This window comes from Babylonia areolata, chromosome 15 (assembly GCF_041734735.1).
Source record: "Babylonia areolata isolate BAREFJ2019XMU chromosome 15, ASM4173473v1, whole genome shotgun sequence".
Classification (NCBI taxonomy): domain Eukaryota; kingdom Metazoa; phylum Mollusca; class Gastropoda; order Neogastropoda; family Buccinidae; genus Babylonia; species Babylonia areolata.
This window is the reverse complement of record NC_134890.1, coordinates 6,270,649-6,342,172: the sequence shown is the minus strand read 5'-3', so window position 1 is coordinate 6,342,172 and position 71,524 is coordinate 6,270,649. Positions and strand designations below refer to the sequence as shown.

Sequence of the window (71,524 nt, the reverse complement as noted above, 5' to 3'; positions counted from 1 at the left end):
TGCTTCATCCATTCAGTCCCTTCGGCGCATACAAAACTCTGCTGCCCGGCTCGTCCTCAGAAAGAAAAGATCTGAGCACATCACTCCTCTTTTGCAACATCTCCACTGGCTCCCTGTCTCACACCGAATAAAGTACAAGATCAGCACTCTCTGTTATAGATGCATTCACAAAACTGCCCCTTCCTATCTCTGCGGCTGCCTTCACCTCTACACTCCATCTCGCTCACTACGATCGGCTTCGGATCCACTCTGTTTATGCATACCCAGATTCAAACACTCGACTGTTGGCCGCCGTTCTTTCTCTGTCTCTGGACCTTGCGATTGGAATGAACCTTCTCTTTCGCTTCGTCAAGTCTCCACACTCAGCTCTTTCAAGTCTGGCCTTAAAAGCCACCTCTTCCCAAAATAGCCTCCCTTCCCCGCCTCTTCCTTGTCTTTAGTTTCTCCAGTTTTAGAGTTATGCATGCGTGTGAATGACTGGTGCGAAAGCGCTTTGGTTTGTCTCTGCACAAGATTCAGCGCTATATAAATACCATTATTATTATTATTATTATTATTATTATCATCATCATCATCATAAGTCCTCTCTTCACACCACCTCTCAGTCCTCTCTTCACACCACCTCCCAGTCCTCTCTTCACACCACCTCCCAGTCCTCTCTTCACACTCATCACACCTCCTCTCAGTGAAAGGCTGTGTTATGATTTGCTTTGTTTAAAAAATGTATATCATTTGGTTCGATCTTTGAGGATTTCCTTTACACACCAGTGGCGTTTTGTCAATGAACATTGAGAAAGAGTAATGTGTTCAGAACGAACAATGAGAAAGGTTGATGTTTGTCAATGGACACTGAGAAAGGGTTACGTGTTGCTAATGGACAGTGGGAAAGGATGACGTGTTGCTAATGAACATTGAGAAAGGATGACGTGTTGCTAATGGACAATGGGAAAGGATGACGTGTTGCTAATGGACAGTGGGAAAGGATGACGTGTTGCTAATGAACATTGAGAAAGGATGACGTGTTGCTAATGGACAATGGGAAAGGATGACGTGTTGCTAATGGACAGTGAGAAAGGGTGGTGCATGGTAATGGACATTTTGAAAGGGTGACGTGTTGCTAATGGACAATGGGAAAGAGTGACGTGTAGCTAATGGACATTGAGAAAGGATAACGTGCAGCTAATGAACGTTGAGAAAGGATGACGTGTTGCTAATGAACATTGGAAAAGGGTGACGTGTTGCTAATGAACATTGGAAAAGGGTGACGTGTTGCTAATGAACATTAGAAAAGGGTGACGTGTTGCTAATGAACATTGAGAAAGGATGACGTGTTGCTAATTAACATTGAGAAAGGATGACGTGTTGCTAATGGACAATGAAAAAGGATAACGTGTTGCAGCTGATGTCTCCTTAGGTGACGATGTCGGGTGGGCGTCATGTAGAATAGGTAACGTCTCCTCAGATGATGATGGCAGGTGGTTGTTGTGAAGACCAGGTTTTGTTGCAGATGACAAATGGACGTCATGTAGACCGGAAGTTTTACGTTCTGATGATATTACTGTGTAATCATCATATACATTTTTCAACATTGATTTTCCATCAAAGACCTCAGTCTGTGTTGACACACTATCATAAAGTACATCTGTCTGTGTAGACTTGGAACACAGTTTATGATACGCTTTAACAACTTCTGCATATGATTTCTTTTTTTCGCACACATTTTGATTCGTATTAAGCCTTGCCTGTCGAAGTGCTTCTTGAAATGAAATGTAAGATTTAGATTTCAGTTTATTCACTTCTCTTGCGACGATTTTGGCCGGACATCCATGGAAAGCAGCTGAATGGTCTCCCTTGCAGTTCCAACAAAACCTTTCAGCAGTACATTTGTCTCGAGAATGAGACGACTGTCCACATCTGCTGCATCGATGAGTAGTGCTGGAACAATATTTTTTAATGTGATGTAACAATTGACAAAAAGTACATCTTAGGACTGGAGAACAATATGGATATATTTTTAAATGGAGATTTTCAAAGCTTAGTTTTTCTGGAAGGTCATGAAGTTTGAATGTTATCACTGTCGCTGGTCTCCCGTTTTTCAGATGGATTTTCCGACTGTCGCTCACAATAGGTATAGTGGAAAGAAAACTGGTGTCAACTTCTCGGAAAACTATTCCCACTGTTTTCGGGTCAGGTTTTGAAGCTAAGACAGAAATGCCCGCGATGCTTTGCGTCTATAGGTGTGTGTGTGTGTGTGTGTGTGTGTGTGTGTGTGTTGCGCTTGCTTCTCTAAAGCATAAAGTTCGCCACAGTTTGAATTTTAGAGAAAAAAAATATTAGAAAGAATCCAAACCGTTTGAGAATACGTATTGACGCGCGAGTACGATCAACGGAAAACGAAGCAATCACACATACATGTGCCCCTTGATTTTCACAACGGATTTACATGGATCTCAGATCGACCCTTGAGTCTCTCAGATTTATGTATGTCCGTAAATTAACGGAAAATCGCATCTTGGTGGGGTTCGGAGGGAGTGGTGGAGTTTTGGTCCTGGGCTAGCCTTTATTAACCCATCCTTCCACCTCTCCCTCTTCCGTCCACCACAAATCTACAAATGCAAATAGAAGGCGGTGTAGTCCTGTAAAGGCCTGCATTGAAGCTCCTCTCCAGTGATGGTGGAAGTGAATGAATGAAAGAATAGACAGATAAGTAAATAAACATATAAATCTAGTGTATCGGAAACGAAGAGGGAAACCTGTAGGTCATCTCTATGCTCCCCCAGCTCTATGTTCCCCAAAATTTATATTTTGTAGGTCTTTGCTCCACCAGGTCAGTGGTCTTTCAGGTCAGTGTTCCCCCTGGTCTATGGCCACAGTTGACCACAACCCCAAAGTGTTCAGATTGCGTTATATGTCACGTTTTTGTATTGCAATGTCTTGATGGGCTTTTGTGACCATTGCCGGACCACTGTCGACTACTGCTGACCTTTTTGTTCAAATTGCACTACTTTGTGATGGTTGCTACTTTGTGATTGTTATACAAATCTTGGCTGAATTTGATAATCAGCTGACTATTTCGTCCTGCTGATCATTGTTGACCATTACTGACCACCTCACAAAAGTGGTCAGACTGCGTGTGTTTTTTTTGTTTTTTGTTTTTGCTGTTGTTTTTTTTCGTTTGTGTTTTATGATGACGCCTTGGCAGGTTTTGACTTAACTGACCACTGTAAACCACAACTGACCACTGACTGCTCAGAGTGTATTATTTTGTGACAGTTACTGCGTATTGGGACTTCTTAGCAGAATTTGACTCTACTCGCCTCTATTGACTACTGCTCATCATTACTAACCACATCTTGATGGAGTCTCCCGTCGGACCGACGGATGAGTAGGCAGGCAGGCTTATCTGTCGGTGTCGGTGTGTGTCCTCATATGGAAGAAAAGGCCGATTCTGGATGCGCAGCACTTCCCACATGTGTTGCAAGGGAATGTGAATGTGACGGCGATACGTCGTCCATTTTTCACAGCAGTACAACAAGGTAGTCAGCACAACAGCTCTGTAGTTTTTTGTTGTTGTTTTTTTAAAAATTATTTTACTTATTTATTCATTTATTTATTTGTGTAAGCTTATCTATTATTTATTCACCTTTTTTTTTCTCTCAAGGCCTGACTAAGCGCGTTGGGTTACGCTGCTGGTCAGGCATCTGCTTGGCAGATGTGGTGTAGCGTATATGGATTTGTCCGAACGCAGTGACGCCTCCTTGAGCTACTGAAACTGAAACTGTAGGTTTTGATTTTGGTGCCGAGCCTGATGCCTTTGTTGTTCCACAGCCTGTTGTTGAGTCTGTCAAAAGCGGAGCTGGCCTTGGCGATGTGCAGCGTCACTTCTGCATCAAGGGCTCCGTTGCTGCATAGGGTGCTGCCCAGGTAGCAAGACTTGTCGACTGACTTGATCTCTGTGTCACTGATCTTGATTGCAGGTGGAAGGGAGGCACTGGCGTTCTGTGAGCTAGCTGGTTGGTACATGGACTCGGTCTTGCTGAGGCTGATGGTGAGTCCAAAGCGCCTGCAAGAGGTTGAGAACCTGTCCATAATGAACTGCATGTCCTCATGGGTGTGTGCAGCAAGCGCACAGTCATCAGCGAAGAGGAACTCTCTCAACAGTGCCTCAAACACCCTGGACCTGGCATGGAGTCGCCTCAAGTTGAAAAGTTTGCCATCTGTGCGAAACTGAATGTAGATGCCCCGGTCACAGTCTTGGAAGGCGTCAATCAGCATGACAGAGAAGAGAATGTAGAACAGTGTGGGTGCCAGGACGGAGTCCTGCTTCACTCCATTATGCACAGGGAACGGATCCGACATGTCAGTATTTTCCTGTACTTTCGCCGGCACGCCATCGTGGAATGACGAAATCAGCTGGATTAGGCTCTCTGGGCAGCCGAACGTTAGGAGGATCTTCCACAGACCACGGTGGTTCACCGTGTCGAAGGCCTTAGTCAGGTCTACAAAGACCTTGTGGAGCTCCTTGTTCTGCTCACGGCACTACTCTTGGATCTGGCGTACGGCAAACACCATGTCACATGTTCCCCTGCCTGAGCGGAAGCCGCACTGTGCTTCAGGGATGACTGTGTTGGAGACATGGTCAACCAGTCTGTTAAGTAAGATGCAGGCGAAGATCTTGCCGGCGATGCAGACGAGAGAGATTCCACGGTGGTTATCGCAGGATGTTTTGTCTCCCTTCCGTTTGTAAATGTGGACAGTTGAAGCATCCTTGAAATCCTGGGTACCTCCCGTCTCTCCCAGATAGACTGGAACAGGGCGGTCAGCTTGTCTGTCAGCACCTCGCCTCCATACTTGTAGATGTCGGCCTGGATTATATCTGCTCCTGGTACTTTTCCTGACGTTGTCAGCTTCACGGACTTCCGGCTCTCGGCCTTGGTGGGAGGGGCACCTAGCAAGTCATTGACTGGTAGCTGGGGGGGGGGGGGGGGGGGGGGGGGGGGGGGGTTGTGTGTCTGCAATTACCTGTTGAGGAGGGTGTTGAAATGCTCTGCCCAGCGGGCAAGGATGTCTTTCTTGTCTGTCAAGAGGGTGGTCTGGTCCAAGTCTCGGACAGGGGTTCATCCTTTGACTCTCATACACAGCTCGGAGACCATCATGGAAGGTCTTCATGTCGTGAGCATCAGCAGCGGACTGAAGCTCTTCGGACTTTCTTTCCCACCAGGTGTTCTTCATCTCACGCAGCCTCTTCTGTACGAGTTGCTTGGTTTGCAAGAACTGGTTCTCCTTCCTCTGGCAGTCTTTATCGGAAATGTGATCCTGATGCCGTATATGCAGTGTGTTCAGGAGCTTGGAGATTCCAGAGTCGTTCTCGTCAAACCAGTCTTTGTGGCTCCTTTGTACAAAGCCGAGTGTGTCAGCTGCTGCCGTGTACACAGCATCTCTAAAGGTGCTCCATACCTCTTCTACATCAGTCGATGCAGGAATTTCTTGGAGAGCTGCTTGGATTTGCTGCTGCAGCACGTCCTTGGTGATAGGGAGGCGGTTGATGTTCAGCTTCCTAGGGGGTTTCTGCCTGGCTGGTTGTAGCTTGCGTGTAAATCTGACGTTCATCTTGCCGCGTACCAGGCGATGGTCAGACCAACAGACTGCTCCTCTCATGCAGCGTGTAATGGAAACATCACCTCTGTCCCTCTGCCGGACAATCACATAGTCCAGCATGTACCATTACTTGGAATGGGGGTGCATCCATGTGTTCTTGTACTTGTCCGCTTGTTGGAAGAGGGTGTTGGTGATGGTCAATCCATGCTGCGTGCAGAGCGAGAGCAAAAGCAGTCCGTTGGAGTTGCACTTGCCAGTGCCGTGCTGTCCTAGGACTTTTGGCCACGAGGAGAAGTCCACGCCGACGCGGGCATTGAAATCACCAAGTATGATCAGCCTGTCCTGTCTGTCTACCACTGAAATGGTGCGGCTGAGCTCCTCGTAGAAAGCTTCTTTGATATCATCAGGGTTGGTCATCGTCGGGGCATAGCAGCTGATGACTGTGGAGAAGCGATCCTTGGACAGCTTCAGACGCAGGGTCATCAGCCTATCGTTTATTCCACGTGGAAGGCTGTCAAGCTGTCGTGCAAGTTTGGTTCGTATGGCAAAGCCCACGCCTGAGGTTCTTGGGGTGCCCCCTCCAACTTCCTCCAGCTGGGTTTTACCGGCAAACCTGGTTTCGCTCAGGGCTGCTATGTCCACCTGGTAGCGATCAAGCATTCTAGCAATGAGCGCTGTGCACCTTTCTGGTCTGTCGTCTCTGTCTAAAAGGGTGCGAATATTCCAGAGTCAGGGCATGACCACTGGTTTTTTTCTTCTGTTGTTTTCGACCGCTAGTGTTGGATGTCCAAGTAGGTGCGGTTTCCTACTAGGTACTAGGCGAGGCAGGCTTTGTTTAGGGATCCTTTTATCTTCCCTTCCCAATTTGGGGAGAGCAGTGCTGTCCCTGAAAAGGGCTGCTTTGACACTGTGAGAGGATACGGGCGCCGTATCTGCCCTAGTCTGCGGCGAACGACAATCACCCCACAGCCGCCTGCGTGAGTCGCGACTAGGAACTGCCAGCAGCATCCTCTGCCTGTCCCCGTTACCACTTCCCCATCGCCACAGGGCTTGGGAAAGCTGGGTGTTGAAGGGCTAGCTCGTCGTTCCGACATTAGCCTGGTTGCCTGACCGGTACAGGCGACCTTTATTTTTGTTTTAGTGAGGAGTTGTGCAGTCCCTTCCCCACTCTCTCGCCTACCGACGATCACAGTCCCACAGGTGCAGATACTACCACGTATAGGACAGCCTCGGCAGGTGCAGGTTTTTTCTTCGGAGCTCCGTCTCCTAGGAGGACTTCCAGCCAAGGATAAGAGCTCCCCCTGCCCTTTAGTCATCCTCATCCGCCTTCACAGCCGTTGGGAAAGGTTTCCTTCTCCGCCTGGTCCGTCGTTGGGAGATTTCACATGCGGCAGGTAGTACTGGGTTACATGGTACCAGTAGCAAGGGCTATGCCCCTGACCTGACCCACAACCTCAACTGACTACCATACAAAAGTTACAGCCGCCGTGGCGAAGTGGTTAGCGTCGCGGACTGACGGCTGGGAGGACGCGGGTTCGAATCCCAGTGGAGGTGGGTTTTTCGGCCCGTGGCCGGCTCCTACCCAGAGTTGAGTGTGCTGTGGGCTTAAATGGGGAGACTGGGACCACACAGTCGAGTGTCATCCAGTTGAAGGATGCGTCTTTGGGTGTGTTGCTCTGATTACCTGACCAACACTGCAAGTGTCTGCATCTCTCGGGCCTGGTTAACGCCGGGATATTATGACAGGAAGCGAAGAGTACAGCCTTGTCACGCAGTCCCAAACCAAAATGGACCTCCATAGTAACATCGTCATCGTCATCCTCCTCCTCCTTCATCGTCATCAATATAAACAAAATAGTCTCAAAGTCTGTGACCTTTCATGCCCTGCTCTCATGGTGACCTCAGTTTCGATACCCCTCCACTTCCGTGCTTGGGGTGAGTCCTATCAATGTCGTCAGTGTCGGCAGATTCATGGGGGGCTATTGTTTGAAGGACGTGGTGGCGGTCTCCACTCTGGGAGGGACGCTCACTCAGTCTGGCTCCGCGACTAAGCCATTATTGTCGTTAGTAGGGGGCTTAGTAGGTGGTGTCCTAAGTACGTTAAAACAGAACAGGCACCACTGAACACCACCGAAGTGACTCAGCAGCAGTGCAGGGTCTCCTCTGGTGTGTGGCCTCCTGGCGACCTAACATCGATGGTTCCCTGTGGACTGCCGACACTGGAACTGCGACGGACGAACCCGGGTGTGGCCGTGTATGGGGGAATCTAAATGAGCAGCGTGGGAGTAATGCCACTTAAACGGTCCAGATGATGGGGCAGAAAAAAAAAGTTACAGAATGTGGGCGTTTTGCCATGTTTGTTCAAAATGAAGACTTTTTTTTTTTTTTTTTTTTTTTTTACTTGGTTTGACGATTCATTGACCAGTTCTTACTACTAGTCAAAAGTTTGCAGCATGCGTTAACATCTTTCTGTGCATCCTTTCTTATGCAATATTTGTACTTTTTCATATGCTTTGATCGCTTACCCATGCAGACCGGCCACTACTGACCGCTACCCAAAAGTGTATGATGAAACAGGTATAGACCTGGGGGAACTTAAACCTACTGGAACATAGTACTGGGGGTTATAGATATGGGGAACACAGACATTCTCCCGAACTCTACAATGAAGCTGAAATGCGTGCGGATACTCAGGGTTAGGTTAGTAATTGTTATGTGTGTGTGGGCGGAGGGAGGTGGGAGGGAGTGAAGAAACAAGTAAAGCATCATGGGTGGACGAATGATGGGTTGGAAGGCTAGTGGCCAAGAACCTTTGGAGAGGGAAGATGAGAGGGAGCGATGCGGAGGGGCTGGGGGGTCGTTTTACAGTTTCAACGGCCCAATATCTGAAGAAACCCGCTTTTGAAGAAATCTGTTAAAAAACTAATGATTAAAAACAAACAAACAAACAACAACAACAAAACAAACAAACAAACAAACAACCCCCCCCCCCAAAAAAAAAAAACAAAAAAAAAAACAAAAAAAAAAAACGCTTCTCAGCGTTCTTTAAAACAAAGACAAAATGCATTTCCCTTGTGAATAAAACTGCTGATTTTGGAAAACACACACACACACACACACACACACACACACCACACACACACACACACAAACACAAACACACGCACCCAGCTCCCATGACAAGAATCAAGAATATGTAATCCTTTCACCCCTTTTGGGGTATGGAGGATATTATATAACAGCAATAGTATTTTACACCAACTATCAGAAACATAATACAAACTATATGAAACAACATGAATGATGATAGTATTTTTCTGGTATTAAACCTCAGGATAGATCAGACTACGTTGCTCATCTTTGCAACATTACTTAAGTTTAACCATAATAATTGTCTTGGCTGCATGAAATAGCTTACACAGAAAGCCTCTTCCAACAAGAAAAATTAAACAATCGTTGGCCTTTTTTTTCGCTGACGTTGTATTGCCATGATCTCTTCCGAATCTTTCTTCAACAGAATAAGTCTAAGTTTTGTTTTGTTTTTTCGTCTTTTTTTCTTTTTTAAAGTACAAGTCCTACGTCATAACCATGTAATATGTCATTTACTTAAATGAGGTCACATGAGTCATCATGTAAACATTTGTTGGCCTTTCAGCATCAATGATCTGAAGTAGATGACTCCTTTGTGCAGCAGCCCGCAACAACCTCCAGCAACATACATACATACAAACAAACATATACATGCACATACATACTTTCACATATCTACAGGTGTAGCAAAAGGCTTTGAATATAAAGTCCAGCATGTTGTTCTATCTAATGTAATGACATAAAAAAGACCAATAAGATAACAAAATGTAATAATCAGGTGATAATCTTTGAAAACTTGCCTAAAGTCAAATGCTGGAAACACGTTAGAAAGATTTCCAGTAAATTCACGATACACTCCAAAGTGAACAGCTGTCAAGTACATTTTGGTGAATAGTCTAGCTGCACAGGATAGATGACATTTGAACGGTTTGAACCCATGCCCCAGAGCAGGACCACAGATGAAAAAAAAATTTGTGAAAAAATTTTGTGACAATTCACTTCGTGTCTTTCATCCTCCTCATCTCTCCCATACTTTCGAAGTAGTACAAACACACCACCGTTTCCGTTCCCTCAAAATCTCTGCATTTTTTGCTGTCTATATCGTCCCCCACTTAACCGGAAAAACAAACTCGCACATGACAGGTGTATTACCGATTTTCATGAGCTTGTCGATCAGTGTAACAAACTTGCTGGGTGACATCAACTGTCATTGTGACAGTCCTGACGACCACAATACCGCAAAACTGACTGATATTTTAGACACCTTTTCTTTAAAACAGTACGTTGACCAGCCACTGCCTGTGTATAGAAATGTTAGAAAGTTACGTTTTATTGACCATTTAACTTTGAAACAAGACTTGCTGGCGACTGTGACCCCATCACTGTGTCCCTCTGCTGACGATCTTGACGCTGCCCTACGTGCGTTGCTCGATAAGCACGCCCCAGTGTCCAGGCACCTAGTGCGCCCTAGGAAGTCCTCCCCATGGTACTCACTGGTTGCTGATGTTCTTCCAGCCGCAAAGCGTGCACGCCGTAGGGCGGAGAGGAAAACCAAGAGGACAGGTTTGACAGTTGATAAGCAGATCCTTGCGGCGGCTTAGCGAGTTGTATCAGAGATAGTTCATAAAGCAAAGTTCAATTACTTTTCCTCCAGGATTTCTGACAGTAACAGTGCTTCGCAGCTGTTTGGTATCTGCAATCAACTTTGTCCTAGCAGAAATTCTGTTCTTTACCAAACACGTACCCATCAAACCAACTGCCTGTTTTCTGTCAAATTTACATCCTAAAGGTATCAGCCATTCGTTCTGAACTTGACTCTCAGCTACAAACTACTTCCATTTCTTCAGATTTAAATTCACGCATTAGTTAAAAATTTACTACCTTTCACCCAGTGTCTGAGTATGATTTGAAAAACCTGATATTAAAATCTAAACCTACAACCTGTTCTCTTGATCCTCTGCCGACACCTCTACTTTCAGAATGTTTAGATGAACTCCTCCCCACTATCACTCACATTATAAATGACAGTCTACGAAGTGGAACATTTCCATCTCTTTTTAAGGTTGCAATTGTAAAACCTCTTCTGAAAAAATCTAGCCTTGACCCAAACAATCTTAAAAACTATGACCAGTTTCAAACTGACCTTTTCTGTCCCAAATCATTGAGAAAGTCGTTCACCAACAGCTTGTCTTTTACTTAAATTCCAACAATCTCATATGCCCCACTCAGTCTGCCTACCGTCCCTTCCACAGCACCGAAACAGCTTTACTGAAAGTAACAAACGACATTCTCATAGCCCTAGACCATGGAGATGTGTCGCTACTAATTCTCTTACATCTGTCTGCTGCCTTCGATACTATTGACCACTCTATTCTTCTGGATAGACTCTAGTCCTTCTATGATATTTCAGAAATAGCACTTTCGTGGTTTGAGTCCTACCTTTCTCAAAGATCCCAGTCAGTCTTGGTCAATAACCTGTGTTCAAAGTCAGTTCGCCTTGATCATGGTGTACCCCAGGGTTCGGTTCTTGGACCTGCACTTTTCATTCTTTATACTCAGCCTCTTGCCTCTGTTATAGCATCACACTCTGTTTCAAGCCAATCCGATGACACACAGCTTCTTGACTCGTGCTCTACTGACCAGATACAACCTACCATTGACAATATTCAGACATGTATCAATGATGTAAAGTGTTGGATGACAAGTAATAAAGTAAAAATGAATGACGACAAAACTGAAGCCCTTCTGATCACGACTAACAAGAAACGTCTCCTTGATCCATATCCCACATTCATCAAAGTTGGAATTTTGCTCCTTCTGCTAGAAACTTAGGTTACATCATCTCTGACCATATGTCCTTGGACAAGCGTTGTTGTTGTTGTTGGTGGTGGTGGTGGTGGTGGTGGGGGGGGGGGGGGGGGTGCACTTAGTCTGTGCACGCTTTGATGTTTGGTTTTTAATTACGTAAAATATATTTGGTCCAGTTCGCGGCTGTTTACGGTGACTGTTTTGTTCACACGGAATGGTTTTTGGAAGTTTTTTTTACATGTGGTTGTGATTTTGTGTAGAGTTTTTGATTTTGTTATATTTTACTCGTGTAATGTGCCTTGAGCATTACTGTATTTTAATGAAAGGCGCAATATAAATAAACTATTATTATTATTATTATTATTATTTTCTTAAAAGAAATTAACATGTTGTGTTGTATCCCCTGACAGGGTATAATAATCTAATCAAAAAGAACAAACTATTCCTGCCTTAATCATTATATTAGTATCATTCTGCACAACACACACACACACACAGCGCGCAGAAGCGCATCATGGGGGGTGGGGTGGGGGTGGGGGTTTGGGACAGGTGCTTTGGTGCAGTTAAGGGGGGCAGGGGGAATCGAAAGAGCATGGGGAGACATTTCCGATTCATGAGGAGTCCCCCGGGGGACTATTTAGGACACTGACAAGTCCCACGGGGGACCTACGGAAGGGGGAGAACGGTTTGGGACGTTACACCGGACCTGTACGGACAAAAACAGCAAGTGTTCCAATACATGGCGACGACGTACTGGGCAAGTTCAACCCAATCTCCGTTCAGTGTAATAAATGTTGTTCGTTATTCTTCAATGCATATAGATGCACATATATACTACAGTTTTGTTGTAGAACACTTGTTCTTGTCTATTTAGATTCATTACGACGTTCTGGCAAAAAATGTATAAACTGTGTTGTAGTATGTAGATACACAATGCTGTAGTGGGATGAGTATATTTTAGTTATGTTTTTATTAAACAGTTTGTAGAGATTTATTTCTGGTTTCGAATGCAGAGTCCAAAGTTTTATTACTGTTTCCCTATAATTGTTTGAGGAGCGTAAGTGTTTGTGAAGAAACAACCTGTTTGAGGAAGCCGTCAGTAATGTGATGACTTTACGTCTTTACTGTTCCTTTCCTTTCTTTGTGTATGCACGTTACTGGTTTGGTTTCTTGGTTATTTTCTTATTGTGCAGTGTTTGCGTACTACTCTATGGTTTTATTTGCAATTTTGTTGTGTTTTTTATGTGGGGGTGCAGTAAAACGAAATATTACGAACCATGCTTTTTTTTTTAAGACAAGGAAAAAAGAAAAAGAAAAATGTACTTAAGCACCCACACGCACGAGTCATTCCGAAAATATTTCCTTAGTAAAGAAGGGAGAGAGATGGGGAAACGGAGGTTCATGCAAGGGGTGGGGGCGGGCATTGAGCCCACAGTCTTATATCGCCTCTGGCACCAATTGGAACTTGAAGAGCACATTAAGGGGATGTAAACGATGATGCCTTAGGAAAACTAGTGCGCGAGGCCATTTGAGCAAAGTGATAATGGTGTTAATTACAATATAATTACCATACAGCTACCGTTTTTGGTCCTCAGGAATATCACTATTACCGTCCCATCAACGAACATCTCGCCTATATTGATTTTTCTCGGCAGGATAATCCCATGAAACTGTCTGGGTAAACCAGGAATGTAGTTGGAGCCAGTTATTTGTCATGTGGCTGTCAGCAAGACAGCTCTCTCTCTCTCTCTCTCTTTTTGTCTCTTATCCTGTTCCCTTTGCCCCCCATGCACACTATTTCGAGCGCGCATGCACTCTTACACACTCGCACTAGCTAGTCATATTTGTCCGTAACGCGAAGACGCGCGCAAACCATTCACTTGTTATGGGTATATTCATTGTGCTTTTGGATGAAATGATCGAGAACTGGAAGAATGCGGGAAGGGTAAAGAAACGAAACAACAATCACACACACACACGCATACACGCAAGTACATGCATACACATACAACTAAGCCTTTCTGGCTTACGTGTGTCAAATAAGTTTGTATAACGTCATAAAAACAGTTGCAAAAACAGAAAGGAGAGAGATGCAATTCTAAACCGTTCATCCTGCAGTGTGTGGCTTTGGTCTGAAGATTCATTCCAGGATTCAAGTGAAATGTTTCTAAAAACAGATTTGTTACGTGTGATGGAACGCTTCATTGTGACCTGGCCACATGGTGCTCACACTGAAGAGAATCATCCATGATGAGTAGTTACCCACAATCAGAACCCGGGGGTGTAAGTCGCCGCTTTCACCCATCCCCTCTTGTCACACACACACACACACATTACCCCCCACCCCCACCCCCCAATACCCCTCCACACACGTCCAAACCCACGTGTATCCATCCACCTACCCACACACATACATACACATATTCGAACACACTTACACTCCCATCCTACATAATACACTACATAAATACACATGATGATGATGTTCGTCCTTCGGATTCGAAGTTGACCTTGGCTTCAAATATCGGAAGATGGGTGGCTGTGGGTCCGGAGGTGACTGATGAGGCCAACCGTGAAGGCTCGCCCACATGTGGAACAAAAGTGAGTGGGTGTTGTGGCAGTGGATGCTGCTCGGGCCTTGCGCACAGCACGCTTTCGTTGCACCTCGGTGATGCGCCTGGCTTTAAGCTGCACGGGCTCCTGTGGTGATCTTGCTGCGCCAAGCTGGACGGTCCAGAACAAGCGTCTCCTACGTGTTGATGTTGACGCCCAGGTCTTTGAAGGACGCTTTGAGTTTGAGGCAGTCTTTGTAAAGTTTTTATTGCCCTCCAACTGAGCGCTTGCCCTGACACAGTTATCCGTACAGCAGCTGCTTAGGCAGTCGACTGTCTGGCATTCTGACCACATGTCCAGCCCACCTGGCCTGTCTGCAGGAGGGTGTAGACGCTGCAGAGGCCAGCTCGTTCCAGGACTTCTGTGTCGGGGACTTTTTCCTGCCACCTGATATGGAGGAGTCTGCGAAGACAGCTCAGTTGTTTGGCGTGTCAGCTGTAGGAGGGTGGTAAAGACCACTGCAAAGTAGACCTTCAGCTTGGTGACAGAGCTGAGTCCTCTCCGCTCCCAAACGTTATCGCGGAGTCTCCCAAAGGCGGCGCTGGCTTTGGCGATCCTGTTGTTGACCTCAGCGTCTATGTTCACTGCCCGAGAGAGCGTGCTACCCAGGTAGGTGAAGTTGTCGACTGCCTGAAGTTTCTGCCCCTTCTCGGTGTGACTTTCGTGGGGCAGGCTGGTACATAACTTCGGTCTGTGTGGTGCTGATGGCGATACCGAAGTTGTCGTAGGCTTGTGAGAAGCAGTCCATTTCACACTGCATCTTCTGCTCTGCTGGCGTTGAGTCGCTGATTACAGTATCTTTCACCTTTGTAAAAGCTTGCAGGCGCCTGAAGTTGAACAATCTCCCGTCAGTCCTGTACCTGACGTGGATTCCTTCTTCGTAGTCACGGAAGGCATCTGTCAACATGGCAGATAATACCATACTGAGAAGAGTAGGGGCGAGAACGCAGCCTTGTTTGACGCCGTTTGTCACTGGGAAGGCCTCTGACTCGACTCTGTCATCCAGAACTTTCACCATGATGCCGTCGTGAAACTACCGGACGATTGTGATGAACTTACTGGGGCAGCCAAACTTCTCCGTGATCTTCCATCTTTCGTTCTCTGCTGACAGTATCCAAAACCTTGGTCAGATCCACAAAGGTCATGAAGAGGTGGCTGTGTTGCTCCTGGAATTTTTCCTGGAGTTGGCGCGCAGCAAAAATCATGTCCGCAGTCCCACGTTCAACACAGAAGCCACACTGGCTCTCTGGGAGGAGACCTTGCTCAAGATGCTGGAGAGAAGGCGGTTGAGCAGGACACGTGCCAGAATCTTCCCAGCAATAGACATGAGGAAAATGCTTTGGTGGTTGGTTGTCGCAAGACTGGCAGTTGCCTTTCCTCTTGTAGATGTGGACTATATTGGCATCTTTCAGCTGTTGCCGGATCTGTCCCTCGTTCCACATGGACTGGAAGAGTGACAGTGCCTCCTGCTTTGTACATCACAGCAGGGATAGCATCGGATCCGGCACTTTGGCACAGGAGCGTTGCTTCACTGCCTTCCTGACTTTATCTTCTGTGGGGAGGGTGTCGAGGTCCTCGTTGATCTCTACCTGGTTAGGCGAGCAATGGCCTCGTCGTTGATGTTGGCAGGACGGTTGAGAACGTCGTTGAAGTGCTCAGCTCACCGCTCCAGAATCTGCTGCTTCTCTGTCAGCAGCTGCTTCCCATATGAGTTGAGGAGGGGTGAGGAGCCGGAGGACTGGGGTTCGTAGAAGCGCCTTGTGTCGTGGCTGTCTGCGTAGCCGTGGATTTCATCCGCCTTCTTGCTGAATCAGCTGTCCTGCATCTCGCTGAGTTTCTTCTGCGCCTTTCTTTTTGCGTTAGCATGGGCATCTTTCTTGGCTTGTGGCGTGGGGTCGTTATGATGCGCTCTGAACAGTTGATTTTTCTTTGTTATCAGTGCCTCTATTTCGTCATTCTCATCGAACCAGTCTTGGTTTCTTCGGGTTGCTGGTCCGAATTGTTCGAGGGCAGTAGTGTAAACAGCCTCTCTGAAGGCCATCCACTGTTCTTCAACGCTGGTCCCGTCTTCCTGTGGTGTGTCTGGCAGTCTGCTTTCAAGGATGTTGGTGAGTTATTCTAGAACCTTGCTGCTTTTCAGCTTGGAGACATCCCGCCTCTTTGCAATCTTCTGACCTTGGAGTCGTCTCATGGGCAGAATGTGAAGCCTGAACCTGAACACAATGAGGCGGTGGTCGGTACAGCAGTCGGCACCACACATGGCTCTCGTCACTCTGACGTCCAGCCTGTCCCTCTTCCTGGTGATGACGTAGTCCATAAGATGCCAGTGCTTCGGCAGAGGGTACATCCATGACGTCTTCGTATGGGTGGGTAGGCGGAACAAGATGTTAGTAATGACAAGGTGATGTGTACCACACGGTTTGAGGAGCAGAAGGCCGTTGTTGTTACACTTGCCAGTGCAATGCCTTCTAATGATCCCTTCTTCCCTGGTTTGGTAGTCTGTCCCTCCTCTGGCATTGGAATCCCCGAGAACAATGACTGTGGGACTGCTGAAAACGAGGGTGTCGAATTTTTCATACAACTTGTCTTTAGTGTCCATCTGGGTTGGTCATGGTGGGAGCGTGGGCAGTAATCAGCGTTGTACTTTTCTTTTTTGAGAGTGGGAGCTGGTCATCAGGCGGTCGTTGATACCCCCTGGAAACTTGGTGAGTTTACAGGCAAGGTGATATTTGATGGCAAATCCCACGTCTGCTTCTTGTCGTTCAGGGCTGCTGCAACCACTCAGAAGAACGTGTATCCACCACCACATTCTGTAAGCTGGCCCTTTTTATGTCCTCTTTTTGTATTTGACACAGCACTACCTGCCGCATGTGGGAGCAAACTCAACATGAAAATCCGATCTGGAGAAGAGTAGTCTCTGCCAGATTTGGCTAAAGGGAGGTGGTTGCTGGCACCCAACACATAACGTGCGGCGCGCATGGCCCACCGGTGTGTGGTTACACCCTGGCGCCCATACATATGCATATATGCACATAAATGCACATATATTATTTATTATATGCAAATGATAAAGTGATATATATATATATTAAGAATAAGGTCATCATTGCAGTATGTGTGTAATTTTAAGAAATGTTTTGGAGCACGATGAACACATGTTAAAAGTATGAATGTATTTCGGAAATGAAGATACTCTACTGGATGCTTAAGATTGTACGCTAGTTTGTAACATATATAATTGTAATTGTTATGGTTATGATGGTGATTTTGGTGTAGATGACGAAGACGATCATGATATTATTGTTCTCATTGTTGTTCCTACCAGCATTGTTGTTATTCTTATTGTTGATGTTCCTGTCGTTATTACGTTCGCCTGATGATACCATATTCATCACACACACACACACACACACACACACACACACACATGTATACACACACACACACATACACGCATGCACGCACACAAACACGCACACACACAGAGAACAACAACAACACACACACACACAAACAAACAAACAAGCATACACACACAGAGAACAAAACACACACATACGCGCACACACACACACACACACACATACACACACAGAACAAAACACACACACACACACCCACAGATAGAGAGAACAACAGAGAGAGAGAGAGAGAGAGAGAGAACAACAACAACAACACACACACACACACACACACACACACACACACACACACACACACACACACTGTGTTTAGTTTTAATATCCATAAGTCCTTTGATGGCAAATATGATGAGTTCTGAGAGTTATGTGTTCGCACACACATCAGACTGACATGAACGTGTTGCAAGTGCTGTCCATTATTATCGGCTTGTCGACTCCGCAGTGTCCAGCCTCTTCACGTCCTGGCCTACTGTGACCACACGGCAACACTCGTTCTGAAATGTCCTTTGACAAAGAGCGAAAGCTTCAAAAGGGAATAACATGACAACACTCAACATAAGTGAAATCTGCGCAAATATAATGGCTGAGAAAGCTAAAGAGAATAACTGTGAGCATGGCTTTTCACGTACATGTCAGTTTCTTCAATCGTTCTTACTTTTCCCTAAAGAATACAAGTGGATTGTTTGCCTGTTTCGAGTCCAGTGTCCTTTCTGAGCATTTTTGGGTGCTACATCCAGGGAAATCAATGTTGACGCGGCAGCAAAGCTCGTGAGGTCTGGCAGTCAGTAGACTGGCGCAGACTTCAACTCCAGACAAGGTGCTTACTATACAATCAGAGTATTCTTTAAGCAACACACTATTACCGTGCATACATTTTCATAAACATTAAAAAGCACAAACAAGCAAAACGCGCCTCAGTATTTATGACCTTTTCAAATAATAAATTTGGGTGATTGAACATTTGCCGGCTTTTAATGTAACGATGAAGAAAGTCAGATTTCTTGCAAAGAGCAATACAAAGTCAAGGATTTCAATTCACTGAAATGAAAACTGAACTCACAAAGTTCTACAGAGGAGAAAACTATGAGAGAGGATAAAACCAATGTGATTATGATGATAGAGGAAATAACTACCAAAGATTGTGTTAAAAATCCACATTGAATCACATACTTTAAATGGATGGAGAGGAGAGACGGTGTTTGTCATGAAAAAAGTGAATAAACGTGTTACAAAACAACACAGACTAAAAAGTTCACACTCTGTCATTAATTGTAATCACATGGTATCCCTCAGCTCATCCAGTTATAGAAGGTCATCTAGCACGTCATTTCCGGACCGAGCAGCTTGGATACAGGTGTAGGTCTTGAAGTAGTCTTCCGGTGTGCCGCACACATAGTACCTGGCACGGTGACCCCTGACCTCACGACAGCACTGGTCAGCACACTGGCCGCTGTCCGAGCAGAATCGACCTGATTGACACAGATCATGTACACACTCATACCTCGTGACCTGACATTGACCTGACTTACCATTCTATCCCCCAACAGTATGTTGACACTTCCATGACCATCTTCACACTAATCAAGCCTGATATTGTCAGAGAGTGGTAGAAATGTAGTTAGAAAGTAAAAATTGTTGTCAGTTGTAGAAATTTGGTCACGTCGTTGAAGAACTGTGGTCAGAGGGTAGACATGTGGTCAGAAGGTAGACATGTGGTCAGATGGTAGACATGTGGTCAGAGGGTAGCCATCTGGTCAGATAGTGGTAGACATGTGATCAGAAAGTAGACATGTAATCAGAGGGTAGACATGTGGTCAGATAGTGGTAGAAATGTGGACAAAGGGTAGACATGTAGTCAGGTAGTGGTTGAAATGTAGTCAGAGGGTAGACATGTAGTCAGGTAGTGGTTGAAATGTAGTCAGAGGGTAGACATGTAGTCAGGCAGTGGTAGAAATGTGGTCAGATAGTGGTAGAAATGTGGTCAACAGGTACAAATGTGTTCAGAGGGTAGACATGTGGTCAAAGGGTAGACACGTGGTCTGATAGTAGTAGAAATGTGATCAGAGAGTAGACATGTGGTCAGATAGTGGAACGTTGTCAAAGGGTAAAAATGTGGTCACAGGGTTGAAATGTGGCCAGATAGTGGTAGAGATGTGGTCAGAGGGTAGACATGTGGTCAGATAGCAGTAGACATGTGACATGAGGCTAGACATGTGGTCTGATAGTGGCATATGGTCAGAGGGTAGATATGTGGTCAGAGGGTAGACATGTGGTCAGAGGTTGGACATGTGGTCAGATAGTAGTAGACATAAGATCAGAGAGTAGAGATGAGGTCTGTGGTCAGAGGGTAGACATGTGGTCAGATAGAGGTAGAAATGTGGTCACAGGGTTGAATTGTGGCCAGATAGTGGTAGACATGTGGTCAGAAGGTAGATATGTGGTCGGATAGTGGTAGACGTGTGGTTAGAATGTAAAAATGTGGTTAGAGGCTAGATATATGGTCAAAAGGTAGACATGTTGTGTGAGGGTACACATGTGGACAGAGGGTAGACATGTAGTGAGATAGTGGTAGCCATTTGGTTAGAGTGTCGAAATGAGGACAGAGGGTAGCCATGTGGTCAGACTGCGGTAGAAATGTAGTCAGAAGGTAGACATGTGATCAGATAGTGTTTGAAATGTAGGCAGAGGGTAGACATGTAGTCAGGTAGTGGTAGAAATTTGGTTAGATAGTAGTAGAAATGTGGTCAATAGTTAGAAATGTGTTCAGAGGGTAGACATGTGGTCAGTGGGTAGCCATGTGGTCAGATAGTGGTAGACATGTGGTAAGAAGGTAGACATATGCTCAGAGGGTAGACATGTGGGCAGAGGGTAGACATGTGATTAGAGGGTAACCATGTGATCAGAAGGTAGACATGTGGTCAGATAGTGGTAGACATGTGGTCAGGGGGTAGCCATGTGATTAGTAGTAGAAATGTAGTCAGAAGATAGACATGTAGTCGGGTAGTGGTAGACGTGTGGTCAGGTTGTGGTACCCATGTTGTCAGACAGTGGTAGACGTGTGGTCAGGTTGTGGTACCCATGTTGTCAGACAGTGGTAGAAAGTAGTCAGAGGTTAGACATGAGGTCAGATGGTAGACATGTAGTCAGACAGTAATAGAAATGTGGTCCAAAGGTAAAAATGTGGTCAGAAGGTAGATAAGTGGTCAGATAGTGGTAGATAAGTGGTCAGAGGGTTGAAATGTGGCCCGACAGTGGTAGACATGTGGTCAGATAGTGGAAGACATGTGGTCAGAGGGTAGACATGTGGTCAGATAGTGGTAGACATATGGTCTGAGGATAGACATGTGGGAAGAGGGTAGACATGTCGTCAGTGTATAGTGGTAGACATATAGTCAGAAGGCAGACATGTGGTCTGAGGGTAGACATGCGGTCAGATAGCTGTAGACATGTGGTCAGATAGTGGTATACATGTGGTCAGATAGTGGCATAAATGTGGTCAGAAGGTAGACATGTGGTCAGAGGGTAGACATGTGGTCAGACAGTGGTCGAGATGTGGTCAGATGGTAGACATGTGGTCAGATAGTGGTAGACATTAATAATAATGATATTAATAATAATAATAATTCATAACTTTTCTATGTCGCGATATCCGGTACTAATGCTGCTCAAAGTGCCTTACATCATTGAGATGGATATAAACATAACATAAAACATTACAACTCAATCTATATGGACAGAGGGTAGACATGTGGTCAGATAGTGGTAGACATGTGGTCAGAAGGCAGACATGTGGTCAGAAGGTAGACATGTGGTCAGATAGTGGTAGACACGTAGTCAGAAAGTCGCCATGTGGTCAGATAGTGTTAGACATGTGGTCAGAGAGTAGCAATGAGGTCAGATTGTGGTAGAAATGTATTTAGAAGGTAGACATGTGATCAAATAGTGGTAGAAATGTAGTCTGAGGGCAGACGTGTAGTCAGGTAGTGGTTGAAATGTAGTCAGAGGGTAGATATATAATCAGGTAGTGGTAGAAATGTGGTCAGATCTAGTGGTAGATAAGTGGTCAAAAGGTGGAAATGTGTTTAGAGGTTAGACGTGTGGTCAGATTGCGGTACCCATGTGGTCAGATAGTGTTAGAAATGTGGTCAGATAGTGGTAGAAACGTGGTCAGAAGGTAGACATGTGGTCAGGTAGTGGTAGAAATGTGGTCAGAAGGTAAAGATGTGGTCAGAGTGTAGACATGTCGTCAGTTGGTAGACAGTGTAGTCATGTCAGATAGTTGTAGAAATGTGGTCCAAAGGTTAAAAAAAATGTTATCCGAAGGTAGATAAGTGGAAGCTGAAGCAATGTGATTAGAAGGTAGACTTGTGGTCAGAAGGTAGACAGGAAAGAACTGGATTTACAGTCACTTGTTTCACTGTCACGCTCTATAAGAAAGCGGACTAGAAACCCCCACCCAACCCAGAAATAACACCCAGACAACACAGACACAGACTAAAATAATCCAGAGTTCACACACATTTATTCAATCACACACAGAACTTGCCAAATAAAACAACCACCACAATTCCAGCCGCAACAACTGACACACTTAAATGAGTGGATAAATCAACATGAAACACAGAGCTTGAAGACACAGCCGTCCAGCGAAAAAAAAACAAAAACAGTCTGAAGAATGTTGTGCACTCAGGACAGTTGATAAACAAAGAAAACCTGAAACACTCTGCACAACACCAGATGATAAAAAACAAAAAAACAAACGATGACATGGACAACGAAGACAGAAGAAAACGAGGATGATGAAAGCGGGTACACGATGACAGTGACGACAAGAGGGCTGCGGGGAAAACTGCAGACAACAGACAACTGCAACACCAATGCTACCCGGCCGACACAGGTGGAAGGACAAATGGCACAGGAAGTGGGACGCTGCAAACTGCCAACCAGGTACCACTACCCTGACGCTGGAAACAAAACAAACAGACGACACATGTCCAGCAGTGCACTCCCTCTGAGCTGGAGCACACAGAACATAGATACACGGCCACCCAGAGGAAAAGCCATCCTCACTTGAGGGTACCAACTGGGCAAAAAGCCCCAAACCCAAACAAGCACGACATTCCTCCAAGAAGGCCGCGGGCGCAAAGCCTAGAGAAGTGTCAGTGACAGAACAGAGACTTTAAACTCTGCTCAGCAGTGACACAGCCACACAAACGAGACTCCCCGATTGCACGTAAAAAACGCACAACCGGGAGCTAACACACACTAAACGAATGCTCGAATGGGAAAGGGTAAACGGGGAAGGTAATGCACAAAACACTCCACACAAGATTGTCATGAGTTGTGACAGTCACATCCCTTGGGAAAAGAATTTCAAGGTGTTCCTTTTATATTGATTATATTGAGCATTTCTTTTTTCATTGTCCGCCTGTCAAAGTATTTTGGGAATATATTAGTCAGTACATCAAGGAAAGTGATGTGGCACTCGATAACCTCTCCTTTCCAGGTGAAGTGATCGCCGCATAGCCACTGCCTGGCTTGCCAGACAGTAAGGTTATTGCAAAAGGCCTCTCCTACATTACTGTGTCCACAGCAACGCCTTCCCGTGGCGTCCAAGTTTTCACTAAGCTTGCTGTGTCATGGCGCGACCGAGTAACCGGCGGTATAACTGGTAGGAGACTTGGAGAGGAGATTGGCGCCACCAAGGAATAACCTAAGCCCACAGAAAAGACACGAAGGACACAACCATAGCCAGCAACATGCCGGATCGGTCGAGGCCCGGATCAACAACAACCGCGCTTACCATTGGCTTGCCCCAGGGTGGAAGTGTAAAGTCAGCTACTGGAGCGAAAGAACTATTTAAGTTGCCACAAGAAAAAGTCATCATTGGAACTTGGAACATCCGCACGCTATATCAATGCGGCAAAGTGAAAGAACTTGAGCACGAACTAAAACGTTACCAATGGGACATTGTGGGGTTATCAGAAGTACGATGGACGGGATTGGGAGAGATGATGACGGATAACGGACACAAGATGTGGTATAGTGGTGAAGATTCTCGACATGAACATGGCGTAGGTTTCATCGTACGCAAAGAAGTCATTGGATGCATCATGAGCTGCACACCAGTTACCAGCCGTGTCATCAGTATTCGAGTGTCAGCTAAACCGAATAACATCACAATCATCCAAGTATATGCACCAACAACTGATCATGAAGACCAGGATGTCGAAGAATTTTACGAAAAAATAGAAGACACCATCAAGAAGGCCCCCCAAAAAGACATCATCATTGTACAGGGGGACTTCAATGCCAAAATCGGCCCAGATGCCTACAACGACTGGGCTGGAACAGCAGGCCAGTATGGCACAGGAGACACCAACGACAGGGGACTTCGCCTTCTGGAGTTTGCGTGCAGCCAAAGGCTCACCATTGCTAACACTCTTTACCTTCACAAACTGTCAAGAAGAACAACCTGGCATGCACCGAACGGGAGAACACACAACCAGATTGATTTTGTCCTCACCCCGCGGCGTTTCAAATCAAGCAAAGACGAGGACTTACCCCGGAGCTGACATAGGCAGTGATCACGACCTTGTGCTGCTCACAATGAAGATGAAGCTGAAGAAAAAACACCAAGCGGTGCAACCCCGTATCAAGTTTGATCTTGAGAAGCTTAAAGACCCGGAGATTGAAGAGGTCTTCCAAGCTCAGCTCGGGGGACGGTTTGCGGCACTCAGCCTTCTGGATAACAACATCAACGACCTCACCAACACCTTCAATGAGGCAGTCCGTGAAACAGCTGAAGAGGTACTGGGGCGACAGAGGAAGAAACACCAGCCATGGATCTCTAACGACATCCTTGACCTGTGTGATAAGAGAAGATCCCTGAAGAAGACGAAAAACACTAGCCCTAACGAAGCCGCACAGTATCGTGAAACCAATAAACTTGTGAGAAAAAAGATGGAAGAAGCCAAAGAACAATGGATCAACGACCAGTGTGAGAAGATCGAAAAAGGAATGGAAGGAGGAAACAGCAAATTTGCCTATGCCACACTGAAGAAACTCACCAAGACGCAGCAGAACAAATCGTCTGTCACTGAGGATACCTCAGGCGAGCTACTGACAGAAAGCTCCGCTGTTCTGAACAGATGGACACAATACTGTCAAGAATTATACAACTATCCCATACAACCAGATGACAGTTTGATTGACAGAGACATAACACCATCAAGGGAACCTTCACCCCTGCCAGTGTTGAGGGAAGAAGTGGAAGAAGCTGTACGCAGTCTACCAGCAGGAAAGTCACCTGGAGCAGACAACATTCCGGCAGAGCTGCTCAAACACGGAGGGAATGAGCTGGTCACAATTGTAACAGCAATCTGTCAAAAGATCTGGGAGACAAAACAGTGGCCCTCAGAATGGACTCGGTCGCTCATCATCCCCATACCAAAAAAGGGGAATCTCCGCCAATGCCAGAATTACAGGACAATCAGTCTTATTAGCCACACGAACAAAATCATGCTTCGAGTCATTCTAAACTGACTCAAGAAAGAGGCTGAAGAACACCTGGCAGAGGAACAAGCCGGATTCAGAGCAGGCAGAAGCACAGTAGAACAGATCTTCACCTGCCGATTACTGATGGAAAAACACCTGCAACATCAAAGAGACCTGTTCCACAACTTCATAGACTTCAAGAACGCCTTTGACAGGGTGTGGCATGATGGTCTGTGGCAGGTACTCAGACAGTTTGGCATCGAGGAGGGTCTCACCCAAGTCATTCAGGCGCTGTACAAGACATCCAGCAGCGCAGTCCTCCTCAACAACCAAATCGGAATATACTTTAAGACCACAGTCGGTGGCCGTCAGGGTTGCCTGCTCTCCCCAGTACTATTCAACCTTTTCCTAGAAAACATCATGCGCGAAACCCTCCATGACTTCCACTCTACCATCTCCATAGGAGGAAGAATCATCAACAACTTGAGATTCGCAGATGACATAGATCTACTAGGAGGCAGCAACAAAGAACTACAAGACCTCACCAAGAGACTAGAAGGAAGAGCAGGTGCATAGGGAATGGAAGTGAGCACCGAGAAAAGCAAAGTGTTGGTAAACAGCTCAACCAACACCCAAGCTCAAATCTTCATGAACGGACAACAACTTGAAGAAGTGGATGCTTTCAAATATCTCGGCTCCACCCTCACAAACGACGGTCGCTCAACAACTGAAATAAAGATTAGGATAGCGATCGCAACATCAGCAATGGCTAAGCTCAGCAAGATTTGGAAGAGCAGAGAGATCAGCTTTCCAACAAAGATCAAACTGTACCGATCCCTGGTGCTATCCATACTGCTGTATGGATGTGAAAGTTGGACTTTAACAGCAGAGACTACTAGGAAAGTCCAGACGTTTGAGACAAAATGCTTCAGACGATTGCTTGGAATCTCATGGAAGGACAGAAAGACCAATGGCTTTATCAAGAGCCAAATAACTATGCTAGCGGGTCCACTGGAACCACTCTTAGCAGTAGTCAAGAGGAGGAAGCTGTCATGGTTCGGGCATGTGACACGCCACAATTCACTGCAAAAGACAGTTCTACAGGGAACGCTAGAGGGTGGTAGGCGAAGAGGGAGGCAAGCCAAATGCTGGATGGACAACATGAAGGAATGGACCAATATGGATAGCGCTACGCTGATACGACAGGCAGAAGATAGAACCGGATGGCGTCGTCTGACTACGGAATCGTCCCTCATGTCTCCTCTACGCCCATCCCGGGCAGGAGAATGAATGATGAAGAATGATGACATATTAATTGAATATAATGTAAAAGTAATTTTGTCTGAAACTGATGTTTTGTTTGGGATACCAGTCCTACACAAGACCCAGAACCATACACTGATGCAAATCAATCATATTCTTCTGATTGCCAAAATGTGCATCAGTATATATAAGAAAACTGAATCAAAATTACCATTGTCAATGATATTTGAAAATCAGCTTAGATATCGTAAGATTTGTAAGATTTCATAATATAAATTGCTTGCATGTACGCATGCACGCAAACACACAACAACATACACGCATATGCATATACATGCACGCACACATACACGCATACCCTGGCAAGTATTGGCTTTTCTTCCCTTGCTGGGAAGGGAGTGAATTTCTTGCCACTTTAAACCTTTTCAATGACCACTCTTCCTAGCTAACCCTTGTTCGCTTTCGCTTTACCTTTCGACTGAACAAGGGACAGCGCCTTCTGGGAGAGATGCTCAATGGAAAGGATGTGCCCTACCACTTCTAACTCCGCATACACTGTTACATACATGCATTAGGTCAACAAAACCACTGAAATGTAAACAAATGTAAACATTAAATGGGAAAATAGGGTCGGTCCATTGTTATGATACAGATGACATATCTTTTATTCATTTATTTATTTATTTGTTTATATATTGGGTTAAGATAGAGGAAGAAGAGAGAGAGGATGGATGACAGAAAAGCTTCAATATCAAACAAACAACTCACACTAGGGCAACAATAAACCCAGACAGATGTAATCACTTGTCATACATGTTTAGAATGCATACATCAGAACACTAGAACATCAAAAAAACCTGGCAAATGTACACAGACATCGAATATTCTTAAAATGCATGCCTCAAGACACACTGGGGCAATTGCTGCGCCAGACGATAGGGGAAAGAATGAAAGCGATTAGTTAAGGTGTGTGGGGGAAAGTGGTGCATGAAAGGTAAATATGAGTTTGTGAAAGAAGAAAAAGAAAGATGTGGGGAAAAAAGAGGAGGATGGAGGCCCCACAAAAAAAAAAAAAAAAAAAAGTGGGAAAAAAGAGGTTGGAGGCCCCACAAAAAAAAAAAAAAAAAAAAGAAAGAAAAAAAAAGCGAAGGGAAAAAACAGAGACAGAGAGAGAGAGAGAGAGAGAGAGAGAGAGAGAGAGAGAGAGAGAGGTTCCTTTTGTTGCTTTCACACCTGTTTCAGTGACAGATGTACTGAGTGTGTTGAAAAAGTCTGCTCCAAAAACTTGTGACCTGGACCCCCTTCCCACACCACTACTGTATGAGTGTTTGGATGTTGTTTTGCCTGCACTTACAAAAATTATAAATGATTATTTAACATCTGGTGTCTTCCCAGATGTATACAAAACTGTACTTGTTAAGCCCCTGCTAAAGAAAGCCACTCTGGATCACAATGACCTCAAAAGTTTTCACCCTGTATCCAACCTTGCTTTTGTGTCGAAACTTATTGAAAAAAATATTATCTCCCAACTTTCAGACCATTAGCATTAAACAACCTGTTCTCTTCTTTTCGGTCAGCATATAGGTCTGTCCATAGCACTGAAACTGCTTTGTTGAAAGTAGTTAATGACCTGTTACTGTCTGTTGATGAAGGTAAACTATTTGTGTTAACTTTGCTCGATCTGTCGACTGCGTTTGACACAATAGACCACAGCATACTCCTTTCCAGGCTTGAACATGTTTTTGGGATTCACTCAACAGTTCTGAGTTGGTTTTCTTCATACCAATCCAACCGCTTCCAGATTGTCTCTGTTATTAACTTTAAGTCTGATCCAGCCCTGATCTCCTATGGTGTGCCACAAGGCTCTGTCCTGGGCCCCGTTCTGTTCGTTCTGTACACTGCTCCTCTTTCTGATGTCATTTCTGGCCATTCTGTTCTCCACCACTCTTTTGCCGATGATACTCAGCTACATAACTCACAAAACCAAGTACATAGTCTGATTCTGTCAAAGCAGGATTGTATTCTTGATGTTAAACCCTGGATGACTTTCAACAAACTAAAGTTGAATGATGACAAAACTGAAGCTGTGATTATTTCCTCTGCAAGAATGTCTACATCTACTTTTTTCCTGCCTCTGTTGTGGTTGTTGAGGCCACAGTTCAGTTTTGTAAATCAGCAAGGAACCTTGGAGTCATTCTTGACTCAAACCTCAGCATGCATGCTCAGGTAGTAAATCTGATATGCATAGTCAATTGTGAACTTCGTCGCATCAACTCTATCTGTCAGTACCTTTCTGTTGAATTTACTAAAACTGTTATTTCTGCTTTTGTGCTGTCACGAATTGACTACTGTAATTCTCCTCTCATAGGCTGTCCACAAAATATTCTTCAGCGATTTCAAAAACTTCAAAACAATGCTGCCCGTCTGACTCTCAGAATCCCACGTACTGATCACATCTCTCCTCACCTCCGCACTCTACATTGGCTCCCCATTGAAGCGAGAATTAAATACAAAGCTGCGTGTCTCTGCTATTCTGCTTTCCACTCCTCAGGACCTACTTATCTTTCTGACCTTATCAGTGTTTTCACTCCCACAAGAAATCTCGGCTCTTCCTCTGACTGTTACCTTTTGAAACTTCCTCGTGTCAGTACAAGAACATATGGTGAACGTTCTTTCTTCTTTGCTGCTCCTCACATCTGGAGCAACCTTCCTCATCATATCCGTGCATCTGATTCTGTTTCTGCTTTTCGCTCATCACTAAAGACTCACATTTTTAAAACCTAAAAGAACTCTCAGCTTCCTTTTCTTCAACACCACCCATGTCAGCTCACTTTGGATGTATCCAGAGTGGGAAAGGGAGTGTGAGTGGGGGGAGGGTTTTTTTGAGAAAGAGTGGTCATGAATGTTTTATGTTACTTGTGATATTTTTCTTTCATGTAAAGCGCTATATAAATGTACATTATTATTATTATTTGGTTAGATAGTGGTAGACATGTGGTCAGATGATAGACATGTGGTCAAAAGGTAGCCATGTGGTCAGATAGTGGTAGACATGTGGTCAGAGGGTAGACATTAGTTAGATAGTGGTTAGTGGTATATATGTGGTCAGAAGGTTGAAATGTGGCCAGATAGTGGTAGACATGTGGTCAGAGGGTAGACATGTGGTCAGAGGGTATACATATGGTGAGAGGGTAGACATGTGGTCAGATAGTGGTAGACATCTGGTCAGAGTGTAGAAATGTGGTCAGACGGTAGCCATGTAGTCAGATAGTGGTAGACATGCCGTCGTGGCTAAGTGGTTGGCGTCGCGGACTGACGGCTGGGAGGACGCGGGTTCGAATCCCAGCGGAGGTGGGTTTTTCGGTGCGTGGCCGGCTCCTACCCTGAGCTGAGTGTGCTGTGGGCTTAAATGGGGAGACTGGTACCACACAGTCGAGTGTCATCCAGTTGAAGGATGCGTCTTTGGGTGTGTTGCTCTAATTACCTGACCAACACTGCAAGTGTCTATATCTCTCGGGCCTGGTTAACGCCAGGATATCATCATGACAGGAAGCGTAGAGGACAGCCTTGTCACGCAGTTCCAAACCAAAAATGGACCTCCATAGCAACATCGTCATCGTCATCCTCTTCCTCCATCATCATCAATATAGACAAAACAGTCTCAAAGTCTGTGGCCTTTCATGCCCTGCTCTCATGGTGTTGTTTGAAGGACGTGGTGGCGGTCTCCACTCTGGGAGGGACGCTCACTCAGTCTGGCTCCGCGACTAAGCCATTATTGTCGTTAGTAGCGGGCTTAGTAGGTGGTGTCCAAAGTACGTTAAATCAGAACAGGCACCACTGAACACCACCGAAGTGACTCAGCATCAGTGCAGGGTCTCCTGGCGATCTAACATCGATGGTTCCCTGCGGACTGCCGACGCTGGACTTTTGACGGACGAACCCGGGTGTGGCCGTGTATGGGGGAATCTAAATGAGCGGCGTGGGAGTAATGCCACTGAAACGGTGTAGATGATGGGGCAGAAAAAAAGACATGCCGTCAAGGGTAGACATGTGGTCAGATAGTGGTAGAAATGTGATCAGAAGGTAGACATGTGGTCAGAGGGTAGGCATGTGGTCAGATATTGGTAGACATGTAGTCAGAAGGTAGACATGTGGTCAGAGGGTAGGCATGTGGTCAGATAGTGGTTAAAATGTGGTCAGAAGGTACACGTGTGGTCAGACGGTAGCCATGTGGTCAGATAGTGGTAGACATGTAGTCAGAAGGTAGACGTGTTGGCAGAAGGTAGACATGTCGTCAGATAGTGGCAGACATGTGGTCAGAGGATAGCCATGTGGTCAGAGGATAGACATGTGGTCAAAGGATAGCCATGTGGTCAGATTGTGATAGAAATGTATTCAGAAGGTAGACATATGATCAGATAGTGGTAGAAATACAGTCAGAGAGTAGACATGTAGTCAGGTAGTGGTTGAAATGTGGTCACATAGTGGTAGAAATGTGGTCAAAAGGTGGACATGTGTTCAGAGGTTAGACGTGTGGTCAGATTGTGGTATCCATGTGCTCAGATAGTGGTAGATATATGGTCAGATAGTGGTAGAAATGTGTTCAGAAGGTGGACATGTGGTCAGAGGACAGACATGTGGTCAGATTGTAGTAGCTATATTATGGTCAGAGGACAGACATGTGGTCAGATTGTAGTAGCTATATTATGGTCAGAGGGCAGGCATGTGGTCAGATTGCAGTAGCTATGTTATGGTCAGAGGGCAGGCATGTGGTCAGATTGTAGTAGCTATATTATGGTCAGAGGGCAGGCATGTGGTCAGACAGTGGTAGAAATGTGGTTAGAAGTTAGAAATGTTGTCATATAGTGGTAGAAATGTGGTCAGAAGGTTAACATGTGGTCAGATAGTGGACGAAATGTGGTCAGATGGTAGGCATGTGGTAAGATATTGGCAGAAATGTGGTTACATAGTAGCATAGATGTGGTCATGTAGTGGTAGAATTGTGATCACATAGTGTTAGACATATGGTCACGTTGTGGTAGAAATGTGGTCAGGTAATAGTAGAAATGTAGTGAAAAGGTATGTATGTAGGCCGAAGGTATAAATGTGGGTAGATAAAGGTCAGAGTGTGGCTAAAATGTGGTCAAATTGTGGTAAAAATGTGGGTAGAGGAAGAATTGTCAGACGGTATACAAGTGGTCAGAAGGTAAAAATGTGGTCAGAAGGCAGAATTGTGGCCATATTATGGTAGAAATGCTGTCAGAGTGTAGAAATGTGTATAGTATAACATAAACGTTTTCAAAAGGAAGAAATGTAGTCAGATAGTGATAGCAGTGGAGATTTGGAAAGGTGTGATTAGGTGTGTTGTAGTTTGGTGTGGTGTGGTTTTATGTGTTGTGTTGTGTGAAGTGGTGTTGTTAGGTGTGATGTGGTGTGGGTTGGTATTGTATGGTGTGGTGTGGTGTGGTGTGGTGTGATGTGATGTGATGTGATGTGATATGTTATTGTCGACGCTCAGCTTATGTCACAGATCGACATAAGCTTACAATTGGGCCAACAGCAAGGTGAGAGCTGTATTATCAATGGTTTCTCCATTGCAACAGCTTAGTCTTTTCTGAAGGACTATGACTCAAACTAAGAAGCAAAATTGCACTGGCTATTCGTGCTGCAGCCTTGGGGGTTAGTTGGCCTTTGAGAAACATCCCAACGCCGACTGTCCTAAAACCCTCTTAGAGAGTGGGGATGTAACTTGGGCAAGACACTCTCCACTATAATCAAATTCCAGCCCAGATAGTTGGGACAGCAGTTGCCTCAGCTATCTATTCTTTTATCAAAATTAAATCCATCCCTAAACCACAGCCCTTTACCACCAAGTGTACCTTGTTACAACTTGGCGCTGTGAGCAAGGATGTGCTAATTCTTTAAATCTCTCCTATTGAATTAAAGCTCCTCACCAAACTTACTCTATCACAGACTTGGCGCTGTGAACTAGGATCGTACAGGGACAAGAGGTTGCATTAACAGTCACATAGGGATAGTTTAACCTAGGAGAAGAGAGAAGACAGTGCAGCAGGTACATCAAGTCCACGAGAAGAGTTGATCGCCACATCCAGATGGTTTCATCCGACTTCCTGCCCAAACTCTCGACGCTATCCGGAGAGGAAACCGGCAGTGAGGTCGAAGACTTCGTCCAGGAGGCCAGACTGATTCTCCAGCTACAGCCCCTGGATGACGCGACAGCCTCTCTCTGGCTGATCTCAGCCCTTGCGGGCCGAGCTGGCTAGCAGATCGTCAGGCTGCCGGCGACACAAGTGGACACCCCAGCCAAGATCCTTGCAGTTCTTGATGAGAACTGGGGAGATCAGCAAGACGCCACAGAGCTTGCCACCCCCTTTTTCAACAGACAGCAGCAGCCCAAGGAGATGACTGAAGAGTATGCATCCCATCTTCAGCACCTATGGACCAAGGTCAACAAGGCGGACGATGGGGTGATCCAGGTGTCAGCGACCATCCTTTGTGACGCCTTCGCCAGAAGACTTCAGCCAGCTGCACTCAGGCGCGATGTCAGGCGCTTCATCCGTGACCACCCTGACACCACCTTCGAGTCAGCGAAGGAGTCCCAGCGATGGGTGCGGGAGGACAGCCACACCTATGACATCTGCCCCGGCATTGACAACACCACTGTTGCCTGCCTACAGTCTCAGCTGGCCACACTCACAGCTGAGAACACCAGCCTGTGACGTCAGCTGCAGTCTCCCATGTCAGCACACCACCTACATCCTCCACAACCAGCGCTTCACCCTCGCCACTGTGCTGCTGACCATGCCCCACACCCTCCACACTGCGTCTGGTGTGAGCGGTCTGGCCACACCGAGCACCAGTTTCGGCACAAGCGGTGCTACATGAAGGAGGGCAGGCAATCAAAGGCTGAAGACAGACAACCAGCCACATCTAAGGGAAGACGACTGACAACACATGCGGTCAACAAGCAGCATGTCACTGCCAACAAAACACCTCCCCCCAGCCAACTGCACTTGCGACCCAAGCTGCCACCAGAAGAGCTGCACAGACTTCAGCTTGCTGACCCCACCATTGGGCCAGTCCTGTCTGCATGGCCAGCCACGCCAGCCCTCAGCTCCAACTGGCAGACCAATGTGCTGACCCAGCAGCATGACAGACTGATTTGCAGGAAGGATGTCCTGCATCGACGGGTGATGGACCCTAAGCATGGGGCGTCTGAGCAGCTGGTGCTTCCCAGCAAGCTCCGCCCCCAGGTACTGTCATCCATACAACAACGCACTGGTCACCAGGGCTTCCAACGGGCTGCAGAGATGCTGTGACTCCAGGTCTACTGGCCTGGCATGTACCGCGACCTGGAGCAACACTTCTCCAGTGGCCCATCCAACAGCAACACCACCCAGCCTGCCTGCATCCAGACCCAGTCTTTGGAAACCAGGTCAGTCTCTTCCTCTGCAGCAGCACCAAGAAACCAGAGACGCAGACGGAGGCGCCAGAGCACCATATCTCACGCTGTGGTCCCACAGATGTCCCCACCTGTCGTCAGCCCCATGCAGCAGAGGCGCTACCAACAACCACCAGTCACGCCGACTCACCCGGGCCCACTGCACCACAAGAACAGTAAGGTGTCAGACTCTGACACTGACACTGACAGTGGTGTGTGGCTGACCAGGCCCAGGCCAAGACCCAGGACATCAACCCTGCGAGCTGCACCAGAGCCGCCTCCACTTCCATCAGATCCTGCACCGAGACGGTCTGTATGACTGGCAACCAGGACTCCACTAACAGTGTTTTGAGACTGGTCAAAATAATTTTCTTTTGCACATGATGTATTATTCATGTTTTATCAGGTCTTTAAAAAAAAATTTAAAAAAATTCTGTTCTTCACTTCTTGCCTTTCCTATGACCTATCATTGTCATATGGCCTATGCAATGCTTTATGTTTTCATGTCTATGAACATGCTCTCATAATTCTTGTTATAATCTATGCTGTTATACGTGTATGCTGCTCTACATGTGAGTCTTACAGTGATATAATAGATAGAATGATATGCACAAATGAATGCTTTCCATCTTCATAGTGTATTTACCTAATTGGGACACCTTCTGTATATCAGACTCTTCAAAGTTAAGTTAGGATGCATTTGACTGAGTCCAAACTCTTAACTTAACCTTGCTAATGCCACTTTGCATATAGAAGTAGGATGTTGTTCATATGAATGTTGGAGTCATTTCACATTCACTTAGCTATCAGCTATCAGCTAAATTATCTCCCTTACCTGCCGAATAATTCTTGTTTGATGCTCAGCTAAGTCTGCTCACAAGAATTACTTTTAATTAACCATTGCGGATGATGGATTTCAAAAGATGGGGGAAGATGTGACCAAGTGCTATGCTTGCTTCAAAACTTGCCTCACACACGAGCTACAGCAGGCTACGTTTTCGCAAAAAACCCGTTGGCTGTTCCCTCAACGGCTCGCACAGATGTGTGACGTCACTCCCAGTTTGAATGCAAAGCCGCTTACATCATTTTGTTCTCGCCAGACAGCTTACTCCTGGACCAGTGTTGCGGTACGCTTTTGGCTGAGCTGGAATCTGCGTTTCTGCTCCACCGTATTTAATTAATATGTCTTTTGTTGGATCAGTAAACTACAAGTATTATATACTGGCAGAATTGTCACGATTCCATCTTTAGATCTATTCCATTTATGTTTGCCTACGTTAAACTGATTTAACACAGTTTGTAATTTTCAGCAACGGGCTCGTTAAAACTGACCCTGTTCAGGTGACTTAAATTAAGATTATAAAGTTATCATAAATAATCAACACTTCATTTTATACTCATTAGAAAGTAGGCGCTGAGCTCTTTCTTTTGCAACTTATCCAACGTAAATCGGTTCAGGAATCATTTAGAAATCTATTACTGAACACCTAAGAAACACAGCTGTTGTCAGATTTGGCCAGATGAGCCCAGATCTGGTTCGCAGCACACGTGATTGTCTTCGTAGTTCGCTTAACCTGTATAAATTGGCAGAGTGAGTAATGAGTGGTCACTTCACACCTGAGCCAGCCCGTTGCCAGAGCCTGCTCTATTTCTCTCTTGCTGTGTCGCATGCAGTGTTGTTCCCACAACAGCAACATCTCACTAAGTGTTGCTGTAAGTACTAGTGTGTAGAATGTGCTGATGATTTGTAAATTGTATTTTTCGACACAGTACTGGTGTTTATATGAGTATGTTCAGTTATTGCTTTGTTCAGTTGATTCTTTGTTCAGTTATTGCTTTGATATGTAGTCACAGCAGGGCTATGATTGATACAGAAAATCGCCATGTCGTCATATGCTCGTGGCAGTATTCCATTTGATTCTTCTTAACGTCAGTCAATGACGTCTCGGGACACAGATAGTTTGTTCCAGAATGTTCTAGTGGATGATACATTATTTTTCATCTGCTGTCACTGATGAAGGTTAGGTTACTTGTTACTTATCCCGGCTTCAGTGGAGGCGATTTAAATGTTGAGTACAAGCTTAGCTATGTTCATATTTGGCTTTGATGCAAGGATAACTTGTGTCAGTTCATTCACCACTTAATGGTTAAGCCATCATGGTGCTTCATTTACTATCTGGTCTATCAGTTTGCCAGTATTATATCTAAGCCACTGATTCTCCATCTTGTTTATTATTCAGGTATTATCTTACATGCTGATATCAGTTGTACTGCTACAGTGTGCTCATTACTCTAAGATGTGTGTAGTATTATGTTGTGGTGATTACAAGATAGTGTTTGATTAATATCAGTTATTGGTTAAAACCACCTGATATGGATTGGTCTGTTAATTGTAATTTAGTTATCATGTCCTCTCCTATACGGCTTACTCCAGTATAGTGCTACCTGATAAACTGATTCATTTGAGTCACTTTGACACAGTATAAGCTTTACCTAATCTATACTGTCAGTGTACCTCTAGTAAATCAACTTAGCCTCAACCACTGTTTAAATGTATTACAGAAGTCTTTGGCTGTCAGTGTTTGGTTTTCACACGTATGCATTATTTTTATGCTGTTGCTTAGTCCAGACCAAGTAATAGTCTTCCCATTAAAATTCAGCTATCAATTTTTCTCCTATACAGCTTACTCCGGTATAGTGCCACATGATGATTGATTCATTTGAGTTGCTTTAAATTTAATACAGCTGAAATAGTTTTTCATGAATTAGGTTGTTTGGGTACTTTTACTAAATAAGCATAACCCTAGCCCCTTAGTTGCATGGTCTTGGGGACCTGGTGAAGGATAACAGACATGTTAATTTTATGAGTTTACTGTGTATGTGTACTTGATAGTGATTATATTTTATAAGTCATATGTTTGATATTTTATGTACTAAGTTTGACTTGTACTTTTTAAGAGTGTGGTGTATGATTATTTTATATTTGTCAGTTCTATTAGTGCCCCATTTGCAGGCCACTTACCCTAGCTGATAGGTAACCCACCATGACCCCAGCTGTGAGTAAATAATTGTAACTCATTTTGAGTCTTATGTGCAAACCAGCCATAATATATATTTTTCTTTGTTTGTGGGTTGAAATGATAGGGTGTTTGGGTATAGTTTTTGTGTTGTTAGGAGACTAAGAGTTACTAGGTTGAGTTGGTAGGATGAGTTTGCTGTATTTCAATAATTATGTTGTTATTATTTACTATAAAGTATGACAGTATTAATGGTACTTGACTAGGGGAGTTGCATAATATGAGTTTTACAGTGGTACTAGGTAAGATATTAGTGTCTTATATGTTAAGATTATATTTGACATGGCGTGAGTTACACATAGTTTTTATATTTGGCAGAGTATTTGTAGTATATTATATGGTTTTTGTTAGGTTATGATTTTTAGTTGCCCTAGTTGTTGTTATTGTAGTTTTGAGAATTTAATACCTAGATTTTAGATAAGTAGTTGAGTTGTTTTGGGCAAATATCAAACCCAGAGGTAAGCACAGCACTGTGTATGCTCTTTGCTACCCACATCCATGAATGACTGACTTCCCACTTATGGTGCTTTTGGTGTTCATGTATTGTAGAATATGGTTTTTGTGTTTTGGTTTGGTTTTGGTTCCCTCCTTTATACTTTGTTGATGTGGGTACTCTACCAGTATTGGTCTTTGCCTCACGTATGCTCATTGTTATACATACATGCAACATTGACATTGTATTTATGGCTTTTATTTGTTTGTGTCTTGCAGGCACTGTTTTCCTGTAGTAACTGTAGGGAATAAACCATTGAAAGGGCTTCCGCTTTCATATGCTTCTGCCTGCACGGGAACCTGCTACTACTCCTAATCCCTCATTCCATTCCTACACCTTTACCCCCTTTCTGCCTATCTCCACTCCAACTCTACCCTTACCCTGACACCATCACATAATTGGTACTGCGAGCAGGGTTCCTTAAGGAGCAGAAAGTCACCATCAAACCGACAACAGGAAAACAGTGCAGCTGAATACTGCAAACCTAACAATGGCAAACGAAGCATACGCCATCACCCTCCGCCCCCACAAGCTGCCCAAATTCTCTGGGGAAGAAGGGACATTAGATGTCGAGGACTTCATCCGCGAGGTAAGGCTGGCCCTCAAACTCCAGCCCTTACCAGACTCAGTAGCAGCGAGATGGCTTTCTATAAACGCCAACAGGGCGTGGGGGAGACCGTGGGGGAGTACGCCTCTCATTTACGGACTCTATGGATGAAAGCTAACCACGCACAGGCCCACGTACTGCCGCCAGAAGTACTCTGTCCGACTTTCGCCAATGGCCTTCAGCCAGCTTCTTTGCATCCTGACATAAAGCAGGTCCTCAGGGAACACCCGGGCACAACCTTTGAAGAGGCCAAAAGGGAGGCCCAGAGGTGGATGAGAGAGGACAACCCAGACCCATTAGACCAGTTTGCGGTGGCAAGGATCGTTCGACTGGCGGCACGAATTGAGGCCCTCACCACCGCACGGGCATCTGCACCTACACCTGCACCTGCTGGCCAGAGGGAAGTCGCGTGGGCCCCACCAAGACTGCCACAGCCATCTCAGCGCATGCCCCAGGATCAACAAGCCCTGCGACAAGGACAACCACCCAGGCAAGAAACCAGAGATGGAGGGAGATCACAACCACGCTGTCTGTGGTGTAGTCGTTTCGGCCACACCGAGCGACAGTGCCGCACCAAGCAGCGGTACATGCAGCAACGGGGAGGCAAGCCAGGAAGACGACAGGGAAACTTCTAACCTCCGTTGCCATCAGTAGGCAGGCAACGGGGGACGGGAACACGCTGACTGGCCAGTGCCCCACCATGTCGTCATATGCTTGGAGCAGTGTTTCATTTGATTCTTCTTAACGTCACAGTCAGTGACGTCTTTTGTTCGAGAACATTCTAGTGGGTGCATATGACGCGTTCTTTCTCATTCGCTGTCACTGATGAAAGTTAGTATTACACCGATTCTTAGTACTCTAAGATGTGTGTAGTATTCTGTCATGATTACAAGATAGTGTTGGATTAATATCAGCTACTGGTTAATAAAACCACCTGATATGTATCAGTCTGTTAATTGCAATTTAGTTATCATGCTCTCTCCTATACGGCTTACTCCAGTATAGTGCTACATGATAAACTGATTCATTTGAGTCACTTTGACACAGTATAAGCTTTACCTAATCTATACTGTCAGTGTACTTTCACAAAATCAGCATAGCTTCAATCACGTTAACTGCACTATTTGAATGTATTAGAAATGTCATTTGATGTCAGTGTTTGGCCTTCACACATATGCATTACCAAGTGGTAGTCTTTCCATGTAATACGTATACATGTGCTTTATTATTCACTTGTGCCGACATGTTGTGCTGATGACATTTGTTTGTGTCATTCCAGCCACTGTCCTCTCTTCTTATGTCTTCTTTATTTCTTCTTCTTTAATTTGTCTTCTTTTCTTATGTTCCAATAACTACTGTAAATAAAACAACAGAAACACCCATTTGTGACTGGCCTCTATATGTTCCTGGCCTGTGCGCGGGAATTTTTGTCTATCCTTTATTCAGTAAATCACCATTTAGTTTAGTTCTTTTGTACCGTCCGTACCCTATTGGAACCACTCGGTTCAGTAACACGGCTACATCTAAAACGTTTCTTTTACAGGTTTTCGACGTTTTCGGCTTTGGAGCAGACTTCCAAAGATGGGTTCACGTTTTAAATAATGGTTCTTCCAGCTGCATCAACTACGGAGGTTGGATTTCTTAACCTTTTGTAGTAACTTGTGGAATTAGACAGAGATGCCTCTTTCCTCCACTGGCAATTGTTTTGGCTGTTGAATTGCTCGCTATGAAAATTAGAAATAATACAGTCGTGGGCATTAAAGTAGCCTCATGTTCTGGTAACGGTAATCCAACTCACTTAAAAATCAAGCAAGTGGCTGATGATAATACTATTTTCCTTAGAAATAGAGAAGACATGATGAAAGCTTTGGAAATATTTACGGCATTCGAAAGATTCTCTGGCTTGAAATTGAACATAGAAAAAACGAAGGCAATGAGGATTGGTCAGCATAACGGAAATGAAGTTCTTCCATTTACTTTAGTCAGTAAAATTAAAATCCTAGGTATTTATTTTCAAGCAGATAAGATGGCAAAGGAAATTGCAGATAACTGGACACAAAGAATAGATCATATTAATACATTGATAAAGGAATGGAGTAAGCGTGATCTCAATATTCAAAGTAAATTAGAAGTTATAAAAACCTTTTTAATTAGTTAATTTACGTACTGAAGTCCATTGGTCTTTCACACAGTATTCTATGCAAAATGATCAACACTTTTTACTGGTTTCTATGGCAAAAAAAAAACAAAAACAAAAAACCCAAAAACAAAACAAAACAAACAATCAATCAAACAAACAAACAAAACCAAAAACAAAAACAAAAAAACAACAACAAACCAAACAAAAAAACAACAACCCCAACAACAAAGTAATAGAAAGGCATTTGAAAAGATAAAACGGAAAGTAATGGAAACTGAATACAATGCTGGTGGCCTTAAAATGATAAATATGATTACTTTACAAAAATGATTTAATTTACAGTGGGCAGGAAAACTTTATGAAGCAAATGAACAGCAAAACTGGTGCTTAATACCGAAATGGCATATTGGAAAACTTGCAAACTATAACAGGGTTTTCCGTCAAGGGTTTAGATAGAATTGAAAATGTGTTCTGGCGGGGTATAGTAACTACATTTTTAGAAAATACATCTTTAGCAACATAAATGTAATAAACAGCAGCAACTTCCAGAATCAGATGCTTTGGTCACATACAAAAATAAAACGTTATTTTTTCAAACATGGCAAGCAAATGGGATAGAACTGATTAAAGATGTACTTCATGCAAGTGAAAACCGAATACTTACTTTAAAAGAAATACAAAGACAAATTGGACAGAACAAAGCAAACCTAATGCTTGAATATAATCCATTCTCTTTCCAAAACATGGATTCAGTGAATACAGAAAAGAGAGAGAGAGAAAAAAACAACAACAATATATGAGGTTCGCAGGTATAACACAAAACCTAGAATGACAAAGAATATATTACTTGAAAATGAAGGAACAGTAACTCCAATTGCAGAAAAAAATTTGGTTAAGAAAATCTGGCATACATTTAGATAAGTCAGCATGGCCAAGAGCCAATGATGTTACAAAAGAAGTAAGATTAAAAGTTCTTCAAAGGAAAATTCTACCCAACATTTATCCAACAAATATTCTTCTTTGTAAAATGAAAGTTAAAATAATAAATGTTCTTATTGTCCAGACAATCGATTACATTGAACACTCTTTCTTTGAATGTCCACTTGTAAGCAGTTTTTGGTGTTATACAGAAAAATTGATCAATTTAAAAACAGATCTTAGATTGAAACTTTCAGTAACTGATATACTTTTTGGTATCAAATCAGAAAGCCTGCTTGGAAATTACAAATACATCAATTACATAATCACTGTAAACAAAATGTGTATAATAATTTTTTTAACTGAGTCCCCCCTCTCTACACAATGCATTTTTGAAAGAGAACGAGGCCTCAGAAGTCAACTGAATCCATGTTAGTAAATGTAAAAAAAAAAAAAAAAAAAGATGTCACACACACACACACACACACACACACACTGTACGCAAACACATTTCCCATATTCACTTTTGTATCTTTTATTTGTATCATTATTGCTAAATGCTTGTGTTCATTTCACGGACTGGCCGAATGAGTGTGATGTAAAATATCGACAATGCGCATTGTACAATGTCAAGTATGCGGTGTACGACGAGTTGTCCTTGATCATAGGCAGACTGAAAAGGGTGGAGTAGATTGCTGAAACGAAGGTGGTTGTTGAATTGCTCCAGGGGGCTTTTTCAAGACGTGTGGACAGAAAAGGAAGGTTAGAAACTGGTCGATAGTTTTTTTTCAAAATGTTTGCGTCGAGGTTGAGTTTCTTCAGAAGAGGCCGGACGACTGCAGTTTTGAAAGATGGGTGAAATATTCCTGTAAGAAGAGATGAATTGACAATATTGGTGATTGTGGGGAGAAGCTGTGAGACAATGGGAAAAGACAGGCTGGTATGGGATCAAGCTCACATGATTTTACTGTCATTTCTTTCAGGATTTCATGGGCTTCTGTTTCCGTCAAGGGACTGAAGGAATGGAGAGGTGTGCCATTGAAATGAGGATCAGGAGAAGTAGGAAGGAAAGGTGTTTGATCCAAGCTGGTATGAATATTTTGGACTTTATCGAAAACGAAAGCAGAGAAGATATTGGGGAGTTCAGATATAGTGTAGGCAGAAGGAAGAGTTGTCCTTTTTGCAGTGTCAAGATTTGACATGATGGAATAAAGAGATTTGGTGGATGTGGCATCGAGAACTTGAAAAGAACAGAAGTTTGTCTTCGCTGATGAGATAATATATTTGACATTTTTTCCCCTTTTTTTGAAGATTCGATTGTGGACTTTTAATTTTGTTGATCGCCATCGCCGTTCCAATTGGCGACGCGTGCGTTTTGCAATGTGAATGTCTTGTGTATGCCACTGCAGTGATAGCAACACAACGCCAACACGTTAACATGTGCAGCCAGAGTTCTACTTGTCATGCTGGTTGTCCAGAATTTAAATCGCATCTTCCGACTGCCAGCTCCGTGCTCAGCTACTTGTTATACAAACACTGTACAGTTATAAATGGATGCCTTCAGCATAGGTAATTTTCATAATAATATGCTTCAATATAGAAGTGTTACCTGTTCACAATGCCTGTGTGTTATCCAGTGAGTGATGGCGGAGCCACAAAGTGCACACAAAGCACATGAACTTCGTGACCCTCAAAATGGCGGGTGAACACTGGTCGGGGGAAATTTCAATTCATGTGCTGAGACATGTGTTTCGCGGCATCATTAGCAGTTTTACACTTCTTACTGTTGTTCAATGGCTCGTCACACGCAAAGAAGACATCTTTCTGAAGTTGAGATGGCCAGAGAAGTGGGGATGCTAGAAACTGGGGCCACACAGGGGCATGTGGCCGATACCCTTGGGGTGTCGCAGAGCGTTATCTCCTGCATGTGGAATCACTATCAGACTACGGGGTCAGCATCTAGGCGTTACTCTGGAGGGTCCGTGCGCGCTACTTCGCAAAGAGACAACCGGTATCTCGTGATGGTGTGGGCGGCATCTCTATGCATGGGAAAACCGACCTGCATGTACTGGGAAACGGCACTTTCACTGGTGCCAGGTACAGGGATGAAATTCTAGAGCTCCATGTCAGACCCTATGTTGGTGCCGTCGGTGATGATTTCATCCTATGATAATGCCCGGCCTCATCGTGCTCGTGTCGTTGAGAAGTACCTCCAGATGAAAACAGTCCAGCGAATGGAGTGGCCGGAAACGTCCCCAGACATTAATCCAACTGAGCATGTTTGGGACATGATTGGCAGAGCTGTACGTGCACGACAGAACCAACCACTAACCCTCGCTGAGCTTGGAGTCGCCCTGCGAGAAGAGTGGGACAGAACCCCCCAGCAAGAGATCAGGCACCTGATTCGCAGCATGCGCAGGCGCTGCAGGGCCGTGGTTCAGGCTGGTGGAGATAATACACGCTACTGACTTCATTTTATGTGCATTTTGCATTGTTAAATCTAATATCCTTTGCAAGTATCGAGTAGTATATTTGATTTTTATCAAATACATGTTATATAAAACACGTGTAGATGCTAAAAAGACATTTTTTCAATCACTTTCATTCAAATTTTACAATATGACAGATCTACAGAGATGTACACACATATATCAATAGTAGCAGATAACATAATTCTAATGTAAGAAAAAATACAAACCAGCAAACAAACAATAACGTAGCAACGTTTGAAAATAAAATTAAAAAAAAGTGTCGGCAGGAATTTGGAGGGGACAAGAAGGTCTCTGTGTGTGTGTGTGTGTGTGTGTGTGTGTGTGTGTGTGTGTGTGTGTGTGATTGAAATCTGTACGTTTCTGGAAGGGCGCAATTGCCGAGTGGTTAATGTGTTGGACTTTCAATTTGAGGGGCCAGGGTTCCAATCCCGGTCACGGCGTCTGGTGGGTAAAGGGTCAACAGATGTGCAGATCTGCTTGTGCCTCAACTCTTCGTGTGTATACGCATACAGAAGATCAAATACACGCGTTAAAGATCCCGTAATCCATGTCAGCGTTTGGTGGGTTTTTGGAAACAAGAACATTCCCGGTATGCATCCCCGCAAGAAAGGAGTATGGTGAGGGTAAAAACGGTCATTCACGTAAAATCACACTCATTTATACGCGTGAACGTGGGAGCCGCAGCCCACAAACAAGAAGAAGATAATGTTTCTGGGTATGAATCTCTTTCTGAACTACGCGAGCGTGGTGTCAAGCAAAGGAACCAGCCAGCAGGAACTGCGCAATACTGACAGCAGGCACTTGTGCTCTGAAAAATTATCAATCCAACGGAATGATGAAGTTTAAAAACTGCAAAACATATCTCACTATAAAAAAGTTTATCAATGACCTGCATTGTTTTAAAGCAAACAGTGACTCCCATGTCTGAAGGTTTAAAGGGATAAATGACGCAAATATCGAAAAAGAAAATTGCGACAGACCTGAAGGTTTAAGGTGTGATGTAGACTTGGCATACTTCATCTCCTTCCTCATGTCCACACAGGTACTGATCCTCCCTTTGCCCCCTGCAGCACACACACATGTATGTGTCTTCGTCTTTATAATAGTAATAATATAATAAATCAAGCATGTCCACAAAAAAAGATCTGAGTGTTTTCGGGCAAAGAGAAGGGTTAAAATTGGTTTGGGTACTAAATAGTATCAGGCTTGGACAGAAGGTAAAGAATAAAAGAAATCATTACAAACCAGTGCTAGACAAAGGAAAAAAGAAAATACAAAAGGAAATAAGACAAATGTGTTCTGATAATTGCAAGAATTACTGGGATCGATAGAAAGAACATTCAAAGCCTGATTGTCCAACAGATTTAAAAACTTTGTTAGAGCACTTAAAACAGCTATATATTGCAACAAGAAAAATATGAGAATCGAACTATTACCTGTAAAATAAACATTGACACTGACTTCATCAATGCTCCAATAACAGTCGATGATGTTGAAAGAGCTGTTACGCATTTAAGGAACGGAAAGACGGCTGATACTGACATGCTATATACCTGCAACATATATCTTAAAGACCAGAATTTCCAGTCAAATTTTGTAAATTGTTCCACAAAGTCCTTGATTCTGGCGATATACCAGAAGAACAGGTAACTGGTATGATTAAACAAATTCATATAGAAACAGGAAATAAAAATAATAGTGATGATTACAAAGGTATCACACTTCTAAGTTGTTTTGGCAAATCATTTGGTGGTGGTGTGTCCATCGAGATCGATGATGACCATCGTTGTCATCCAGCTGGGGGATGGGGGGAGGGTGGTGGTGGGGTGGAGGGGAGGATGCTCATGAATCTATCTGTGAATGCGCAGATGACTGAATAGTCCAATCTGCGCACGAAATCTTCGCTGACAGTTGGGGCAGACAAAGACAGGCATACCATTGTCAGGGAGCTTGTTTGCCCGTGACTTTCTGGCCTGCCTCTTCTGAACAGCTGCAGCAGTCCTGTTGGCCTCGCAAAACTTGGCGCCTTTGTGCACAGCAGCGCGCCATTTGTCACGGTCTACTGCAGATTCCTCCCAGGAGTCAGGGTTGATATCAAACGCTTTCAGACAGACTTTCAGAGTATCTCTGAAGCGCTTCTTCTGACCTCCGTGTGATCTCTTCCCTTGTTGCAGCTCGCCATAGAAGAGCCTTTTGGGCAGCCGATGGTCTGGCATGCGCGCCACGTGTCCAGCCCAGCGAAGCTGGGACTGCATCAGGATGGTGAAGATGCTGGGAAGGGTGGCTTTTGAGAGCACCTCTGTGTCTGGGGTCCTGTCTTGCCACTTGATGTTCAGTAGCTTCCTGAGGCTGTTGTGTGGAAGTGGTTCAGCTTCTTGGCATGTCGTTGGTACACTGTCCAAGTTTCGCAGGCGTACAGTAGTGTGGGGAGAACTACTGCTCTGTAGACCTTTAGCTTGGTCTCAAGACTAATGCCTCTTCTGTTCCAGACACTTGCACTGAGTCTACCAAAAGTTGCGCTTGCTCTTGCAATCCTGACGTTCACTTCATCGTCGATGGTCGCATTTCGTGACAGTGTGCTGCCAAGGTATGTGAACCGCTCCACCGCACTGAGTCTCTGACCACTGACTGTGATGTTGGGCTCAACGTAGGGTTTCCCTGGGGCTGGCTGATGGAGAACTTCAGTTTTCCTCGTGCTGATGGTAAGGCCGAAGTTCCTGCTGGCAGTGGCAAATCATTTACAAGGATACTGAATAGCAGATTTATTGAATGTATTGAAAGTAACAAAATATTACTGAAAAGTCAAGCTGGGTTTCGAAAGAACCATTCTTCTGTTGACAAGAAAAAGTTATATTATGCTTGTGTTGACTACGAGAAAGCCTTTGATTTTGTGTGGTATGGTCTATGGATCAAACTAATGAAGGAAAAGATCAATTGTAAGATTTTGAATGTTTTTTTAATGAAAATATATGATCGTATTAAGGTGTGTGTGTCCAATGGTAATAACGGATCCGATATTTTTTTCAGAACGAGTACGCCAAGGAGAAAATCTCTTTCCACTGCTTTCCTATTCATAGCCTGTTTGAATGATCTGGAGATGTTTTTGCTAACACACGGTTCCCACACTGTAATTATCAACACTAAAAACAAAAATGCATTTGATGTTAAAAAAAAAAGTTCTTCGTTATATATACGTTTCCCATTTCTCTTGAATGCAGGTGACACGATTCTTTTATCGGATTCGAAGCAGCGTTTACAGAAAGCACTAGATGCCTCATTACAGTCTTGTGTTGAATGGAATGTTGAAGTCAAATTACAACATTGTAATCTTCAATTATAAGCAGAAAACACAAGATCTGTTTGAATTAGGTTCAGAAACAATAGATGTCAATTCTTTCACGTACCTTGGAACATAATTCATAGGACTAGTATATTCTTTCAAGCTAAAAAGAGAGCATGTGACCACGCTCATAGGGCAATGTTTTTTGTTGTTCAAACTGCAAGAAAGCAAGAACACGAAATTTAAGATCAGAAAGTTTTTATACCCGTTGTCCTATATGGATGTTAAATATGTGGATATGAGAATATTGATGTGTTATAAAAACAACAACAACAAAAAAACAACAACAAAAAAAACAACAACAACAAAAAACTGCAAATGTAGTTTCTGAAAACACGTTTCCACTTACACCGAAACACAACGTCAAGTATGTTGGGTGGAGAAAAGGTATATTTTCCCGTTCAGTTCTTATAAGGTGTTGAATGGTACGTTTTTGTCCAGGATTAATTGACGGTGTAACTGGAAATAAAGGAAACGGGAAATGGGTGAAGAGTATAGAAGACGACAGGAAGGATAGAACTGATCACTTGAACAGCTCAACAGCGCAATGGAAGAAAGGAAACCTCACTATACAGGTAAAAGTTGTATTGTTGAAAACGTTTTTAGTGAGCCAGTTTGTATACATCATGCAATCTATTGCTATACTAGATACGATATTGCACACAAAAAAACACAATTTTATATATTTTGTTTGTGGTAAAAAAAAAAAGCAAAAAAAGCTAAGCATTAGAAAAGCGTTCGAAAAAGTTAAAAGAAAAGTTATGCAGTATATTGTGGAATAAGGTGGTCTAAATATGATCAAAATGGTTCAGTTCCAGAAATAGTTTCATTTGCAATAGATGGGAAAACTACTCAACACCATAACACCCAGAAATTGGAAGCTTGTTCTATTGTGACACTTTGAAACATAAGCAAAGGGGAGAAATATTTTTACGTGAACTGTAGAACAAAAGATATGAAAGGTGTTTAAAAGATCATTAATTATTTCTGGAAAGATGTGAAAACAAATCTATAATTGGTATGAATGAAATAAACTCTGGCAACTTTCGTTCTCAACTTCTGTTCAACAATTTTCTTATAAGATTTAAAAACGAGGTACTATTCTTTCATGAATGGCAAAATAAAGGTATTGTAAAAATGAAAGATAAAATTCACCACGAAGAGAACAGATTGCTGTCTTTAGAAGTACAAGATACTGTAGGGCAGAATAGAGCATAATGCTTTGGTTAATTCCATCCCTACGGAATGGATCCAGTGAATTGAGAGAGGAGCAACTGAGACATCCATTTAGTCTAGTGAGGAGAACACGTTTGACACAAAGCCCGCAAACATCTGATCAAAGCTGAGTGCAAGCCAACCAATGACCTCTGCAAATGTTTACCAATTCTGGGTCAGGAAATTTGGATACAATCTTGACAAATCTGTATAGTTTATTGCTAAAAAGGTGTTTAAAAAAAACTAGACTAAGAGTCCTTTCTTGGAAAATATTACACAACATTTATCCAACATTATGTTGCATACACCTGGCAGGATAGAAGAACTAACGCATGGAATGGACAGGTACCGTTGGCACATTCTGGGACTCTGTGAAGTACGATGGAAGAACTTCAGAGAAACAACTACCCACGAAGGCCACAAACTTTACTTCAGTGGCAGAGAGGACAAACATGAACAAGGCGTCGGATTTCTTGTTCACAAGGACACCGTGAACACCGTCATGGGTTGTCAGCCAATTTCCAGCCGGCTGATGACCATTCGTCTCATGGCATCCCCTTTCAACATCACAGTAATACAAGCATATGCCCCAACGACAGACTACGACGACAAAGAGACAGAAGATTTCTACGACCAACTTCAAGAAATCCTACATCAGACACCAAAGAAAGATATCGTTGGTGGAGACTGGAACGCCAAAGTGGGAGAGAATGCTTGCAAGGACTGGAAAGAAACATGCGGGCGCCACTGCAATAAAGAGTCCAACGAAAGAGGACTGAGGCTCCTGGAGTTCGCCAGTTACAACGACCTCAAACTGATGAACATGTTTGGTCCACACAAGGCATCCAGGAGATGGACATGGCACAGCCCAGGAGGTGAACACCACAACCAGATAGACTATATCATGGTTAAACGACGCTTCCAGTCGAGTGTGAACATCGCTAAAACACGGAGTTTTCCAGGGGCCGATATTGGGAGCGACCATGACCTTGTGATGATGACCTTCAGGCTACATCTGAAGATCAGAAAGCAAGGCCACACAAGGATCAAGTTTGACCTTGAAAAGCTGAAGGACCCACAGATAGCAGAAGCCTTCCAAGCAATGATAGGCGGAAAGTTCGCCCCGCTCGTTGACGCAGACGATTCAGACATGGACATGGGCGTGTTGATCGACACATTCAACACAGCTGTGACGGAAACAGTCAAGGAGATCCTGGGAAAACACTGCTCAACCAAGAAGCCCTGGATCACATCTGACATCCTGGATCTGTGTGACAAGCGGAGAGAGCTGAAAAACAAAAAAGGCGAGACAGAAGGAGCGAAGAAGTACAGAGCAGTCAACCAAAAAATCAAGAAAAGCATGATCAAGGCAAAAGAGAACTGGATTAAAGAGCAATGCCAGGAAATTGAAGAAAACCTGAAACAAAACAACAGCAAGAAGGCATACCAACTTGTGAAAAAACTGACCGGCACAAAGCAAGAGCGAACCACCACCATCCAGGACAAAACCGGAAAATGTCTCACTGAGGAACAGGACATTTTGAAGAGGTGGACTGAATACTGCTCCGAGCTGTACGGTCACAGAGCCACGGGAGACCCAGAGGTACTGAACGTCCCTCCAGCAACCAACAACGACAACCACCCCATCCTTCGAGAAGAAGTGGAAGCAGCTGTAAAATCGCTGAAAAAGGGGAAGTCAGTAGGAGTGAATAATATCCCAGCAGAGCTGGTCCAAGCAGGGGGAGAAGCAATGATCACAGCCCTCACAACCATCTGCAACAAGATCTGGCAGACAGGGGAGTGGCCAACACTGTGGACCCAGTCACTGATCATCACTCTCCCCAAGAAAGGCAATCTACAACAGTGCCAGAACTACCACACGATCAGCCTAATAAGCCATCCCAGCAAAGTCATGCTAAAGATCCTGCTAAATAGATTGAAGCCACAAGCGGAGAAGATCATCGCAGAGGAACAAGCAGGTTTCAGACCAGTGCGCAGTACAACAGAGCAAATCTTCAACCTCAGGATACTGTGCGAGAGGTACCTCCAACATCAGCAAGACCTCTACCACGTCTTCGTGGATTTCAAGAAGGCGTTTAACCGAGTATGGCATGCAGCTTTATGGGCCACCATGAGATTGTATAACATCAATGCCAACCTGACCCGAGTGATACAGAACCTCTACGACAAAACCACCAGCGCAGTCTACTTCAACAGTAACATAGGGGACTGGTTCAGAACCACAGTCGGAGTGAGGCAAGGCTGTTTGCTGTCACCAACTCTCTTCAACATCTTCCTGGAATGAATCATGACTGATACACTTGAAGACCACAAAGGAAAGTTTCGCCGACGATATTGATGGCCTAGCAGGAAAAGAAGAGGAGCTAGCTAGCTTAGTGGACCACCTTGATAAAACCTCTAGAGCCTATGGCATGCAGATCAGTGCAGAGAAGACCAAACTGATGACCAACAACACCAATGGCATCAGCACTGACATAAGAGTGGATGGCCAGAAGCTAGAAACTGTTCACAGCTTTAAATACCTGGGAGCAATTGTGACAGATGAGGGATCCAAACCCGAAGTACTCTCCAGGATTGCACAGGCGACAGCAGCGCTCACAAAACTGAGGTACATCTGGAACGACCGGAACACTGCACTCGGCTCAAAGATAACACTGATGCGTACCCTGGTGACATCAATACTCTTGTATGCATGTGAATCGTGGACCTTAACAGCTGAAATAGAAAAGAGAATACAGTCCACTGAGATGATATGCTTTCGAAGTCTCCTGGGCATCTCCTACAAAGATCATATCACGAACGAAGAAGTTCGAAACAGAATCAGGCAAGTCATTGGGCCCTCCTAAGACCTGTTGACCTTGGTCAAGAGACGCAAGCTCAAATGGTATGGCCATGTCATGAGATCATCAGGGCTTGCCAAGACATTCCTGCAGGGCACAGTGCAAGTGGGAGAAAGAGAGACAGACAGAGGAAGAGATGGGGGGACAACATCCCAGAATGGACGGGCTTGAGGTTAAGCGATACAATCAGGAGGTCAGAAAACCGAGAGGATTAGAGGATGCTGGTTGCCAGATCACCTGTGGCGCCCCAACGGTCCACAAGACAACGGGACAGGTGAAGGTGAAGATGATGTTGCATACAATGAAATAAAGATACAGGAAAACAACACTGTATTGTTTAGTATAAAGAACAGTGATAGTATTAAAAGTATGTACACATACATGAATAAAATGATATCTATTGGTAAAATGTGCATCAATATATCTAAAAAGACGTAATCTGTTATCCCACCATAATTAATCTTTGAAACGTTGTTGATGGACGCCGTGAGTCCAACATCAGTATCCGGACAACATAATACTGTGTCAGGTCTTTCATCAGTATCAGGACAACATAACACTGTGGGTCAGGCCCTTCATTTCCTTCATAAGTATCAGAAAACATAACACTGTGAGTCAGGTCCTTCATCAGTATCAGGACAACATAACACTGTGAGTCAGGTCCTTTATCAGTATCGTTGATCAGTATCAGGACAACATAACACTGTGAGTCAGGTCCTTTATCAGTATCAGGACAACATAACACTGTGAGTCAGGTCCTTTATCAGTATCAGGACAACATAACACTGTGGGTCAGGTCTTTCATCAGTGTCAGGACAACATAACACTGAGAGTCAGGTCCTTCATCAGTATCAGGACAATATAACACTGTGAGTCAGGTCCTTCATTTCCTTCATAAGTATCAGAAAACATAACACTGTGAGTCAGGTCCTTCATCAGTATCAGGACAACATAACACTGTGAGTCAGGTCCTTTATCAGTATCAGGACAACATAACACTGTGGGTCAGGTCTTTCATCAGTGTCAGGACAACATAACACTGAGAGTCAGGTCCTTCATCAGTATCAGGACAATATAACACTGTGAGTCAGGTCCTTCATCAGTATCAGGACAACATAACACTGTGAGTCAGGTCCTGCATCAGAATCACGACAAAAGAACACTGAGTCGGGTCTTTCATCAGTTTCAAGACAACATAACAATCTGACTCAGGATCTTCATCAGTATCAGTTCAACATAACACTACGAGTCAGGTCCTTCATCAGTATCAGACAACATAACACTGTCAGTCAGGTCTTTCATCAGTAATAGACAGCATAACACTATGAGACAGGTCCTTTATCAGTTTCAGGACAATATAACACTGTGAGTCAGGTCCTTCATCAGTATCAGACAACATAACACTATGCGTCAGGTCCTTCCTCAGTATCAGGACAACATAACACTGTGAGTCAGGTCCTTAATCAGTATCAGGACAACATAACACTATGAGGCAGGTCCTTCATCAGTTTAAGGACAAGATAACGCTGTGAGTCTGGTCTTTCCTCAGTATCAGGACAACATAACACTATGAGTCAGGTTCTTTAAAATCAGAACAATGTAACACTCTGAGTTAGGTCCTTCATTAGTATCAGGACAACAAAACACTGTGAGTCAGGTCCTTCATTAGTATCAGGCAACATAACACTGTGAGTCAGGTCCTTCATCAGTATCAGGACAACATAACACTGTGAGTCGGGTTTTCCATCAGTATCAGACAACAAAACACTGCCAGTCAGGTCCTTCATGAGGATCAGGACAATATAACAATGTGAGTCGAGTTTTCCATCAGTATCGGGACAACATAACACTGTGAGTCGGGTCCTTAATGAGTATCAGAACAACATAACACTATGAGTCAAGTCCTTCATCAGTTTTAGACAAAACAACACAGTGAGTCAAGTCCTTAATCAGGACCAGGACAATATAACACTGTGAGTCGGGTCCTTCATCAGTGTCAGGACAATATAACACTGTGAGTCAGGTCCTTCATCAGAATCACGACAAAAGAACACTGAGTCGGGTCTTTCATCAGTTTCAAGACAACATAACAATCTGAGTCAGGATCTTCATCAGTATCAGGACAACATAACACTACGACTCAGGTCCTTCATCAGCATCAGACAACATAACACTGTGAGTCAGGTCCTTAATCAGTATCAGACAGCATAACACTATGAGACAGGTCCTTTATCAGTTTCAGGACAATATAACACTATGCGTCAGGTCCTTCCTCAGTATCAGGACAACATAACACTGTGAGTCAGGTCCTTAATCAGTATCAGGACAACATAACACTATGAGTCAGGTCCTTCATCAGTTTCAAGACAAGATAACGCTGTGAGTCAGGTCTTTCCTCAGTATCCGGACAACATAACACTATGAGTCAGGTTCTTCTTTAAAATCAGAACAATGTAACAATGTGAGTCAGATTCTTCATCAGTATCAGGACAACATAACACTGTGACTCAGGTCCTCCATCAACAATATAACACTGACAGTCAAGTCCTTCATCAGTATCTGACAACATAACACTGTGAGTTAGGTCCTTCATCAGTATCAGGACAACAAAACACTGTGAGTCAGGTCCTTCATCAGTATCAGGACGACATAAGAATGTGAGTGAGGTCCTTCATCAGTTTCAGGACAAGATAACAGTGTCAGTGAGGTCCTTCATAAGTATCTGACGTCATTACACTGTGAGTCAGGTCCTTCATCAGTAACAGGAGAATATAGCACTGTGAGTGAGGTCCTTCATTAGTATCAGGACAATATAACACCGTGAGTCAGGTCCTTCATCAGTAATAGGACAACAAAACACTGTGAGTTAGGTTCTTCATAAGTATCAGGACAACATAACATTATGAGTCATGTGCTTCATCAGTATCGGGACAACATAACACTAGGGGTCAGGTCCTTCGTCAGTTTCAGGAGAACATAACACTGTGAGTCAGGTCTTTCATCAGTATCAGGACAACATAACACTATGAGTCAGGTCCTTTATCAGTTTCAGGACAATATAACAGTGTGAGTCAGGTCCTTTATCATTATCATGCAACATAACACTGTGAGTCAGGTCCTTCATCACTTTCAGGACTACATAACAAAGTAAGTGAGGTCCTTCATCAGTATCTGACAACACTGTGAGTGAGGTCCTTCATCAGTATCTGACAACATAACACTGTGAGTGAGGTCAGTGAGGCCCTTCATCAGTATCTGACAAGATAACACTGTGAGTGAGGCCCTTCATCAGTATCTGACAAGATAACACTGTGAGTGAGGTCCTTCATCAGTACCAGAGAACATAACGCTGTGAGGAAGATCATTCATAAGTAGCAGGACAACATGACACTGTGAGTCAGGTCCTTGATCAGTATCAGGACAACATAACATTGTGAGTAAGGTCCTTCATCAGTATCAGGACAATATTACACTGTGAGTCAGGTCCTTCATCAGTATCAGGACAACATAACACTGTGAGTCAGGTCCTTCATTAGTATCTGACAACAAAACACAGTGAGTCAGGTTCTTCGTCAGTATCAGACAATATAAAAGTGTGAGTCACGCCCTCATCAGTTTCATGTCAATATAAGACTGTGAGTCAGGTCTTTCATCAGTATCAGGAAAAATAACACTGTGAGTCAGGTCCTTTATCAGTTTGAGGACAACCTAACACTATGAGTCAGGTCTTTCATAAGAATCAGACAACATAACGTTCAGTATCAGGACAAAATAACACTGTGAGTCAGGTCCTTCATCAGTTTAAGGACAACATAACACTGAGTCACGTCCTTCACCAGTATCTGACAACATAACACAGTGAGTCAGGTCCTTCATCAGTATCAGGAGAACATAGGACGGGGAGTCAGGTCCTTCATCAGTATCAGGACAATATAACACTGTGAGTCAGGTCCTCATCAGTTTCAGGACAACATGATACTGTGAGTCAGGTCCTTCATCAGTATGAGACAACATAACACTGTGAGTCAGGTCCTTCATCAGTATCAGGAGAACATAACACTGTGAATCAGGTCCTTCATCAGTTTTAGGACAACATAGTACTGTGAGTCAGGTCCTTCATTAGTGTCAGGACAATATAAGAATGTGTGTCAGGTCCTTCATTAGTATCAGGATAATATAAAACTGTGAATGTGGTCCTTCATCAGTATCAGGACAACATAACACTATGAGTGAGGTCCTTTATCAGTATCAGGACAAGATAACACTGTGACTCAGGTCTTTCATCAGAATCAGACAACATAAAGTTGTGACTCAGGTCTTTTATCAGTATCAGACAATATAACACTGTGAATGATGTCCTTCAACATTTTCAGGACAACATAACACTGTGAGTCTGGTTCTTCATCACCATCAGGATAACATAAAAGTGTGAGTAAGGTCCTTCTGCATCATCAGGAGAACATAACACTGTCAGTGAGGTATCAGGACTTCATCAGTATCAGGACAACATAAGACTGTGATCAAGGTCCTTCATCAGTATCAGAACAATATAACAATGTGACTCAGGTTTTTCATCAGTTTCAGGACAACATAACACTGTCAATTTCAGGACAATATAACACTGTGAGTCAGGTCCTTCATCAGTAACAGGACAACATAACACTGTGAGTCAGGTCCTTCATCAGTAACAGGACAATATAACACTGTGAGTCAGGTCATTCATTAGTATGAGACAACATAGCACCGTGAGTCAGGTCTTTCATCAGTATCAGGAAAACATAACACTGTGAGTCAGGTCCTTCATCAGTTTCAGGACAAAATAACACAGTGAGTCAAGCCTTTGATCAGTATCAGACAACAGAACGTTATGAGTAAGGTCTTTCATAAGTATCAGGAGAACATAACACTGTGAGTCAGGTCCTTCATCACTATCAGAAGAATGTAACACTGTGAGTCAGGTCCTTCATCAGTATCAGGACAACATAGCACTGTGAGTCAGGTCCTTCATCAGTTTCAGGACAACATAACACTGAGTCACGTCCTTCACCAGTATCTGACAACATGACACAGGCAGTTAGGTCCTTCATCAGTATCAGAGAACATAACACTTCTAGTCAGGTCCATCATCAGTTTCAGGATACGAAAACACTGTGAGTCAGGTCCTTCGTCAGTATCTGAAAACATAACTCTGTGAGTCAGGTCTTTCATCAGGATCAGGACAACATAACACTGTGAGTCAGGTCCTTCATCAGGATCAGGACAACTTAACACTGTGAGTTAGGTCCTTCATCAGGATTAGGACAATATAACACTGTGAGTCAGGTCCTTCATCAGTTTCATGACAACATAACACTGTGAGTCAGGTCTTTCATCAGTATCAGGAAAAATAACACTGTGAGTCAGGTCCTTTATCAGTTTGAGGACAACCTAACACTATGAGTCAGGTCTTTCATAAGAATCAGACAACATAACGTTCAGTATCAGGACAAAATAACACTGTGAGTCAGGTCCTTCATCAGTTTAAGGACAACATAACACTGAGTCACGTCCTTCACCAGTATCTGACAACATAACACAGTGAGTCAGGTCCTTCATCAGTATCAGGAGAACATAGGACGGGGAGTCAGGTCCTTCATCAGTATCAGCACAATATAACACTGTGAGTCAGGTCCTCATCAGTTTCAGGACAACATGATACTGTGAGTCAGGTCCTTCATCAGTATGAGACAACATAACACTGTGAGTCAGGTCCTTCATCAGTATCAGGAGAACATAACACTGTGAATCAGGTCCTTCATCAGTTTTAGGACAACATAGTACTGTGAGTCAGGTCCTTCATTAGTGTCAGGACAATATAAGAATGTGTGTCAGGTCCTTCATTAGTATCAGGATAATATAAAACTGTGAATGTGGTCCTTCATCAGTATCAGGACAACATAACACTATGAGTGAGGTCCTTTATCAGTATCAGGACAAGATAACACTGTGACTCAGGTCTTTCATCAGAATCAGACAACATAAAGTTGTGACTCAGGTCTTTTATCAGTATCAGACAATATAACACTGTGAATGATGTCCTTCAACATTTTCAGGACAACATAACACTGTGAGTCTGGTTCTTCATCACCATCAGGATAACATAAAAGTGTGAGTAAGGTCCTTCTGCATCATCAGGAGAACATAACACTGTCAGTGAGGTATCAGGACTTCATCAGTATCAGGACAACATAAGACTGTGATCAAGGTCCTTCATCAGTATCAGAACAATATAACAATGTGACTCAGGTTTTTCATCAGTTTCAGGACAACATAACACTGTCAATTTCAGGACAATATAACACTGTGAGTCAGGTCCTTCATCAGTAACAGGACAACATAACACTGTGAGTCAGGTCCTTCATCAGTAACAGGACAATATAACACTGTGAGTCAGGTCATTCATTAGTATGAGACAACATAGCACCGTGAGTCAGGTCTTTCATCAGTATCAGGAAAACATAACACTGTGAGTCAGGTCCTTCATCAGTTTCAGGACAAAATAACACAGTGAGTCAAGCCTTTGATCAGTATCAGACAACAGAACGTTATGAGTAAGGTCTTTCATAAGTATCAGGAGAACATAACACTGTGAGTCAGGTCCTTCATCACTATCAGAAGAATGTAACACTGTGAGTCAGGTCCTTCATCAGTATCAGGACAACATAGCACTGTGAGTCAGGTCCTTCATCAGTTTCAGGACAACATAACACTGAGTCACGTCCTTCACCAGTATCTGACAACATGACACAGGCAGTTAGGTCCTTCATCAGTATCAGAGAACATAACACTTCTAGTCAGGTCCATCATCAGTTTCAGGATACGAAAACACTGTGAGTCAGGTCCTTCGTCAGTATCTGAAAACATAACTCTGTGAGTCAGGTCTTTCATCAGGATCAGGACAACATAACACTGTGAGTCAGGTCCTTCATCAGGATCAGGACAACTTAACACTGTGAGTTAGGTCCTTCATCAGGATTAGGACAATATAACACTGTGAGTCAGGTCCTTCATCAGTTTCATGACAACATAACACTGTGAGTCAGGTCCTTCAACAGTATCAGACAACATAATACTGTGAGTCAGGTCCTTCATCAGTATCTGACACATAACGCTGTGAGTCAGGTCCATCATCAGTTTCAGGACAACATAACACTGTCAATTTCAGGACAATATAACACTGTGAGTCAGGTCCTTCATCAGTAACAGGACAACATAACACTGTGAGTCAGGTCATTCATGAATATCAGACAACAAAACACTGTCAGTCAGTTCCTTCATGAAGATCATTACAATATAACGATGTGAGTCGGGTTTTTCATCAGTATCAGGACAACAAAACACTTAGTCAGTTCCTTCATCAGTATCAGACAACATAACACTGTGAGTGAGGTCCTTCATCAGTGTCAGGACAATATACCACTGTGAGCCAGGTCCTTCATCAGTATGAGGACAATATAACACTGTTAGTCATGTCCTTCATCAGTATTAGGACAACATAACACTGTGAGTCAGGTCCTTCATCAGTATCTGACAACATAACACTGTGAGTCAGGTTCTTCATCAGTATCAGGACAATTCAACAATGTGAGTCCGGTCCTTTATCAGTATCAGGACAAAATGACAATGTGAGTCAGGTCCTTCATCAGTATCAGGACAAGATAACACTGTGAGTCACGTCCTTCATTAGTATCGGACAACATAACACTGTGAGTCAGGTCCTTCATCAGTTTCAGGACAACATAGCACTGTGAGTCAAGTCCTTCATGAGTATGAGGACAATATAACACTGTTAGTCATGTCCTTCATCAGTATTAGGACAACATAACACTGTGAGTCAGGTCCTTCATCAGTTTCAGGGCAATACAGCACTGTGAGTCAGGTCTTTCATCAGTATCGGACAGCATAACGCTGTGAGTCCGGTCTTTCATCACTCTAAGGACAACATAACACTATGAATCAGGTCTTTCTTTAGTTTCAGGACAATATGTGAGTCATGTCCTTCGTCAGTTTCAGACAACATAACACTGTCAGTCAGGTCCTTTACCAGTATAAGGACAACATAACACTGTGAGTCAGGTCCTTCATAAGTATCAGGACAACATAACACTGTGAGTAAGGTCCTTCATCAGTATCATGACAACATTACACTGTGAGTAAGGTCCTTCATCAGTATCAGGACAACAGAAGACTGTGAGTCAGGTCCTTTATCAGTATCAGGACAATAGAAGACTGTGAGTCAGGTCCTTCATCAGTATCAGGAATACCTAACACTGTGAGTCAGGTCCTTCATCAGTCTCAGGACAACATAACACTGTTAGTCAGGTCCTTCATCAGTATCAGGACAACATAACGTTGTGTCAGGTCATTTATCAGTATTTGACAACCTAACCCTGTGAGTCAGGTCCTTCATCAGTATCAGGAGAACATAGGATGGGGAGTCAGGTCCTTCATCAGTATCTGACAACATAACACTGTGAGTGAGGTCAGTGAGGCCCTTCATCAGTATCTGACAAGATAACACTGTGAGTGAGGCCCTTCATCAGTATCTGACAAGATAACACTGTGAGTGAGGTCCTTCATCAGTACCAGAGAACATAACGCTGTGAGGAAGATCATTCATAAGTAGCAGGACAACATGACACTGTGAGTCAGGTCCTTGATCAGTATCAGGACAACATAACATTGTGAGTAAGGTCCTTCATCAGTATCAGGACAATATTACACTGTGAGTCAGGTCCTTCATCAGTATCAGGACAACATAACACTGTGAGTCAGGTCCTTCATTAGTATCTGACAACAAAACACAGTGAGTCAGGTTCTTCGTCAGTATCAGACAATATAAAAGTGTGAGTCACGCCCTCATCAGTTTCATGTCAATATAAGACTGTGAGTCAGGTCTTTCATCAGTATCAGGAAAAATAACACTGTGAGTCAGGTCCTTTATCAGTTTGAGGACAACCTAACACTATGAGTCAGGTCTTTCATAAGAATCAGACAACATAACGTTCAGTATCAGGACAAAATAACACTGTGAGTCAGGTCCTTCATCAGTTTAAGGACAACATAACACTGAGTCACGTCCTTCACCAGTATCTGACAACATAACACAGTGAGTCAGGTCCTTCATCAGTATCAGGAGAACATAGGACGGGGAGTCAGGTCCTTCATCAGTATCAGGACAATATAACACTGTGAGTCAGGTCCTCATCAGTTTCAGGACAACATGATACTGTGAGTCAGGTCCTTCATCAGTATGAGACAACATAACACTGTGAGTCAGGTCCTTCATCAGTATCAGGAGAACATAACACTGTGAATCAGGTCCTTCATCAGTTTTAGGACAACATAGTACTGTGAGTCAGGTCCTTCATTAGTGTCAGGACAATATAAGAATGTGTGTCAGGTCCTTCATTAGTATCAGGATAATATAAAACTGTGAATGTGGTCCTTCATCAGTATCAGGACAACATAACACTATGAGTGAGGTCCTTTATCAGTATCAGGACAAGATAACACTGTGACTCAGGTCTTTCATCAGAATCAGACAACATAAAGTTGTGACTCAGGTCTTTTATCAGTATCAGACAATATAACACTGTGAATGATGTCCTTCAACATTTTCAGGACAACATAACACTGTGAGTCTGGTTCTTCATCACCATCAGGATAACATAAAAGTGTGAGTAAGGTCCTTCTGCATCATCAGGAGAACATAACACTGTCAGTGAGGTATCAGGACTTCATCAGTATCAGGACAACATAAGACTGTGATCAAGGTCCTTCATCAGTATCAGAACAATATAACAATGTGACTCAGGTTTTTCATCAGTTTCAGGACAACATAACACTGTCAATTTCAGGACAATATAACACTGTGAGTCAGGTCCTTCATCAGTAACAGGACAACATAACACTGTGAGTCAGGTCCTTCATCAGTAACAGGACAATATAACACTGTGAGTCAGGTCATTCATTAGTATGAGACAACATAGCACCGTGAGTCAGGTCTTTCATCAGTATCAGGAAAACATAACACTGTGAGTCAGGTCCTTCATCAGTTTCAGGACAAAATAACACAGTGAGTCAAGCCTTTGATCAGTATCAGACAACAGAACGTTATGAGTAAGGTCTTTCATAAGTATCAGGAGAACATAACACTGTGAGTCAGGTCCTTCATCACTATCAGAAGAATGTAACACTGTGAGTCAGGTCCTTCATCAGTATCAGGACAACATAGCACTGTGAGTCAGGTCCTTCATCAGTTTCAGGACAACATAACACTGAGTCACGTCCTTCACCAGTATCTGACAACATGACACAGGCAGTTAGGTCCTTCATCAGTATCAGAGAACATAACACTTCTAGTCAGGTCCATCATCAGTTTCAGGATACGAAAACACTGTGAGTCAGGTCCTTCGTCAGTATCTGAAAACATAACTCTGTGAGTCAGGTCTTTCATCAGGATCAGGACAACATAACACTGTGAGTCAGGTCCTTCATCAGGATCAGGACAACTTAACACTGTGAGTTAGGTCCTTCATCAGGATTAGGACAATATAACACTGTGAGTCAGGTCCTTCATCAGTTTCATGACAACATAACACTGTGAGTCAGGTCTTTCATCAGTATCAGGAAAAATAACACTGTGAGTCAGGTCCTTTATCAGTTTGAGGACAACCTAACACTATGAGTCAGGTCTTTCATAAGAATCAGACAACATAACGTTCAGTATCAGGACAAAATAACACTGTGAGTCAGGTCCTTCATCAGTTTAAGGACAACATAACACTGAGTCACGTCCTTCACCAGTATCTGACAACATAACACAGTGAGTCAGGTCCTTCATCAGTATCAGGAGAACATAGGACGGGGAGTCAGGTCCTTCATCAGTATCAGCACAATATAACACTGTGAGTCAGGTCCTCATCAGTTTCAGGACAACATGATACTGTGAGTCAGGTCCTTCATCAGTATGAGACAACATAACACTGTGAGTCAGGTCCTTCATCAGTATCAGGAGAACATAACACTGTGAATCAGGTCCTTCATCAGTTTTAGGACAACATAGTACTGTGAGTCAGGTCCTTCATTAGTGTCAGGACAATATAAGAATGTGTGTCAGGTCCTTCATTAGTATCAGGATAATATAAAACTGTGAATGTGGTCCTTCATCAGTATCAGGACAACATAACACTATGAGTGAGGTCCTTTATCAGTATCAGGACAAGATAACACTGTGACTCAGGTCTTTCATCAGAATCAGACAACATAAAGTTGTGACTCAGGTCTTTTATCAGTATCAGACAATATAACACTGTGAATGATGTCCTTCAACATTTTCAGGACAACATAACACTGTGAGTCTGGTTCTTCATCACCATCAGGATAACATAAAAGTGTGAGTAAGGTCCTTCTGCATCATCAGGAGAACATAACACTGTCAGTGAGGTATCAGGACTTCATCAGTATCAGGACAACATAAGACTGTGATCAAGGTCCTTCATCAGTATCAGAACAATATAACAATGTGACTCAGGTTTTTCATCAGTTTCAGGACAACATAACACTGTCAATTTCAGGACAATATAACACTGTGAGTCAGGTCCTTCATCAGTAACAGGACAACATAACACTGTGAGTCAGGTCCTTCATCAGTAACAGGACAATATAACACTGTGAGTCAGGTCATTCATTAGTATGAGACAACATAGCACCGTGAGTCAGGTCTTTCATCAGTATCAGGAAAACATAACACTGTGAGTCAGGTCCTTCATCAGTTTCAGGACAAAATAACACAGTGAGTCAAGCCTTTGATCAGTATCAGACAACAGAACGTTATGAGTAAGGTCTTTCATAAGTATCAGGAGAACATAACACTGTGAGTCAGGTCCTTCATCACTATCAGAAGAATGTAACACTGTGAGTCAGGTCCTTCATCAGTATCAGGACAACATAGCACTGTGAGTCAGGTCCTTCATCAGATTCAGGACAACATAACACTGAGTCACGTCCTTCACCAGTATCTGACAACATGACACAGGCAGTTAGGTCCTTCATCAGTATCAGAGAACATAACACTTCTAGTCAGGTCCATCATCAGTTTCAGGATACGAAAACACTGTGAGTCAGGTCCTTCGTCAGTATCTGAAAACATAACTCTGTGAGTCAGGTCTTTCATCAGGATCAGGACAACATAACACTGTGAGTCAGGTCCTTCATCAGGATCAGGACAACTTAACACTGTGAGTTAGGTCCTTCATCAGGATTAGGACAATATAACACTGTGAGTCAGGTCCTTCATCAGTTTCATGACAACATAACACTGTGAGTCAGGTCCTTCAACAGTATCAGACAACATAATACTGTGAGTCAGGTCCTTCATCAGTATCTGACACATAACGCTGTGAGTCAGGTCCATCATCAGTTTCAGGACAACATAACACTGTCAATTTCAGGACAATATAACACTGTGAGTCAGGTCCTTCATCAGTAACAGGACAACATAACACTGTGAGTCAGGTCATTCATGAATATCAGACAACAAAACACTGTCAGTCAGTTCCTTCATGAAGATCATTACAATATAACGATGTGAGTCGGGTTTTTCATCAGTATCAGGACAACAAAACACTTAGTCAGTTCCTTCATCAGTATCAGACAACATAACACTGTGAGTGAGGTCCTTCATCAGTGTCAGGACAATATACCACTGTGAGCCAGGTCCTTCATCAGTATGAGGACAATATAACACTGTTAGTCATGTCCTTCATCAGTATTAGGACAACATAACACTGTGAGTCAGGTCCTTCATCAGTATCTGACAACATAACACTGTGAGTCAGGTTCTTCATCAGTATCAGGACAATTCAACAATGTGAGTCCGGTCCTTTATCAGTATCAGGACAAAATGACAATGTGAGTCAGGTCCTTCATCAGTATCAGGACAAGATAACACTGTGAGTCACGTCCTTCATTAGTATCGGACAACATAACACTGTGAGTCAGGTCCTTCATCAGTTTCAGGACAACATAGCACTGTGAGTCAAGTCCTTCATGAGTATGAGGACAATATAACACTGTTAGTCATGTCCTTCATCAGTATTAGGACAACATAACACTGTGAGTCAGGTCCTTCATCAGTTTCAGGGCAATACAGCACTGTGAGTCAGGTCTTTCATCAGTATCGGACAGCATAACGCTGTGAGTCCGGTCTTTCATCACTCTAAGGACAACATAACACTATGAATCAGGTCTTTCTTTAGTTTCAGGACAATATGTGAGTCATGTCCTTCGTCAGTTTCAGACAACATAACACTGTCAGTCAGGTCCTTTACCAGTATAAGGACAACATAACACTGTGAGTCAGGTCCTTCATAAGTATCAGGACAACATAACACTGTGAGTAAGGTCCTTCATCAGTATCATGACAACATTACACTGTGAGTAAGGTCCTTCATCAGTATCAGGACAACAGAAGACTGTGAGTCAGGTCCTTTATCAGTATCAGGACAATAGAAGACTGTGAGTCAGGTCCTTCATCAGTATCAGGAATACCTAACACTGTGAGTCAGGTCCTTCATCAGTCTCAGGACAACATAACACTGTTAGTCAGGTCCTTCATCAGTATCAGGACAACATAACGTTGTGTCAGGTCATTTATCAGTATTTGACAACCTAACCCTGTGAGTCAGGTCCTTCATCAGTATCAGGAGAACATAGGATGGGGAGTCAGGTCCTTCATCAGTATCAGGACAATATAACACTGTGAGTCAGGTCCTCCATCAGTATCAGACAACACTGTTAGTCAGGTCCTTCATCAGTATGAGACAACATTACACTGTTAGTCAGGTCCTTCATCAGTATGAGACAACATTACACTGTTAGTCAGGTCCTTCATCAGTATCAGACAACATTACACTGTTAGTCAGGTCCTTCATCAGTGTGAGACAACACAATTCTGTAAGTCAGGTCCTACATCAGTATCAGGACAACACAACTCTGTGAGTCAGGTCCTTTATCAGTGTTCAAAACAATTCAATATTCAAAGACGGGTAGGACAGGGAGATGCATACCCTCCTTGTATTTTTTCTTCAGAAGTGTTGTCCGCCTTTATTAGACAAAACAGAAAAATCAAAAGAATTAAAGTAGGATCACATGAAGTACTCCTGTTTCAATTTGCTGATGACAAGAGTATGTGCCTTGATGGCAATGAAGAGTCATTCAAAGAGTGTTTTAAGTATTAATGCTGTTTGCAGAAATATCACACCTAAAGTTAAACACTGAAAAAAGCAATGTTGTGTGGACTGAAAGTATGAACAACTCTGGTGTACGATAGTTACGAGATGAAACTTTTTGCTGGAATCATGGAATTTTGAAGGTTATTGGAATCTTGTTTTGTACTACTTTTTCTTCGCAGATTATTACTTAAATGGAATAAACATCAGCTGACACCACTTGGCAAAATAACAAGATTTAAAACTTTGATTATGTCAAAATTTACCTACTTGTTTCTGAATCTGCCAGATCCACCAACAAATGTTTTTAAGGAACTGCAAAATATATTTACACTTTTTTGGGGGAACAGTAAACCAGCCAAGATATACATTTTTTTAAAAGTGTTGTCTGTAAGCCCTACACAGGAGGAGGTCTACAAATGATTCCTGTGCAAAGGCATATATTTCTTCATTACGATTTCTTGGATACATTTTATAAATGTATTCACAAATCTGCCCCATCCTATCTTTGTGGCTTCCTTCACCTCCAACTCCATCTCGCTCTCTACGATCGGCTTCGGATCCAATCTGTTTACACATACCCAGATTCAAAACTCCACTGTTGGACGCCGTTCTTTCTTCTGTCTCTGGACCTTGCATTTTGAATGAACTTCCTCCTTCGTTTCCTCAGGTCTTCGCACTCAGCTCTTCAAGTCTGGCCTTAAAACCCATCTCTTCACAAGACAGCCTCCCTCCCCTGCCTCTTCCTTGTCTTCAGTTTCAGAGTTATGCATGCGTGTGAATGACTGGTGTGAAAGCGCTTAGATTTGTCTCTGCACAAGATTCAGCGCTATATAAATACTATCATTATTATTATTATTATTATCATTAAATAAAAGAGGTGGGGATCTGCAGACTTGTTCTTGAAATGTATCCAGAGTTTGAAAACTTGCAAAAGCTTGGTGAGGAATATGTACATGTTTGTATGACATTGTAACATGGGTTGTTGTTTTTTTTGTTTGTTTGTTTTTGTGTGTGTGTGTGTTTGTTTTTTTGTTTTTGCTGGATGCATTAAAACATCTGAAACGGATACACCTTAAATGTCGACCTCTGAATACTTCTGATTTCATGGCAGAATGCATTCTTTATGATGGCAACATTATAAGAGACAGGAGAGTAGTGTTTGTGAAAGAGTGGGTGCAGAATGGAATTTGTTTATATAAACCAGTTGTTTGATATGAAAATAATCGCTCCTTTTCGTTTGCAGAATTCCGAGACACGTTCCAAACCCTCAATCGAACAAACTTCCTTTTGTATACACGTGTCATATGTGCAATTGCGCAGTTTAGAATAGAATAGAACAGAATATGTCTTTATTACCAAGTGTACTGGGGTCACAAGGAATATTGAGACGCAAATAGACACAATTTAGACACAAATACCACATTGAGTTGTCCCCTCATTATTACGTGATGGAAACTACAATTTGGATGGTGGTCTCGAGAGGAAGCAAAAAATTACAATCTATTTTTCTTGCTTCAGACATACTTCCATCAGCTGTTGTCAGGTGGAATGAACGTTTTTTATTATCTGAAATGATAAGATATATATTTACGTTGCTTTAAATTTCATGATGTGAAACTGAATTAGTTCCAGGCTCGAATTTTACACTAGTTATTACCCACAAGAATGTTTTTGTATGACTGCAAAATCATTGATGATCCACTGTGTTCCTTTTGTAATAGAGAAGTCCAAACCATACAGCATTTGCTTTGGTATTGTAAAATCTCACAAACATTTTTGGTCTGAGTCAGTAAATGCATCAATTGAAAAAATATGTACATTGTAACTAATGGTTTTGTCTGAAGAGTTTGTACTGTTTGGTTATAAAAATGGTGTCATTACGGACAAAGGTCTTGACTTTATCCTGGTACTTGCTAGGTTTATATCTACAATTGTAGGATAAATAACTCGCTGCCAAATGTGCGAGCTTTATTCACAATTTCTTTCTTGGTTTCTTTATGAAAATTTGTTTCAAGAGTAATTGGAATTCACCATTCCCCCACTCTGTCTTTGTTTTCTCGCTCCCTCCCCCCCCCTCCCCCCTCTCCCTCTCTCTGTATGTGTGAGTGTGTACCTTGCTGGATGATGTTTATTATGTGTAAATGCAGACTGATTTGTTTCAGTTTTGTAGACTCATGTGTGTAAACTGTTATTGGAAAATGAGAGATAGGGGAGAGTGGAAGCGGAAGGGGTAAAAGGGAATGAAAACAAAACATACATAAAATGTGTTGCTGACAATCTTTTTATTGTGTGCATTTTCTTATGCAGAGCAATGGATTATTGTATTCATTGTGTAAAAACTGTCTGCAACTGTGCTACTGTAGGGGGAGTTACATAAACAGGAAGGGAGAAACGGGAGAAAGAAAGGATTTAGAAAATGATATAAAAAGATAATAGTGAAAGCGAAGAAGATCATGCTCATAAATTGGTGGTTATTACAACTCACACCAGTGCTCACAGCTGTGCGCCTTTTTACCATGTATGATGGAAGATTATTTTCACTCCCCTTTCTCCAAGAGCGTTTGTCAGTATAAACTGTTTATGTGTGTTGGTATGTGGGGGGTGAGGGAAAAGAGGGAGAGGTGTATGGATATGTGTGTGGTTACAAGTATGTGTGGGGGTGAGGGGGATATGCAAAATATACAAATCACTTGCAACAAATGAACGATATTACTCATGTACAGTGATCTTGTCAACGTCTATGTATACTCCGAAGTAAATACTACCGTATAGTATAATGTTTCACTGGTTTTGATGGAAACGGATGACTTGTTTCTTTTTTTTTCTGCGAATGTGATGATGTTTTGTGGAATTTGGTTACATGTGTTTTCTGGACTAATATAACCTTCACTGCAAAGGCGAAAAAACAACAACACACACACAAAACGCAAACACTGTGAGTTAGGTCCTTCATCAGTACATCAGTATCAGGACAATATAATACTGTGAGTTAAGTCCACCATCAGTATCAGGACAGTATGACATCACGGGTTAGGTGCACCTTCATTGTGCTTTATTTGACGTCACAAACAGATACGCACATGGGATGCTGTTGTACTTGACAGAAGTCAGACACACGTCGTTGTCGTTGCAACACTGGTTGGTTGTCTTGCATTGCTGGCCTGTATAAACACACTGCAACACACACACACACACACACACATCGTTGACATTTTTAAAGAAAGTTGTGTTGAGTAAATTTGCTCTTTTATTTTGCAGGAACAAAGAAATGTTAAGTGTCGCAAACAAGGATATGAAATTCATATCATTTATTGTACTGATCGATTAACGTGATAGATTTATGACAATCTTGATGATACCACTGAGATACAAGAAAATGCATGATAGACCAGCCTTGCTGATATTTTGCTTGTGCTACGTTGTCGTATGCTTCACAGAAAAAACAAACAAACAAGTTTTAATCATTCACTTGTATTAGGAACAGTCCAAGAAATCCCGGTCATAGAAATCACTGATATTAAAAAAGACAACGTACATTCGTATGTATGTATGTATGTATGTAGCGAACTTTAACAAAATAGTGTTCTCTGGAAATACTATGGTCGGCACCAAATGTGGCTTAATCAGTTTTTTTTTAAAATCAGTCTTTCACACATTCTGATCATAATGACAATGCACTGCTGATAAGGGCACGAAATCATAAAGAAACCAAGAATGTTTCCGCGGTCATAGAAAATATAATTCTGCTTGGTATGGTCACATTGATGCATACATCTGCCAGGTGCAGCAAAAAAATAAGCCACGTTGGGGAGAAGCACCAAATATGACACTTCATCATAATCAGCTGGTCTTATAGTCATGCAAATAAACAGATAATCAGGCTGATGCGTTCATTTCATTGAACTTTAATCAAATAACCAAAAACATTAAATAACTTAAAAAAAAAAAAAAAAAAAAAAAAAAGGATAACTCTGTTTAAAAATGAAAAAGCAATGTTTCATATTCGGACCACTTGCTCGTAATATGAAACATGCCTGTGCCAAAATAGGAAACACAGTTTCATTTCAGGACAATGTGCTGCTACTGTAGCATATAATGTCAGTGCCAGATGCGAAACATCACCAATAATGCTTTATACGCTGAGCTGATAAACGAAGAACTGGAAAAAGCGGCAAGAAACTACACAAAAGAAGTCTAATAGTACTTCACTTAAAACATCACTTTAAAACACGCACGCACGCATACACTCTCTCACTCACACACACACCACACACACACACACACACACACACACACAGAGAGAGAACAAAAACAAAAACAACTAGTTTTAATTGGGTATGGGCCTGTGACCCGTTGCAAACATAACATACATAAAGAAACCTACATAAGGGCGCAAAAATAAGTAAAAAAAGACAGATAGATGAATAAACAAATAAATCTTTCGTCCTCACTATATCAGTTAGAGACCATCCATGTGAAGACACTTAAATAAGGCATTGGCAAGATATAATTGATTATTGTCGTTCCTTAACTAGTTGTTGCTACATAATTATGATTCATTATGTCTCTGCGCTTGGTGCCAATTGCATTGAGTAGTATAAGGGATGGGGGTTCTATATACAACTGATTTTAGCTCAAAACCGTCCAATACCGCCCTCAAGCATAAAAATTTTTTAGTTAAAACCTGTGTATGTTGGAGTAATACGACCCTCAAGCATAAAAAAAAATCAAGTTAAAACAAGTTATATGTGTATGGAGAGCCAAATCACAAGATAAAAAAAAAATGATGGTTAAATATGTGTATGGAGGGGAGCGAAATGGTCATGGGGGTTCTATATGTAACGATTTAAGCGTCCATAAGGCCCATAAAAACCCCCCGTGCGATCGGCTTAAACGGGGAGCGAAACGATCTCCGCGCGCGCGCGAGCTGGCAAGCTATCGACCGCTCGGCGTGTGTGGGACGGGATCAATAGCTAAGAGTGTGGTCCCGGTCGCGCGCAGATCTTCCCGCCCGCGCGCACGGCTTGTGATCACCCTTTTAGAGAAATACATTATATTCTAAATATAGAAAAAATGCCTTTTCCGCGTAACATTTGCGAGTACCCCAAAGTTAAAACAAGTGGAGTATGCGGTCGACCTTGCATGGGACTCTATTGCAAAGATCATATTAAATGCCATAGAAAAGGAATGCCACTTCCAGTACTTTGTTTAAAATGCAACCTTTATATACGCACGAAGTATGCTATTTGTTGGACATGTAAGTATAAAAAAGAGAAGCCTCCTCCCGTGGAGAAAAAGATTGATCCTATACCCGATTGTGGAGAACATTCAAGCGACTCTGAGGATGAGGATTATGCTTCTGATGATGATGATGAAATTGACCCTTTTGAAACTTATTCAAGAGGGTATATTCCACCCTTTGGTGGAGTAATCATTGGATTCAGAGATTGATCAACTTGTAAAAAAATCCTATTAGAGAAAAAAGTATAATAGTATATATTGAGAGTAAAAATGACGCAACGGTATTCTGAAAAGTATTACCGTGATCTTGCTTCTAAAAAAGAGATTCCTAATCATGAATCTATGAATAAAACTGAGTTGATTAAAGCACTGGGGTTTGATGCTTTGGAGGGGGAGACCAATGCTATGCTTAAAGATATTGCACGAAAGCTCAAAATTCGTGGTTTTAGTAGAATGAAAAAAGATGAACTTATTAAAAATATACGTAAACTACAACATAAAGCTGAATCCACGGAGGAGTTTGGTAGTATTATTAAAAATTATAAACTTGCGGCTCTTCCAAATGAAATAGATCCGCTTTCGTTTATGATGAGTAAAGTGGACACTATTAACCAAAGAGCTATTCCACTGACCAAACAAAATATTGTTTTAATGGTGGAGTTTGCTCAAATTAAAAATGATGATACTACTGTAGCTGTATTTCAATCGGAATATCAAAGTATTATTGATGTTGTTGATGATCAAGATATTGAAAAACAAATAAAACATATTTTGTTAAAAATAGAAAATTTTACAAATGAAGGTTCAGGATGGCTCATTAAAAGAATCTTTAGTTTATGGGTAAATAGAGTTTCTATTACATCTCCAGGATACTTTATTGAATCACCACAGTGGTTAAAAAATAAAAGAGCTGTGATTAATATTAAAAATAAAGATGATCAATGTATAAGACATTGTTTACGTGCACACAAGTTTCCAGCAAAAACGAATTCTAATTTAACTTATTCCTATCCTTCTGATGATGGGTTAAATTTTGAAAATATTGACTTTCCTACACCTATAAAACAAATTACAAAGATTGAGACTCAAAATAATATTGCTATTAATGTAT

At 43.0% G+C, this 71,524-nt stretch overlaps 1 long non-coding RNA gene across 1 annotated transcript; it reads right to left on the bottom strand.

The window, feature by feature from the left end:
• Positions 1-17,834: 17,834 nt before the first annotated feature.
• Positions 17,835-68,345, bottom strand: LOC143290153 (uncharacterized). Its single transcript, XR_013056339.1, has 3 exons — positions 68,253-68,345; positions 44,461-44,544; positions 17,835-19,000 (listed from the first exon to the last, which is right to left on the bottom strand). It is a non-coding gene; the product is annotated as an uncharacterized LOC143290153 (long non-coding RNA).
• Between the last annotated feature and the right edge of the window lie 3,179 nt (positions 68,346-71,524).